The sequence below is a fragment of the Lathyrus oleraceus genome, chromosome 2, assembly GCF_024323335.1.
Source record: "Lathyrus oleraceus cultivar Zhongwan6 chromosome 2, CAAS_Psat_ZW6_1.0, whole genome shotgun sequence".
NCBI classification, from domain to species: Eukaryota; Viridiplantae; Streptophyta; class Magnoliopsida; order Fabales; family Fabaceae; genus Lathyrus; species Lathyrus oleraceus.
In genome coordinates this window covers 204671541-204743629 of record NC_066580.1, presented here as the reverse complement: position 1 = coordinate 204743629, position 72089 = coordinate 204671541, and positions in this window count along the sequence as shown.

Here is a 72089-nt window from a genome sequence, read left to right as displayed (position 1 = left end):
CTTGTTGAAGAAAGACAAAGGAAGAGACAAATGTTACAAAAAATCTAGCAAAGCTAGAAGAGCATACATTGCATGGGAGAGCGATAGTGAGTCCTCAAGTGATGATAACTCAAGTGATGAAGAAGAAAATGTCAATATTTGTCTTATGGCTCATCAAAATAAGAAAAATAATGTAAGTCATTCTAAATATGATCATGTTGATAAAATTTCTTATTTTGATTTGAAAAAAGCCTTTATTACTCTATACAATGAGGCCAAGGAAGCCTTTAAACGCTTAGCCACAAATAAGAAAATTTTCTGTTATTTAGAAAAGAAAGTTTCTGATTCCAAAAAGGAATTAGAAACTCTTAAGAAATCTATGATAAAGGCTACTAAAGGAAAAACTGAAAATGATAAGGGATTTTGGTTTAGATGGTCTGGATGTGAAACTTGTCACATTTGGCAAAGAGAGGTTAGAACTCTTCAAGCTAAGTTAGACAAGGCTTTACAACCTAAAGTTACCTTTGCTATTTATCAATCAAATTTTATAAGTAACATGAATAATCCTTATCAAAAGTACACTTATATGGTAAAGGATCAAGTTAGCAAAAGCAACTCTCATCCGAACTTAAATTGTCTATATTCTTGCAAGAGGGGACATACTATTGCTAAATGCTGATTTAGGAGATTTTTGGTTTTTAAAGGCATTTTTCAATGGTTACCCAAATGCAACCAAAGTTTCACTCACACACCATGACCCAATGAAAATTGGGTACCTCCTTCCCTTGTTTAATTTGTAGGTGGAAAGTCTTGAGGATACAGAGAGAACATGGTTTCTTGATAGTGGATGCTCAAGACACATGACGGGTGACATTTCCTTATTCTTTGACTTTGTGGCTAAGAAGAAAGGGTTTGTAACCTACGGTGATAATACCAAGGGAGCTATACTCGGAAAAGGTAGTGTAGGTAATCCCTCATCTACTACTATCTCAGATGTCCTTTTAGTTAAGGGCCTTAAGCACAATCTCATTAGTATTAGCCAATTATGTGACAAAGGATATAAAGTATCATTTTTAAAAGATTGTTGCATAATTGAACATAACGATAAAAAGAATGATATGTTTAAGGGCTGGAGGGTAAATAATGTATACATGCTTAACTTAAATGAAATATCTTTGACTAACGTTAAATGTCTCGTCTCCATGAGCGAAGACTCGTGGCTTTGGCATAGGCGATTAGCGCATGTCAACTTTGAATTGCTAAATAAAGTTATTGCAAAAGATCTAGTAGTTGGTCTTCCCAAAATAAAATTTTCAAAAGATCACTTATGTGATGCGTTCCAAATGGGAAAGCAAACAAGGATCTCTTTTAAATCTAAAAATACTGTTTCCACAACGAGACCCCTTGAACTTCTCCATATGGACCTTTTTGGGACATTTAGAATTAAAAGTCTAGGTGGAAACTACTATGGTTTTGTTATAGTAGATGACTACTCTAGATTTTGTTGGACCATCTTCTTAGCAAGTAAAAGTGACACTTTTTCAGCTTTTGAAAAGTTTGCCAAGATTTCTCAAAATAAATTGAACACTAGCATAGTTACAATCTGAAGTGATCACGGAGGTAAATTTGAAAACCATCTATTTGAGGAATTTTGTGAAACAAATGGCATTGATCATAATTTTTCTTCTCCACGAAATCCATAACAAAATGGAGTAGTGGAACGTAAAAACCTAGTTTTAGAAGAGCTTGGAAGGACTATGATCAATGAAAATGGCCTTCCTAAATATTTTTGGGTTGATGCCATAAATACAACTTTTATGTATTGAATAGGATACTCATTCGTCCTATTCTAAAAAAAACTCCTTATGAATTGCTAAAGGGAAGGAAGCCTAATGTTTCACATCTTCATGTCTTCGGATATAAATGCTTTGTATTAAATAATGGTAAAAAAAACCTTGGTAAATTTGACTCAAAAGTCGATGAAGGTATCTTTCTCGGATACTCTTAATCTAGTAAAGCATATAGAGTATACAACAAAAGATTACTTATCATTGAAGAATCCGTGCATGTTTCCTTTGATGAATCTTATCTGAAAATTGTCGGAGAAGGTATTATTGTTGATGGTGCAGGTGTTCCTTCGGAAGACATAATAAAAGATCAAGAAGAAAAGAGTGTTGAACCCCATCCGGAAAAAGCTAAGGAGGAGTTGGATCACATATCTGAAAAGAAAGAGGAGGATCATTCGATTAATAACAATGATCTCCCTTTGGAATGGAAATCTTCTAAGGATCATCCCATCGATAATATTCTAGGAGATATATCAAAGGGAGTTACCACACGGTCAAAGGTAAGTAACTTTTGTTATCATTTCACTTTCATCTATCAAATTGAACGTAAAAACTCCAAAGACGCATTACTCGATGGACGTTGGTTTTTAGCAATGCAAGAGCAACTTAATTAGTTCAAAATAAATAAGGTGTGGGATCTTGTTCCCCCTCCGCGAGACCATCGAATAATCGATACTAAATGGTGTTTAGGAACAAGTTAGAAGAAAACGGAGTTATAACTCGCAACAAGGCTCGCCTTATTGCTCAAGGGTATAACCAAGAGGAAGCCATCGACTATGAGAAAACTTATTCTCCGGCCGCCCGACTCGAGGCTATACGCCTTTTGCTTGCCTATGCTTGTTCTCAAGATTTCAAATTATTTCAAATGGATGTTAAGAGCGCTTTCCTGAACGGTTACATTAATGAAGAGGTTTATGTATCTCAACCTCCCGGCTTTGAAAACTACGAGCATCCTAACTATGTTTATAAGCTTAAGCGTGCTTTGTAAGATCTCAAACAAGCCCCTAGGGCATGGTATGAGCGTCTTACCAAATTTCTACTAGAACAAGGATTCTCAAGAGGGAAGGTTGATACAACCCTTTTTATTAGGCGTCAAGGAAAACCCTCTATTTTAGTTCAAGTCTATGTAGATGACATTATTTTTGGATCTACTAACATAAATTTGGTCAAGGAATTCTCTAAGTTGATGCAAAGAGAATTTGAAATGAGCATGATGGGGGAGCTAAATTACTTCCTTGGACTTCAGATCAAGCAAATTGAAGAAGGAACTTTTATGAGCCAAATGAAGTATTGTAATGAGTTACTCAAGCGCTTCGATATGGAAAACTCCAAAGTAATCGACACTCCAATGCCTACTGAAGTTAATTTAGATCGGGATGAAAATGGTAAGGCTGTAGAAATAAAAAGGTATAGAGGTATGATCGGATCCCTCCTCTATCTTACCGTATCTCGACAAGACATTATGTTTAGTGTATGTATATGTGCTAGGTATCAATCATGTTCCAAAGAGTCACATTTAAAGGTCGTCAAGTGCATACTTAGATACCTCTGTGGTACTTCAAAGTATGGGCTTTGGTTTTCTAAGGGAAGTGATTGCTCTTTGGTTGGCTACTTCCATTCCGACTTTGCCGGTTGCAAATCGGATAGGAAAAACACTAGTGGCACCTGCCATTTTTATTCAAATTCCTTAGTGAGTTGGTAAAGCAAAAAGCAAGTTCCAGTTTCTTTGTCAACGGCCGAGGCGGAATACGTTGCAGCCGGTAAGTGTTGTACTCAAATTTTGTGGCGCAAAAAATAATTACTCGACTTCAATGTTCAACTTGAACGTATTCCCATTTTTTGTGACAAGACAAGTGCCATCAACTTAACCAAAAATCCTATACTACATTCAAGTGCTAAACATATTGAAATTCGGCATCACTTCCTAAGGGATCATGTTTAGAAAGGTGATGTTGTCTTCGAGCACGTTGATAGCAAAAATCAACTTGCCGATATTTTCACAAAACCACTTGCAACAAATCCTTTCTTACACATCCGTAGGGAACTTTGTGTTCTCGATATCTCAGATCGCTTTTAAATCTATATATGATGCTTGCTCTATATCTATGCATGTCTATTCCTTGATTTATAAGTGCGGGAAATGTGAGGGCACTCATCGTCTATCATCATTGGAGGTAATATCATTCCTATCTATTTGAACCATATTGATCAACTATGTATGTATATATACGTGTTCTATGTAATTCTTGATGTTCATCTTCTGGTTTGATCTAAATTTGATCCATTTCTATGATTAAATGATGCTTGAACTTGCTTAGGTATAATATTTAACACACATTCATTGTTAGGAGAATTTTTGAATCTCATATCTTCTAGTCATTAACATTGGTCCCAACAGGGTGACCCATGAGTCGACTCATCAATGTGAACTCAATCCTTGTATTTCCTTCGGGTCCCAACAGGTCGACCCATGCGTCGACTCATTGCTGTAAATTCCATCTTTGTATTACCTTCGGGTCCCAACAGGTTGGCCCATGCGTCAGCTTGTCTCTACCCAGAGTCTATTCAATTGGGATTTCAAACATGAATGTGTCGACTCATTACACGTGTGAGTCGACTCTTCGCTGCCCATTACAGAGGTGGCATTTAGTTCAGGTCCCAATAGGTCGACACATGCGTCGACTCTTCGATGCCCCGAGACAACTCATCTGAGTATTAAATAGGTCGACTCACTTTTCAAGGCATTTTTTTCTGCGTAATCAATTCATTTGGTCTTCTCCCTCTCTCATTCTCTTCCTCACACAAACCCTAAAACCTCCTTACAAACAACATTTATATGGATTCAAGAGCATCTGGAAAAAGAACTGCAAGAAGATCCTCCTCTCACACTGGGACTGCACCATCTCGATCAAATATTCTAGTAACTGCTTTATCCTTACTCTCTGATGATCTTGCTGAAACATTTTGAAAAGAAGTTCAAAAATAGAACAGTTGTAAAGCAGTACGTATACTCACCGTTAGTGGTTGGACGCATACGCATATAAATTGTTATGCGGATATCTTTTCAAGGAATTGATTTGTTCTTAGACTGTACCACTAAGTATAATGAAGATTTAGTCAAACTATTTTATACTGGCGTTGATGGAAAATTCGAGGGTTATAAGTTTGCATGCAATATTGGTAATAGGGTTATTGAAGTGAATGATGATGTTTGGAAGTCTCTATTTGAGATTTCTCCACTATCGTCTCCTACTGATCTCAAGATTAACAACATTGTGTTTGCTCCAAACTATGAGTTTAGGAATGCCTTAAACTCAATGCTGAAGAGACCGTTTTCTCTAAATGTTGTTGAGAGCAATTTGTTCCATACCAATGTGACTACGGGTCTTTTGAAGCCTCTTGACAGGATTTTACACTGGGTTACGATGCATATTCTCCGTCCTAAATAAGGAGGTTACTCCATAGTGGACAAGGCCGAAGTACACCTGGTTTATATGTTGAAACATAAGCTGAAAGTAAACTGGCCCCACTACGTCGCAAGCAAGATCTTTTCTCTAAAGGAGTCAATTCGAGGCATTGCTCTTTTCTATCCTTCATTTATTCAAAGTATCCTAAATAGACCTAGAGTTTCAGTTCAAGGAATTCAAAATAACTCCGTGACTACAAATCAAGAGTTTTGTCAGAAAACATTAAGTTTGATGGGCTACACTTGGGATCCTACATCGCAATTATACAAGACTCGTAAACCAGTTCCAAGTTCTAATACTGGACATTTGGAAGAAGACGATGATAATGATGAAGACAATGAAGATGATGAAGATGAGGAAGAGAATAATGATGGCAACTCTCAACCTATGGAGCATGATCAGTAAGTCACTGACCATGTTGATTAGCTAGGTTCTACTCCTAGACAAAATCCATCTGATAACCAAGGCTGGGGAGAATGGAAACACACCGGCTGGACCAGTAACCGATCATCCTATATGCCTACACCTCCTTATCAATCTGAAAATTCCGAGTGATGGAAATGTTGAGAAACATGCAAATACATCAGCAAAAAATTTCTACACTTCAAGAGAAGAGATTTACGTCCTTGCAGGATCAACTTCAGATTCAAAGTGATAACTTTGCATCTTTTTCTTCTCTCCAAGAGGAACGGTACTCGGACTTAAGGAATCAGATCCAACCCCACAGTGTCAACTTCAATTCATTTGCCTCCACAATCATGCAACGGGTTGATGCCACCCATCACTCTCTCTCATGATCGTTCAATACGCTTAACCAGAACGTCATTGAATTCACCGGCTTCTATGAAGAAGACAGACCTTCGCGTCAACCTTCTGGTTATAGAGGCAGAAATGACCCTTCATGGAGGAGATGGCCTTAGATGATTTATTTATTCAGTGCATTTTCATTTCCCTATGTTTGCATGTTATTGTCTTACTTATCTGTCTTAAAGTTTATGTTAAACAATATGGAAATGTTATTTACTTATTTTCTTTTGCTCCGTGCAATATTTATGCCTATAATTCTTACATTGACTTCATGTTATGTGCATGGTTGTTAATGTCTATATTTTGCAAAGTAGTTGACTAAGTGCTTCTGGATATATTTCTTTCCCGTTGACCGTATCATTGTTTCTTTTTGATGTTTTCAAAGGGGGAGAAGCAATGGAAACACAATAGCAGATTTATAATAGCAGAATGTTTGAAAGTATAACATATCATAAAACGCATTCATTCTCCAACATGCTCAAAGTATAAGTCAAATGTGTCCATGCACATATGAGCATCTCATTGACCTGAATAATGCACTTGATCATCGTTAGTACCTTAGGTTCATAAAAGAATGGTTTCAAATGATCAAAATACATCTCAAAAATCATTTTTGACAGTCTAAGAATTTTGAGTCAAATCACATCCCGGAGAGGTCTACTCATTCATATATATCCTAGTCTGTGAAACTCTCGGGTATGAATAGGTCGAGTCATAGGCCGACTTAATCTTGGGAAAACCAAATGAATCGACTCATCCACATGATTGCATTGACTCATCGCCTGTTTCATTTAAACCATGATTACCATGGGTCTCAACAGCTCGAGTCATAGGTCGACTCAACTCTGAAAAAACCCTGTTTGAGTCGACTCATCCCCTATTTGAGTTGACTCATCGCCTGCTTCATTTGAGTAGTTTTTGCCTCGGGTCTGAACAGGTCAAGTGACTTGTGTAAACAGGTCGACTGGTCGCTGTTGGCACTTAATTTTCTACTGGGCATTTTTACAAAATTATTCTATTGTGTCTGTTACTTTATCGATGCATCATATAAATATTCTAGAGTCTTTTCTTCAACAAAAAACAAGAAAAGTGAAAGATATGCACTAAAGTGCTCTTCATCTTCATTCTTCATTGCATTTCTCAATAATTACACATAACAATTGTTATTGATCACTATGCATTGCTATGGTGATAACGTACAAATAGGATTGTGTAATCTTAGTTTGGGTTGAGGCTTTTAGTGGGTTTTTCTTGAATAAAATCATTGGGGTTTTGTCCTCCAAGAATTAGGGGGTTTTGCACTAATCTTTGCTTCATAGATTCAGCCGAGTGAAAGGTTTGAAGAACGGTGGGTTCGTTCAAACAAGTAACGGTAACCAGAGGATTGTGAAGGAAGGTTAGGTTTCAAGCGTCTTGCGATTGAAGTCAGCTGGGCTAGAATTTTGGAGAACGTGGAGTTCTTGCAATAAGGTAGCTACAAGCGAAGGTTTCACGCAGATCCGATCGAAATCAGTCGAGCTAGAGTTTTGGAGAACATGGAATTCTTGTAATAAGATAGCTACAACCGGAGGTATGTTCAGAACGCTTGAAGGACTTGGTTCAACTCGAATCAAGGGGAGAGAAGTGAATAGGATCTCCAATAACACTAGGGGTTGGTTGGTGGTGATAATTTCTTCTCTTGTATTAACTTTGCAATTTGATAATAAAGATCTCAATTCTAGTTTTAGTATTGGGGGCATACGCACCCTAAGCGAGGACGAAAATGGAACTGCCTAAAAAAATCTGGTGTTGTTATTTCTTTCTATTAACTCTTTAAATTTAGCATTAATTGATTCTTGTCTGAATTTAACAGTAAAATTAATCTCGCTTAATTGTTGTGCATATATATTATTCGATAAATTGGTGCAATCACTTTGATTGCAACTAAGTAAAATTCTGCACATACAACTTGAGTGAAATTAAGAATTAGTGTGAAGTGCACACCAAGTGTTTGATAAAGTCAACCTCACACAAGTCTATCAATATTTTACTTGTTCTCTTGTAGTTTTAACTCATCATTAGTGGTAACTATATCAAAGGTTAGGGTAATTAATCGATTGGTTAAGATAGTAGTTGATTATCTCTATCTTAGTTATTCCATTTGGTTTGACGCATATCTGATCTTTCTAATAACGGATCGTTTATACGATTGTGGTGTAGGGAGCTTTCACAACCTTTGAAAACATTTTTAAAAAGTACTAAATTTAAAATACTGATCTATTAAGCCCACCCTTCTAGATCGATACTATCGTCTAACAAATTGCAATCATCATTTGGGCCTAAACACGCGCCCATGCACCCATGTACCATGAATTGCTATTTTTGATTAAAACTTGGAATGGTGTGAAATGATTTCATTTGCCTATAAATTGAAGTGCTTTTCCTCGGAATGGAGGAGGAACCTTGCCCCAACTTTGCTAATCAATCCCATAACCTCATAATAGAGAATTCCTTGAAGATTTCACTTGAAGTCGAGCTCTTGTTCAATTCTAGTTTGTGAACAAGAACTCTAAGGATTCATTTCCATTTTCATTCCATTAAGCTTCTGCAAGCAAGAGGAAGAGAAATCAAGTGGAATTGCATCAAAGATCAAGCTCCAAAGCTTCTGACCAAATGTGATTTTTCTCAAACTTCACCTCTTTGATTCTCCCCCAACTCTCAAGATCTTGACTCAATTTGTTGATGGCTGAAGTCCTACCAATGTAGGAAATGTTTCAGAGTTGTTTTGAGCTTGAATCTAAGCAAACCGTGTTTGACACCTCAAATTTCATCTCCATTTTTCTGGTTATAGGGTGATATATGGAACAATTGGAGGTCAGATTCGTGATCCTTGCATTTTTCTCTTTAAATTGGTATATGATCCATGAATTTCTGGTAACTTTTGATCTGACCAGTCCGACGAAGCTTGTTGGAGAAGATGACTGGAGTTAGGGCTTCGGTGGTGTGTTGGCTTGTCCTTTACCCTCAGATCTTCATGCCACATTTTAATCTGGTCCTTTCCTTTTGATTACTAAGTGTGTGGACGCATTGACTGAGGCATTCGTGGAATGTGCATGTGTGTCCATCAGATCTGCCACCTCAATTAATAATGGAGATCTGATGGCTCTTGTTTTTTATGATTTACTTAATTTTCTAAAATGATTTTTAAATAGGATTTTCTTCCAAAATTCATTATAATTTCATTTTTAATCCAAAAATTATGGGACCAACACCAAAAATTCACAAATATCTTCCTCTTCCCATCTTTGATTTAAAATTAATTTTTGGATTAAGTTTGATATTTTTGGTGAATTTTTTGATTTTTAATTGGTTTTAATTGATTTTTAAATACTTCTGGATTTTGAAAAATGCCAAAAAAATTAGTCAATGGTCCTTTGACCTTGTTTGACATATGATAAATCGCTTGGCCATTTCTTTGGTGTTTTGAAGGGATTTTAGGTTTTTGGTCCTTTAAAACTTATTTTGTTCACTTTTAAAATTGAGTTAAATTGTTTTAATTGATTTATTGCTTTGTTGAGTTTTTGTGTTGACTTTGTGTTGACCTAACTTCTGTTTGGCCTTGATCTTGGTTAAATTGGACCATGACTTGGTAAATACCATTGGATTTAGAGGGTTGATGAAGTTAAACTTCATCCCTCAAGATGAATGAATGGTATTGATCAAGTGAGATGCATCCCCTGATCAATTTGGGTTCTCTTTCATTTCATCTCCCCCTATTCATTTCATCTCTCCATCTTCATATCATTTCTTCCCGAATCATTTATTGGCCAATGACTTCTCATGGATCATGTGCCAATTGATTCATCAATGACCTTGTGTCAGATGAATCGACATGAGCTTGATTGAGATAGGCTCATCCCCTCTTACTTTTATGTGTGGTATTTTTTAGGAGCTTGGTCTTAATACCCTGTCTCTAGCGATCCTTAACACCAACATTATTATTGACCGGCCTCAGATAGTTGTTACTTCTACATAAGTCCAATTATGATTGCTTAAAATAGCGCTAAATTTGTTCCAAAGGCAATAGCATTTTTGTAAGTGAGATTGTAAGTCTCATATTCCTCATGGTATTGTGTGAAGATTTTGTTCCTTTTTCATTTGTGAGAGCTAATGGCATACTTGTTGATTTTATCCAAGTTGGGGCCCTTCTCATGAATGATGCATAAGTTCGAATCTTCATGCTTGTGAGTGGATAGTTGAGTGGTCTCCAAAAAACGAGTTAAACATCTTTTCTTCATTCACTAATATTCACTAACATCTCTTTATACCAACTTTATTTTAATGTCATTTACTTGTTATTTACTTTATGCTTTTATATTAGAATCTCATATCATATTTTCTGTTTGCCCACTTGGGTCTATTGTTTATGCTTCAGTCATTTTCATTTTGCTCACTTGAGCCATTATATTTGTGCTTGTGATTTTGTTTTGTTTGTGGTCTTAGGACCTTAAAACACTTAATAAAAACAAAAACCCTTGGTTGAGCCATCAACTCTCCTTAACCAAGACGTAGAGGAGTTGGAAGACGCACTAGCTAAGATGAAGCAAGAGAATGGCCTTTGGGAAGAACGGTTCCATGATTCGAATCAAAAGCAAGTGGAGTTTCAACTTGAGTTGAAAGACAAGGATGCACTCATTGAGATCCTCAAAGGTCGTGTAGTTAAGAGATATATATATATATATATAGATAGATAGATAGATAGATAGATAGATAGATAGATAGATAGATAGAGAGAGAGAGAGAGAGAGAGAGAGAGAGAGAGAGAGAGAGAGAGCCAGAGGATTTATTTTCCTCTAGTACCCCTCAGGCTTCTGGTGCTTGGAAGAAGATCGTCAATCAAATCGTCACTGAGAAAGCTCATATGAAGACCGCTTACGAGTCATAAATCCGACGCATTCGAAGGAAGTAGATACCTATAGCCAGTTCATCTGATGCAGTTGTTAGGGATCCTTAGGATACTATTTTCCTTTTCTCTTGTATTTGTATTTTGGCTTCTGAAATCATACTCAGTGTAATCCTTCCAAATTTTATGAATGAAAATGAGATTTTATGGTCAATTCAAATTGTTATTATTGATTATTATTATTGTTGAAATATTTGAAAATAACACTTTGTATGTTCCTTGAAAATAAAAAAAAACATTGCATTCATGCATCATTGTGGAGCGGTTTAAAGGTTAAGGATGACAATGATGAAGTGATCCATCTGATAAAGAAGAGCGAGTTTAACGTTGTGGAGCAGCTACTCCAGACGCCTTCCAAGATCTCTATTTTATCTCTGTTGATGAATTTTGAAGCACAACAAGAAGCATTGCAAAAGGTAATTGAGCAAGCCTATGTGGAACATGATGTTACGGTTGGTTAGTTTGATCACATCGTTGCTAATATCACTCCGTGCAACAATTTGAATTTTTGCGATGAGGAGCTTCCAGAAGAAGGAAGGAATCATGATATGGCTCTCCATATATCTATGAACTATAAGGAAGACGCCTTGTCCAACATCTTGGTAGACATTGGTTCATCTTTGAACGTTTTACCCATTTCTACTTTGGCTAGGCTATCTTATCATGGAGCACACATGAGATATAGTGGTGTGATTGTAAAAGCTTTTGATGGTTCTTATAAAACTGTCATTGAAAAGTTGAACTCCCAATTAAGATTGGCCCGAGTGATTTCCAAATTACTTTTCAGGTAATGGATATCCACCAGACCTATAGCTGTTTATTGGGTAGGCCATGGATTCATGAAGCAGGTGTTGTCACGTCGACTCTGCACCAAAAGCTCAAATTTGTCAAGAATGGGAAGCTTGTTATTGTTGGAGGAGAGAAAGCATTATTGGTGAGCCATTTATCACCTTTCACGTATGTTGAAGCCGAGGAAGCTGTTCGAACTCTGTTCCAAGCTTTGTATATGGCTAATGTGATCTAGAAGACGGGGGAATCCATGTCTTCTCGGAAAGATGTGTGATAAATTGTCCAGGCTTGTGACATAGACAATTGGGGCCGTGTTGTGGAAGTGGTTGAGAACAAGAACAAGTCCGGTTTGGGATTTAAGCAAGGGTCGCTCAAGAAGGAAGTCAAGGCTCTGCAACATATTTTTTTTATTGGAGGGTTCATTCACAGAGAAGAACAACACCCAAATGCGATCATTCATGAAGATGAAAATGAAGATGAAGAAGAAGACAATGCTAACTTTGTAACACATGGACAGATTTGCAACAATTGGGTTGTTGTTGATGTTCCTGTTATAATTCATAGTTCAAAGTAATGTGCCTTATTGTTTAAAGAAAAATCCTTCTTCTATGCCTAAGGGAGAAGTGAAAACATTGTCAGGCACTTTCAATTATCATCAATAAAATGCAATTTTATTCATCCATATTTATGTTGTTTTTAGTTTTTGCTTTTTTTCTGAAAATGGTAATCACAAAAAACATAAATAAACAATAATTTTTCCCATATCTACATAATATTTGTTGGCACTTCATATTTCTAAAATCAAAATATCAAATCATTATGCAGGTTGCTTCTCAAAACCATTGAAAATAATGACCCTACTCTGTTCTCCGAACTTTGATTTCCCTGTGTTCAAAGCCGAGGAAGAGAATGATGATGAAGACGTTTCTAACGAGTTATCCCGTTTGCTTGAGCACGAGGAAATAACCATTTAGTGGTTTGAAGAACAAATTGAGTTGGTCAACTTGGGTTCCAAAGATAATATAAAGGAGGTCAAGATTGGGTCACAACTTCGTCCAGAGGTTAAGAAGGGGTTGGTTGAGCTTCTCCGAGAGTACTCTAATGTGTTTGCTTGGTCTTATCAAGACATGCCAGATCTTGATACCGAAATGGTGAAGTATAGATTGGCGTTGAAGCCAGAATGTCCTCTAGTCAAGCAAAAGTTAAGAAGAACTCATCCTGACATGGCAGTGAAGATCAAGAAAGAAGTCCAAAAGCAAATTGATGCTGGTTTCCTTGTTACCTCCGAATACCCTCAGTGGGTGGCCAATATTGTGCTTGTTCCAAAGAAGGATGGAAAAGTTCACATGTGTGTTGATTATAGAGATTTGAATAAAGCTATTCCTAAATATGATTTTCCTCTGTCACACATTGATATGTTGGTAGATAATACAACTAAGTTCAAAGTCTTCTCTTTTATGGACGAATTTTCCAGTTATAATTAGATAATGATGTAACCCGAAGATATGGAGAAGACCACATTCATTATGCCTTGGGGAACATTTTGTTATCGAGTGATGCCTTTCGGTTTGAAGAATGTTGGTGCAACGTACCAAAGAGCCATGACCACTCTTTTCCATGATGTGATGCATAAAGAGATTGAGGTCTATGTTGATGACATGATTGCCAAATCAAGATCTGAAGATTAGCATATTGAGCACTTATTGAAGCTATTCTAGCATTTGAGGAATGTCAAACTCCGCTTGAATCCTAATAAGTGTACATTTGGTGTTCGCTCTGGTAAGTTGTTGGGCTTTATTGTTAGTGAGAAGGGTATTGAAGTTGATCCTGCCAAGGTCAAAACAATACAAGAGATGCCTGCGCCCAAAAATGAGAAGTAAGTCAGAGGTTTTCTCGGCCGCTTGAACTATATTTCAAGATATATATCGCATATGACTACCACATGTGCACCTATATTCAAGCTCCTTCGGAAAGATCAGTCTTGTGATTGGATCGATGATTTCCAGAAAGATTTTGAAAGTACTAAAGAATATCTGCTTGAGCCTATGATTCTGTCTCCGTCTGTTGAAGGAAGACCTTTGATCCTATATTTGACTGTGTTTGAAGAAAGTATAGGTTATGTCCTTGGTCAGCAAGATGAATCTGGTAAGAAAGAATATGTTATTTACTACCTTAATAAGAAGTTCACCGATTGTGAGTCTCAGTATTCTATGCTTGAGAAGACATGTCGTGCTTAGGCTTGGGCTGCTAAGCGTGTGCGCCAATATATGTTGAATCATACTACTTGGTTCATATCCAAGATGGATCCAATCAAATACATATTTGAAAAACCTGCTTTAACTAGGAGGATTTCCCGTTGGCAGATTTTATTATCTGAGTATGATATTGAATACCGAGCTTAAAAAGCGATTAAAGGTAGCGTCTTGGCTGACCATTTGGCTCACCAACCTATTGATGATTATTAGACAATGCATTTTGATTTCCCTGATGAAGAGATATTATATTTGAAGATGAAAGAATATGATGAACCATTGCTTGAAGAAGGGCCAAAGCCTGGTTCCTGTTGGGGCATGGTATATGATGGAGCTATTAATTCATATGGTAATGGCATTGGGGCAGTGATTATTACTCCCCAAGGAACTCATTTTCCGTTTATATCTAGATTTACCTTCAAATGTACAAATAATACGTCTGAGTATGAAGCTTGCATTATGGGGCTCGAAGAAGCCATTGATCTTAGAAACAAATATCTCGACGTCTATGGAGATTTTCTTTGGTTGTTAACTAGATTAAAGGTGAATGGGAAACGAATCAACCTGGTTTGATACCATATAGAGATTATGCGAGGAGTATATCAACTTTCTTTACAAAGGTTGAGTTTCATCATATCCCTCGAGATGAAAACCGGATGGCAGATGCTCTTGTAATGTTAGCTTCATTGATCGTTGTGAATTTTTGGAATGAAGTTCCTAAGCTGATAGTGATGCGTCTTGATAGGCCAGCTCATGTATTTTCTATTGAAGAGATCAAAGTTGATAAGTGAAATTCTAGTATCAGATATGAGATGTCAAAGGTAATGTCACGACACTAATATCTGAATCATACAAACAGGATAAAGATAAAGAATAGTAATGCAAGAGACACAAGCAATTATTGACCCAGTTCGGTGCAACTCACCTACGTCTGGGGGCTACCAAGCCAGGAAGGAAATCCACTAAATAGAATCAGTTCAAAGACTCTCAGTAAACTACACAAGTTACAGTCTTTTTCACCTAATCTCTACCCGTATGACTTCTACCTAAGAACTCTTAGATATGAGATCCCACTCACTCCCCCTCAATCACACCAGTGATATTAATTAAGAATTACTTACGAAAAGAAGACACTCTTCAAAGACACACACTTGATCTTACTTAGCAGCTTCAATCAAGTAGACACACACTCATGCTTAAAAGCTTAGAGTGACAAATTACAACTCAAAAATCAGACCAATTCAATCATCTATGGATGAATTGAATGGCTTACAAGTCAAACGACCACACAAGACTAAAACCCTTCTTCTCTCTCAATATTTCACTATGTATTTCTTGTGTATCAAATCAGGTTTTCTATGTCCTTTTTATAGAAACAATTTGCTGGGCTTAGACATCATAAAACCCTAAAACTATTTTCCATTCAAATCTTCTTAAGACAGTTGGTTAGATCTCTTTGGAAAATAAGTTAAATCACGTTATAATCATTGATTGATTGCGTTTGCAATTAACTCATCAATCAAACATAGATTGCCATTAAAAGCGCAATCACATAACACATAACATCCAGACTGAATGTTTTGTGTACAGATGTCATGACATCGGGTCTGACATCCTAGAACAATCCTGCATAATTCCATTTTAAATATCCAGCAGGTACATTATATCAAATGTCATGACATCGTGTATGACATCCTGAAACAATCCTGCATAATTATATTTTTAAACCACCAGCAGGTACAAAACATCTTATGTTAAGACATCACATGTAACATCTTGTGAACACTCTTTGTTTTACCAAAATTGCTGCCAACACTTAGAACCAACAAAATCCCCCTTTGGCAAATTTTAGCTATAACATATATCAGTCCATTTTGTTCACAAGAAAAACACATCAGCAGTTAAACAACATAATAGCGTTTAAGCAGCAGTAGAAGCAAACAGAATTACTAGCTATAATAGCAACTAGTAAAACACACAAAACATGGGTACTTCTTTTCCCCCTAAGTCTGTTCAATACAGACATCCCCTTCAGCACCTGTAACATTCAGAGTTACCCTCTGACAACTCCTTCAACATCACCTGTGCAACACAGAACATGCACAGAACATCAGACATCTCCTCCAACATCACAGAACAGAACATCGTTCTATTCAACATCAGACATCTCCTCCAACATCAACTGTTCCACATCACAGAACAGAACATCATTCTGTCTCGCATCAAACATCTCCTTCAACATCCTTCAACATCAGTTGTTCACCTATTTAGCCTAGCTAGCTACATCAGCACTGCAGATCTCCACATTCATACATTTAACTGCAGCTCTCCACATAATCACTTCTCCCCCTTTTTAGTCAAAATAGACCAAAGTGACTAATTAGACAAAATAAATGTCAATTAGTCTAGCAGAGAATGTCACAAGGGATGTTATAACATATTAAATGTTAAAACATAAATGTCAGTTGGTACACACCATAATTATACACAGCTGCAATAGCTGGGATAATCAGAAATCCATGGAACTCATAAAGAGCCCAAATATTACATCAAGGCATCAGTAAGGACTACCAAAAATTACAAACATTTCAACAGAAAATTAACAAGTTATCCAGCATCCAAAACAGTGAAAACATCATCCAGAACACACAATCTTCATAACAGGGGGACCATTACAACTTAGTTTGAGGAAGTAGCATTTTCTTCACCTTCAGATTCAGAACTACCACTAGATTGATCTTGAGAATTGGACCTCTCACTTGAGGTATGGGCATCTGACTCTTTGGCTTCACCAACCTTATCCATCTCTTCTTGCTCCAAGCTACTAATGAGAATCTCTAAAGCCTCTTTCCTAGCCTTGGCAACCCTAATCCCAGTTTCCAGCTCCTTACAAGTTTCCTTCAATTGAGCAATCAGACCACCTTGAGAGGCTGGCTCCTTCCTTGCAGATGTCATGACAATGTAATTGACATGACTGCCTTCAAACAACTTGTAGTGAATGGTCAATGGAGGCTTCCTTCTGTTGGGAATATCACTTGTGTTTAGAATACCAGGGGGCTGGCTTAAAATAATTCCACAAATGATAGAGGGAAAGGCAATAGGCAACTTTACTGCATTAGTGGAGGCATGTCTAACAATTTGTTCAAACATGAACCTTCCAAAATCAAAGTTGAGCCTGGTTCCAATAACATATATAATCTTTCCAAGACCATTAGAGATAGTTGAGATATGGTTTGTTGGCACCCAGTTGGCTGAACCAATCTTATGCAAGATGACATACTTAACAATTAATTTCCCAGCTGATAGATGCTTTTTGCTTGGCCAATCCTTGACTTGGCCATCAGTGATTGTCCTACAGACTTCATTGTCTGTAGCCTCTAACTCCACAGCTCCTTCAATTCCTCTCACTAGGAACTTATTGATTATGGTTGGGGAGAACCTTACACATCTTCCTCTCACAAACACCTTGCAAAATTCCTTGCTATTTTTGTCAGAAATATCCTCTGGGATATTAACCACAAACTCCTTCACTAACCCTTCAAAACATTGGGGAAAAGCAACAACTGTTTTCATCAAACTTGCAGTCTTGATCAATTCCATAACCTGCTTCACTTCTACAGACTCCTTTCCTAGCTCCCTCTCAACAGCAACTCTCCTCTGTATAACAAACTTCCACTTGGCAGCACCATCTTCCAGATGGAAGGAAATGTTGTCCAAATGTACAACTGCAACCTTAGCTGGAGACTTTTTAATAGTCTGTCTTTTAGCAGGAGAGATGTCTGGGACATCGTCTTTGACATCATCTTCAGAGTCAGAACTCTCTCTGACCTTCCTCTTCTTGACCTCTACTTTACTCCATGATTTGGAAGGTCCTACACTAGCAACCTTCTTACCTGTTCTGGCTGTCAACATCTCAGCCACAGTCTTCCCTTTTCTGGTCTTCAGTTTCTTTGCAACACTTGGTTTCACATGATGGACCAAGGTGTCATCTTCCTCTTCTGAACTCTCTTCCTCCAAATCAATAACCTTCTCAGTAGTTTCATGAGACACATTCTTTTTAGTGGGCAGACAATATTTTTATTACCTTTTCCACTCCACTTTAATTGCTATAACTTCTCATGAATACAAATCCCCAATTTCCCTCTTAAATAATCAAACTGATTAGCATCCCAAGCCTTTGTAAATTGTTCAGCTAATTGCATTTCATGCTTCAGTGCTATGATTTTCTCTTCCACAAATTCTCTAATGAAGTGTTAATAAATATCAATGTGCTTAGTCCTGCTGTGTTGAATAGGATTTTTGGAAATATTAATAGCACTCAGGTTGTCATAGTACAATGTCATGACATCTTGTGTGACATTGTATTCAGTCAACATGTGTTTCATCCAAACCAGTTGAGAACAATTACTTCCAGCTGCTATGTATTCAGCTTGATATATAGCACAAACACCATTTTCATCTTTGGATACTTTCAAATGTGTAGGAGCAGGTGTCCTTTTATGACTTGCATTCTTCATTCCAACCTTCTTAACATTGTTGTTGGCATATTTGCTTTGAGATAGAAAAATAGACTCTTCTATCTGCTTCTTGACTTGTAGCCCAAGTCCAACAAGGCTCATCTCAACTTTAGACTGCATTTGTCTAACAACATGTTCTACCATATGATCTGACCTCCCACCAAACCCAATATTATCCATATCTATTTGAGCCACCATGAGCTTTCCTCCTTTGTTTTTCACATATAGGGTCTTGTCAATACCTCCCCTCTTGTAGCCATTTGAGATCACTTCCCTTAATCTAGTTGTGACCCTTTTATTTGGATCTCTTCTAATGAGATCTTTAAGGGGATCATTCAGAGATGTCTCAACATCGTTTGTGACATCAGTCTGTTGGTCATCAGCCACAATATTAATAGATTCCATCATTACTTTAGTTCTGGAATTAAAGACTCTAGAAGCTCTGCTGTAGCCCAGAAAAAATCCTTCATTACTTTTGGGATTTATCTTCCTTCTTTGTTCACTTCTAATTTTGATAACTTGACTTTCCTTTTCTCCTTGAAGTTTTAGACAAAGGTGTTGACTTTGTGTTGACCTAACTTCTGTTTGGCCTTGGTCTTGGTTGAATTGGACCTTGACTTAGTCAATACCATTGGATTTAGGGGGTTGATGAAGTTAAATGTCATCCCTCAATATGAATGAATGATATTGATCAAGTGAGATTCATTCCCTGATCAATTTTGGATCTCTTTCATTTCATCTCCCCCTCTTCATTTCATCTCTCCATCTCTATCTCATTTCTTCCCCAATCATTTATTGGCCAATGGCTTCTCATGGATCATGTGCTAGTTGATTCATAAATGACCTTGTGTCAGATGAATCAACATGAGCTTGATCAAGATAGACCCATCCCCTCTTATTTTTGTGTGTGGTATTCTTTAGGAGCTTGGTCTTGATACCTTGTCTCTAGCATGGATTAACACCAACATTATTATTGACAGAACTCAAATAGTTGTGACTTTTACATTAGTCCAATTACGATTGCTTAACATAGCGTTAAATTTGTCCCAAAGTTAATATCATTTTTGTAAGTGAGATTGTAAGTCTCCTATTCCTCATGGTATTACGTGAAGATTTTTCTCCTTTTCCATTTGTGAGAGCTAGTGGCACACTTGTTGATTTTATCCAAGTTGGAGCCCTTCTCATGATGCATAAGTTCATATCTTCATGCTTGTGAGTGGATAGTTGAGTGTTCTCCAAGAAATAACTTAAACATCTTTTCTTTATTCACTAACACTCACTAACATCTTTTTATACTAGCTTTATTTTAATGTCATTTACTTCTTGCTTTTATTTCTTATTATTTACTTTATGCTTTTATTTTAGCATCTCATATCATATTTTCTCTTTGCACACTTGGGTCTATTGTTTATGCTTTAGTCATTTTCATTTTGCTCACTTGAGCCATTATATTTGTGCTTGGGATTTTGTTTTGTTTGTGGTCTTAGGACCTTAAAACACTTAATAAAAAAAACCTAAAAACTATATTGGTGGTCTGTTGGATCTCTGTATGTGACTTGATTTGGACCTATGGACTTAGAGTAGGAAACATTCCTGAGCTATGGAAGATTCTTGGCCAATGCCATTAATTTGAGACCAAGAACTTGGTCAAAGCCATTTATTAGATACAAGCTTTGAGAAACTCCCTTGGGTTTATCTGATACACTATTTCTCTTTGTCTGAATGTTATTTTGATCTGATCCATATCACTTGATGTTTTCTCTGTGAGTATGTTTCAAGGGATTTTTCATCTGATACACATAAAGGATATTGAAGATTGCTTGCTTTTGAGTGATTTCTTGAATTTTTGGTTATCTTTATTTGATACCATTGGTCTTCTTATTAATTGCTTAGATGATTATGGATTTGTTTGTTTGCTTGATCAATCCAAAGGAAATGGGTTTCTATCTGACACTATTGTCTTATGGATGCTTCCCATAGGTTAGATCTTTTCAACTCTAAACTTTTAAATCTTGTCTAAGATAGCCCCTTCATCTCCTCCCCTTTTTTATTTAATTTCAAAATCTCCCCCCCCCCCCCCCACCATTTTCAAAAACTTCTTTGCTTGTTGTTTTCAACTTAGACTTATTTTAATGAGTAGAAACCTTGGCCTTATGCCATTGATTTTCAAACTATTTTCTTAATCAAATTTTTAAAAAGACTTAATCATATTGACTTTATTTTCAAAAAGTCAAAAAAAACTAGCAACCTCATCTAATCATTTTATGCCTTTTCCTTTTAAACTTTTCAAAAGAAAGCATTTAGATTTGAGTTACCTTTCATTGAGATATAGTTCTCTCATTCCATGATATGTTGAGTGTAAGACTTTCTATTTATTAGGGGTTAGTGGCATACTTGTTGATTTAAATCCAACTTGGAGCCCTCCCTCTTAAATGTTGTAAAACCCTCATTATCAGTGGATGTTTGGTTGAGTATTCTCTCATTGATAACAAAAGATCTTTAAGATTTTGTTAAAATAAATCTATCCATCTATGAAATTTTTACCTCGAACTACGAGGTTTTGATCCCTCATTTTATGTTGGTACGTAGGCATAAGACCAAAAGTCTTATCAAACACAAAAATGTAAATAATGAATTCTTTTCTCATCCCCTCATTCTAGTTTTAAGAAAACATCTTTTTCAACCAAAACACTTACACACAAGAAGGGCTCCCTATGAGTACCTAGGACACTTTGGGTGCTAATACCTTCCCTATGTGTAACCAACCTCCTTACCTATAATCTCAAACATTTTATTAGTTTTGATTTGAAAACTTCTTATCTTTGGGTTTTGCTCGTACTTTCTCCCTTTTCCTTTGGAAATAATAAAAGTGCGGTGGCGACTCTAGTTTTATTGACGTTGAGGTAACCCATAACTCAATCGTCATGAATTTAACGCTACATGAAGCAGGGGTTTCTTGGCTCTTAAAAGCTTATGAATGAAGCAAACATATTGCTCTATTTATAGGGAAGTGATTGGTGATCTCATACATGCCAAATGATGCTCAATTCGTGCAAAACGAATTTGCTTATAATTTGTGAAAAGTGTGACTTGCAAATCATCCAAACTCAACCAAATCATGCATTTTAGGAGTCATTTAAATTATGGAGACTTGACTAAACATGTTTAGGTCCAAAATGCATGGTAAATTGGCTTGTAATTAATGTTTATGAAGTTCAAAATTCGGATCATGGTGATTTCTTCAGTTCCAAGTCACAATGTTTAACTCAACGGGGCATCTTGCTCAAGAGGCTCTTTGATCCCATTCTTCTTGCAATTTGTAGACATCTTATCAAATACCATAATGTGCCAAGAAAGGTTGCATTTGGATTCTTGAACACAATGTTATGACATGTTGAAGTTGGCACGAAAATCTGGTAATGTACCTTGGAAAATTCTAAGTCCCAAATGGTTGAAAAATGACCTATAATGTCTCCTTGAACTACATGGCATTATAAGCATAATTTGACTTTGATCCTTGAAGAAAAATTGTAGAGGGTATCACAAATGCTATTTAGCAAAAAGAATCAACCTCAAATGTTGAAAATTGAAGAAGTTATAATCCTTGAAAGTTGAAAAAAAAGTCACTTGAAAATAGGTCAAATTTCACTAAGTCCACAAATGACCTATAATGTCTTCAAACTTTTGATGATCCTCCAAGTATAATAGGCTCTTGTCATGTTCAAAAATGAGCATTCAAAAATGTTGAGAATTGAAGGAGTTGTGATCCTTTGAAATTTGAACTCAAATGTTGACTTTTTGGTCAAACCTCTTCGAATAAACTTGTGCACTTGGACTTTTCTTGCACTTCAAGGTACATGGATGATCATATGACCTCAAAATAAGGTGTCCTTTAATGTATTTTGGTTAAATTTATCAAAGTTTGAGGTAACTTGTTGAAGAAGGAATGGAAATAAACACATGAACCTCTGACTTCTCTTGAGAAATAAGCAACAAAACTTTGAGATGCTCTTGATTAAAATGAGATTGAAATATGCTTGAGAACCTTAGAGATCATGATTTGAGAGATAACCCCCCTGAGAATCAATGGTTGAACACACTTTGACTTGAGGAATCAACACAAACCCTAGCTGAGGAACCATGCTTCATGCTCTTGATGAAAATCCCTACCTTGCATAATAAAATTAAAGAAAACAAGAAATTTTTTAGATATTTTGATTAGTGGTTAGATAAGTAATGAACATATAAACACAAAGGTAAAACACAAACAAAGAGTTGCTTGCTGATCTTGGCAAAAGGAAAACCCAAAGATAAGAGAGAGAGGACAAAGATGTGATCTTGTTTGTATGCAAGGATGCAAATGATATCTAGGATCTTAGGGTGAAATATTAGGGTATGACACTAGGTAAGGTTAAATTCATCATAATATTAAAATACAATTAGGGTACTTAAGCATAATTAGGTTAATTAGCTAAATTTAATAATAATTAGACTATTATAAGTTTTCCACTATATTTTATATAAAAAGACAAAAAAAATATATTTAATTAGTTAGGGTTGATTAAGACAATTATAGGACAATTAAGATTATGGTTAATTTTAAGGTAGTATTAAGGTCTTGATTTGTCTAATTATAATTAGGAATTATAATTAATATAATTGAAATACAATATTAGTTTTTCTTTAACTTGTTTGATATTTTCTCAACTATGTAGATATAAAATTTAATCTAATTTCTAAATCAATATAACTATAATATTTTGCAATTAACAAGTCAACTAAAATCAACTTCACACATTCAAATTATAAAGTCCTATGCCCTTGTGCATCGAGGCATTTTTCAAATCAAATATCTCTCCGCCCTTGATACGTTGAGAACTTTTCAAGATCTAAAATCAATAAAACAAACAAACATTTTCTAGACGAACTACGGTGCTCTGACTCTTCAACGAACTTGAAGGTACGTAGGCATGAAGTTATAACACTCTAGCAAGTACAATAACCAAAAACATTCTCTTTGTCCATTTTTTCAACATTTTCTCTTAATAACAAAATAATTCCTCATAAATAAATAATTATGCAATAATAAGTAATATAAGAAAACATATTTAGAAAAGTATAGTAACCCTAGAATTGGAGGAGGATCTCATTGAGTACAATAGAAGTAAGGGGTGCATAATACCTTCCCCTTGCTTAACTGACTTCCGAACCCTAGTGTCTCACCTTAACTTTAGGTTTTATCATTATTTCCCTGTTCCTTAGGAATGAATAAAGAATGATGATGACTCGGTAAATTTTCCAGCCGCGACAATATAGGAGTTAAACTGCTTGTTATTAAGTAGAGAAGTAAGGAAGAAGTTTGATATTACTTGTGATATCGTACCAGCTTGGCTGCTGACAGTAGCATCCTTGTTGTTTTTCTTGATGGGGATAGCTACAATGAAAAAACAATATCAGTAGGCAAAACCACAAAGGGAAGGATATTATAATCCAACTAACCTTGATGACTCACCATAAGCAATGTCGCATAGGACTTCGACGTGATTGATGTCGAAATGAAGGTGCCCCTAAAAGTTGTATACGTCAAACTTGGTCAGAACCACTCTTTGGGAAGGTTTTTGTATGACTTTTTTTAACTCAATTAAAGAACTTCCACAAATGAACCATATTGGAAATGGAGGCAAGAGTTCCCGGGCCATTTCACATGAGGGTAAGGTTGGAAATTTTGGCTTATAATAAAATAAAGAAAAAAGATACTTATCCTACATAGAGGAAGGAATATTTAACTTTGATAGTTTTTCGAGAAGATTTTCCTTTAAAGTGATTAATGCCTCTAAGATGGCTCGATAAAGATTACGAGGATCACACACTGTCTCGTACCTTTTTTAAATTTTGTCTGCAACAAAAGGAAGGTTGTGGTTAGATGAGTCGCCTTGATCATCACATCAACAAATTTGGAAGCTTGGTACTCTTTCCACCAGGTGTCAAATTCTTGGGTGCAGTAGAAAGATCTCTAGAACTTTAAGGGGGTAAGCTCAAAATTATTGTTGGTTCTAAGTGTTGGCAACAATTTTGGTAAAACAAAGAGTGTTCACAAGATGTTACATGTGATGTCTTAACATAAGATATCTTGTACCTGCTGGTGGTTTAAAAATATAATTATGCAGGATTGTTTCAGGATGTCATAGACGATGTCATGACATCTGATATAATGTACCTGCTGGATATTTAAAATGGAATTATACAGGATTGTTCCAGGATGTCAGACCCGATATCATGACATTTGTACACAGAACATTCAGTCTGAATGTTATGTGTTATGTGATTGCGCTTTTAATGGCAATCTATGTTTGATTGATGAGTTAATTGCAAACGCAATCAATCAATGATTACAACGTGATTTAACTTATTTTCCAAGGAGATCTAACCAACTGTCATAAGAAGATTTGAATGGAAAATAGTTTTAGGGTTTTATGATGTCCAAGCCCAGCTGAATGCTTATATAAAAAGGACATGGAAAACCTGATTTGATACACAAGAAATACAGAGCGAAATATTGAGAGAGAATAAGGGTTTAAGTCTTGTGTGTTCGTGTGACTTGTAAGCCATTCAATTCATCCATAGATGATTGAATTGGTCTGATTTTTGAGTTGTAATTTGTCACTCTAAGCTTTTAATCATGAGTGTGTGTCTACTTGATTGAAGCTGCTAAGTAAGATCAAGTGTGTGTCTTTGAAGAGTGTCTTCTTTCCATAGTAATTCTTGTTTAATATCACTGGTGTGATTAAGGTGGAGTTAGTGGGATCTTATATCTAAGAGTTCTTAGGTACAAGTCATACGGGTAGAGATTAGGTGAAAAATACTATAACTTGTGTAGTTTAATGAGAGTCTTTGAACTGATTCCATTTAGTGGATTTCCTTCCTGGCTTGGTAGCCCCCAGATGTAGGTGAGTTTCACCGAACTAGGTTAACAATTGCTTGTGTCTTTTGCATTACTGTTCTTTATCTTTATCCTGTGTGTATTATTCAGATATTAGTGTCGTGACATTACCTTCGACATCTCATATCTGATACCAGAATTTCAATTGGTATTCAGATATGCAAAAATGATTTTAAAAATTATGCAAAAAAGATATGTGATGTAAGTTTTTTTTAGGAATTTTCAATAAAAAATTGGAGCAAAAATGAATTAAGGATCATTAAAAATAAAATCAGAAAGTAAAAGAAAATAAAAATGAAAAAAAAATAAAATAAAAAAACTTTTGAATTAGGGCACCAACGGCTAGTTTATTTAAAAACATGCGTGCAAGCCCACTTGATCTTCAACCTTGGTTCGATTTTTTCAAATCACGAACTAGGTGTTTTTAGCATGAACCAAGCAAGGATTTAGCATCAACGTCCATCACCGTCCATGTCTCTTTGCTTCAGAGCCATTGATTGGCTCTGAGTAAAGAGAATTTTCTCAAGAACACGAACAACCCTAGCTCTTCAAAATAAAATTAAATGATGAATACAAATAATAAATTACAGGTAAGTGGGAGCTTTTGATTAATGAATCAAGACGAACACACTAGTAACTTTAGAGGTCAACAATGGTAGATTTCGAAGTCTGGTTCCAATGAGTTTCAAGCTACGATAATGCTTCTGTCAGCTTCAGAAGGTACCAATGAGTGATTCTGGGTAAATATTCAAAGCTAAAAGAGCTTGAATCAAGGAAATTGTTAGCTGGTTTTTTTGAGGTATCGAGTTTAAATGGTTTCAGGGTTTCCTTGGATATCCAAGCTTGGAAATAAAGGCAAATGCTTCCTCTATTTATAGGGAATGAAGTGAGATCATAGTACGTGTGAAACAGAGGAAAATTTGTGTGAATTGGGTCAGAAATGTGATGATTTGCAAAGTGTGTGAAATGAAACATGAAATGCGTTAGTTGTTGATGAAACCAAGACATTTTGCACTTATTTATATGTGTTTTTCATTTTCAAACAGGTTGCACATGTGTTGGTGGTCCTATTTTGAGATTGGAATGAATTTCATGACTTGAAACTTGCTCAAGAAGCAGATTTTGAGGTACCATGGTAGACCTTTGGCCAAATGAAATCCACTCGTGCGTTTTAAGATATTCTTTGTGCCAAATGATCTCCTCATGGTGAAAAATCAAATAAAGAAATCAAATCAAAAGGATGCTTGAGTTGAAAATGGAATGGATGGAAATTTAGGATCGTGACCTGAAATTTTAGGCTAGGCATTAGGTCGACCAGGTCTTGGGCCTACTTTTGTGCGTACATGGGTATCTTGGAAAATTACAAAATTGATGGACTTAGAGGAAATATTTATGTTTGACCCTTGAAGAAAAGTTTAGAGGAGTTCAAATGTGACATTTGGCTAAAAGTAGATTCCAAAAATGTTGAGAAATGATATAGTTATTGTGTTTTGACAAGGTGGCATGCCATACTTGATTTTAGGTCAACCAAACACATACCAAATTGTGATTTCTTTCCATTTATTGCATCCAAAGGCCAAATGATAAATACTTGAATACCAAATGAAGGAAACTTTATTATCCCTTAAAAAATCTTGATGATTTCTTGAGAATTGGATGGAGATGGCATGGAAATAAACACATGAACCATACTTTATTCAACTTTGAAATCATGCAGCAACTTGAACTTATCTTGATCAAATGATGTTGAATGAAGCTTGACATGAATGTGACCTAAGATTATAGGTCATGCCTTGAATTAAAAGCTCTTGTGGACCACTTGTTGACCAAACTTTGACTTTAGGAATCAAAACCTTAATTTAGAAACCAAGCTTGATCCTTTGATTGCAAGTCCCTACCTCGTACAATAATAAAAAGTAAACAACACAAATTTTTGTATTTTGAATAAGATAGAAAAGTTAGAATGCAAGCAAGAAAAATGATAAAAAGAAAACACAAAGGGTGCTTGATGATCTCCCACAAAGGCAAACCCAAAGAGGTGAAAGTTAGGAGGATACCATGCTTGTGATCTTGGTTGAAATGCAAATGATATCATAAGTGGAATATTAGGGGTAAAATTAGGGTATGACAGTTGTCCATATTTAAGTTTCTTCTATTCGGAGATATGAAGATTTGAAATCTCCATATTGACACTATTGAAGAGACTTAAATACAGAAGAACGAATTTTTAGCCCTAAGATATTGCACGATGCTTATGATATGAATGCAAATGCTCGGACTCCGCGAGGAAGATGCTGCAGGAGACACACTCTGCATAGACGAACTACAAATTCGATACTGCTGGAGAAAAACTTGAAGGAAGTCTGACAGGGAGACAAAACTCATTGGGGAACAACACAACACTACGAAGGCCTATGCTAAGGAGAAAACCAAGGGACAAACATAAGCGAAAGAGATATCAAACAACAATGGAAGACTCCATTAAGGAATATGTAACAAGGGAAAAACAATGAACTTTCTAGGGGATAAACCCTGAGTAAACATTCGAAAAAGGAATTACTACCAACTCATAGTTGAATGTAGTAAATAGGATCTGGACATACTGCCAACTCATAGACGAAGGCAATGACAAGATTTGAATTGATAACAAGCTTCCCATAACTTCGGGTCTCAGCTTCTTCTTTAACCAAGTCTTCCACATGGAAAGGGTAACAAACCTCCCATGACTTCCGGTCGTCAACCTGGAACGGGTCTCAGTTTCTTCCTTAACCAAGCTTTCCACCAAGAAAGGGTTACAAACTTCCCATGACTTCCTTTCTTCAACCTGGAACGGGTTTTAGTTTCTTCTTTAACCAAGTTTTCTACCTGGAAAGAGTAACAAACTCCCGATGACTTCCGGTATTCAACCTGGAACGAATCTCAGTTTCTTCTTTAACCAAGTCTTCCACCTGGAAAGGGTAACAAACTTCCCATGACTTCTAGTCTTCCACCTAGAACGAGTCTCAGTTTGCTGGAGATATATCTTTTGACTTTGATCGATGATTGCAACAAGCTTCTCAAATAAAGAGGCATTCACCTGTTAGAAAATGAGCCTGTGTTAACTTTGATCTATTGAGTCACAACAAGCTTCTCTGTTGAGGATTGGCTAAAGAGATTTCCACTTGTCATTGGGATAAAGATTGATATTGAGGAACAAGCAAACTTCTCAAAGAAAGAGACTGCCACTTTCCATTAAACAAAATCTCAAGGAGATTGTTGAAGCAATACTTGTTGAGGAATTAAATTCTTCATTCATTGAACAAGTCTTCTCTAATGAGGAAAACAGGATCTAAAAGGTGTAAAACACGCTTTCTGCGTCATCCATGTTTCCAACCTAGAGAAGTCAAAAATATTGCAGGGGATAAAAGTTCAATCCAGGCATGAACTAGAGAGAAGCAGTCAAACAAGACTCCACCCAACGAGGAATGAACTCGACTGGGGATTTGTTCCACCCAGGAAAATGAGCTAGGGAGGAAAACTAAAATATAATTTTTCCCATAAGGCACAATCTCGGCGGGGAAATAGAAAATGAACTTTCTATTAGGGGGAAATTGCAACCAGAAAAATGGATTCGAGACACCAAGGACATGCGAATGAGAACGAATCTTCCTTCGATCATATATGGAAATGATTTATAAATGCCAAAAATGCTTGCAATGTTATGCTGACAAAACACACACTGAATAAACTGGGAGACCAAAGTGATCAACAAGCTGGATACTTGGCTAAATCTTGACTAAATGAATACTTTGCCACAAAGCTTATCTTCTATCATACGTTTCAGGGAAAAAGATCATCTGCTGGGGATAAAAGATCCGTTGGGGAAACTTGAAACAAAAATCTTCAGAAATCAAAAGCTCTCCGAGGACGTAGAAACTTTTGATGGATTAGTTATGGGAGAATCCCAAATCAACATTACATCAATAAAAATGGCTGGAGGAAACCACTATCTGACAACAAATTCGTTGGAGAAATTAAGATTATCAAACCAAGGATATGCTAGGGAATGTGAAATCCACACTTCAAGATTTGACCAATCTCAAACAAATGCAGACGTTCCTTTTAGTTTTATTCAAAAATCAAAGGAAAATGTTTTCTAATTTTCAAAAGCATGTTTATTATTAAATCTTCATTTCAAAAATTATTATCGAAAATAAATGATGTTTTGCAAAAGAAACAAACATATAAGAATTGAAATTGATTGGAAAAAAGTCTGCATTTTATTGATAAAATGGTAGCCCACAAAAGGCATGACTCCATGGATCATTACAAAGTTTGGAAAATGGTAAAGGGAAGGCTACATTGAAATACAATGACCATTATTCTCCCTAACAACTTTGAATTCCTGTAATTAAGCTTCTATTAAGAGAGATTGGACTGAGACTTCATGATCAATGATGTTGCTGCTTTAAGTGATCAAGCCTTGCCTGGTGCAGTTAATTTCCATAAAATCCCTAACTTTTGCCTAAATTGCCCTTTTTAGGTTTTAAGTCTACCGGGATGAATTATTTCCATTTATGTCTCTAATATTTGCATGGACCTCCCTTTCGGGTTTTCAGTCCACCGAGACACTCATTTTTTTCATAAGTCGCCCTTTCGGGTTTTCAACTTAGCGAGTTATTCTTTTGATTATTTAGGAGAAGTATTTCTTGACTACATCGATATTCACTGGACTGTGGATCTCCTCACCATCCATAGTTATAAGAACCAATTCACTCCAGAGAAGGCTTTTTTGACAACATATGGGTCTTCGTAATTTGGAGTCCATTTGCCTCGGGAATCATTGTGGGGAGAAAAGATCTTTTTGGCACGAGGTCACCTTCTCTGAATTCATGAGGATGGGCCCTCTTATCAAATCTGTTCTTCATCCTCTTTTGGAACAACTGACCATGACATAAGGTTTTCAGCCTTTTTTCTTCAATTAAATCCGTCTAGTCATATATATTTTGACAACATTCAACTTCTGTCAACTTGGCTTCCATCAAGACTTGCATTGATGGGATCTCAACTTCTATAGGCAGTACTGCTTCCATGCCATAGACTAGGGAGATAGGGGTTTCCCATGTTGAAGTGAGGATAGACGTATGGTATCCAAGCAAAGCAAAAGGAAGCATTTTATGCCAATCTTTGTAGGTTACAACCATCTTCTACACGATTTTCTTGATATTCTTATTCTCCCCTTCAACAGCCCCGTTCATCTTGGGTCTGTAAGGTGAAGAATTGTGATGCTCAATCTTGATGTTTTCACAGAGTTCTCTCATCATCTTGTTGTTCAAGTTTGAACCATTGTCAGTAATGATCTTACTTAAAATACCGTATCGGCAGATGATTTGATTCTTTATAAATCGGACCACCACTTGTCTAGTCAAATTGGTGTATGATTCTGCTTTGACCCATTTGGTGAAGTAATCAATAGCTACCAAAATGAAACAATGTCCATTTGAAGCTTTGGGGTCAATCTTGCTAATCATGTCAATTCCCACATAGAGAATGGCCATGGACACGAAATAACATTGAGTAGAGTTGGAGGAACATGCACCTTGTCCGTATAAAATTGACATTTATGACACTTCTTGACAAATTGACAGCAACCGAATTCTGTTGTAAACCAATAGTAACCGGCTCTAAGCATCTTTTTAGCCATAGAATGTCTATTGGCATGAGTATCGAAGGACCCTTCATGAACTTCTTGCATTAACATGCCTGCTTTGTGTCTATCCATGCATCTGAGCAAGATCATGTCGTAATTCCATTTCTTTTAAACATCCTCATTGAGAAAGAAGTTGTATATAAATCTTCTCAAGGCTTTCTTATCTTTATCGGATGCCCCAGCTAGATATTCTTAACTCTGGAAGAAACACTTGATATCATGATACCATGGTTTAATGTCTAATTCCTCTTCTGCTGCAAACACGTGAGTAGGTATATTAAGACATTTGATCATAACTTGAGGTACCTTGTTGTGGAAATTTACCTAGTCAATGGAGGACAAGGTGGCTAAAGCATCTTCCATTTATTCTCCTCTCGAGGTATGTGATGGAAATTGACTTTATCAAAGAAAGGCAACAACCGCCTAGTGTAATCTTTGTATGGAATCAACCCCGGATGACGAGTTTCCCATTCACATTTGATATGATTGATAACTAATGTTAAATACCCAAATACATCGAGGATCTTAATCCTGAGATCAACAACTTCTTCGAGGCTAAGGATACATGCTTCGTATTCTGCCATATTATTTGTATAATCAAAACATATCCTTGCAGTAAAAGGAATATGAGAACCTCGAGGACTGATTATAATTGTTTCAACTCCATGACCACATGCATTAGAAACTCCATCAAATACCAAACCCCACCGGATCCAGGTTTTGGTCCTTCTTCAGGCCCTGGTTCATCAAATTTTTTAGCTCTAATGGCCATAACAATTTCAATCCAAAAGTCAAACTGGATAGGCTGATAGTCTTCAATCAGTTGATGAGCCAAATGATCCGCCAACACACTTTCTTTAATAGCTTTCTGAGTACAATATTCAATGTCATATTCTGATAGCAACATCTGGTAACTAGAAATTCTTCCTGTCAGCGTAGGCTTCTCAAAAATATACTTGATAGGAACCATTTTGGATATCAACCAAGTAGTATGGTCCAACATATATTGTCAAAGACATCGGGAAGCCCATGCCAAGGCATAATAAGTTTTCTCAAGCAAAGAATACCAGGATTCACAATTTGTGAATTTCTTACTCAGGTAATAAATAGTATGTTGTCTCGTCCTATTGCCCGAGGACGCAACCCATCGATCCTTCCAGGACTATTAAATGCATGATCAGCGGCTTCCCTTTCACTAGAGGGATCAAAATAGGAGGCTCAAGCAAGTAACCTTTGATACTATTAAAAGACTTATGACAATCTTCATTCCACACAATACTTTTATCTTTACGAAGCAACTTGAAGTTTGGCTCGCAAGAGGCGGTCAAGTGAGAAAGGAACCTGGAAATATAATTCAAACATCTGAGAAATCCTCTGGCTTACTTTTCTGTTATGGGTGCAGGCATATCCCAAATAGCCTTGACTTTATCTGGATCCACTTTTATACCTTTCTGATTGACAATGAAACCCAAAATCTTCCTAGAACAAACACCAAAAGTGCTTTTGTTTGGATTCTAGTAGAGTCGGAATTTTCTCAAATGATGGAACAACTTCAACAAGTATTCTATATGACTTTCTTCAATTTTATACTTGGCTATTGTAGCGGTAAATTCATGACCCTCAAGCTATGGATAAACTTTGGTCTTATGCCTACGTACCAACATAAAAATGAGGGATCAAAACCCCGTAGTTCTTGGTAAAAAATTCAAATGAGTTGGTGAATTGGTTTTAACAAGAGTTTAAGAAGAGGGCATAAAAGCCAAATATTTGAACGAGGTTGTTAGTTCTTTTTGTCTTTTGAAATTTTAAGTCAAATATGGTTAAGTTTATTTACAAATTTTAAGAAAATATTTTTAAAATTCATTGGCATAAGACCAAAGTTTCTAATTGTTAAAACATGTCTAAGTTTGAAATCACAAGCAAAGAAGATTTTTGAAAGGAGGGAGAGATTTTAAAATTTAAGAAGTGGGAGGAGATGAAGAGACTACCCTAAGCAAAAATTTAAAAGTTAAGAGTTGAAAAGATCTCGCCAATGGGATGCAATCCAACAGAAAAGAATGTCATATAGACACCCATTTTCCTTTGGACTTAAATCAAACAATGATCAATAAGCAATGAACAATATCCAGACATCCTGAAGATCAAGGCATCAAATAAATATGGCCACATCCAAGCAAGCATTTCAATAGCTAGCAATCTTCATTGTCTTCCAATGTACCAGTTGAAATATTCCTTGATCAACTTAGAAAAAACATTAGACATAGGCAATAACAAAGTAACCATTAGGCACAAAGATAAAATAGGAGATGAATCAAATAGATCCAAAGTCTTGCATCAGATGAAAGTCGCTTGTCAAGAATAACTCAGTCTCAGATGTTGGCATTGGCCAAGTCCTTTGGCACAGAGGAAGTTGCTTAATTCTAAGTCCAACGCTCAGATCAAATTCAACAATCCACCAAATGTTTTTTTAGGGTTTTTGTTGTTATTAAATGTTTTAAGGTACTAAGACCATAAACAAAATCAAAAGCAAACAAAAAATATATACAATCACAAGATATGGCTCAAGTCAGCAAAGTAAAAATGACTTGAAACATAAAAAAGTTATATGAAATGTAAATGACAATGGATGATAAATGACTGAAATTTAAATTGCATAATTGTAAATGACTTGAAAGTAAATCAATATTAACAAGAGTTAGTCAAATGTTAGTCAAAAGTTAGTCAAGCGTTAGTGGTGATTTTTAATTGATTAAGTCATTCTTTGGAGAATACTCAACCATTCATTCATAAGTATGGATCCTTAAACCAAGACATCTTCCATGAGAAGGGCTCCAACTTGGATAATTCAACAAGTATGCCACTAGCTCTCATGAGAGGAAAAAAGGTCAAGTCTCCATACAATTCCATGAATAATGGGAGACTTACAATCTCACTTACTAAAATGCCATGTCTTGAGGGTCAAATTTAGCTCTATGTTAAGCAATCGTAATTGGACTTATGTAGAAGTTACAACTATCTGAGGTCGGGAAATAAAAATATAGGTGTTAATACATGTTAGAGATTTGGTACAAAGAACCAAACTCTTAAAATATACCACACACTAAAATAAAATGGGAAGGACCTATATCAGTCACACTTATATTGACTCATCTTACACAAGGTCATTGATGAACCAATTAGCCTTTAGACATTAGAGATTTCATTAGTAAAATGGGGGAATTGGGAAGAATAGGGATGAAGATGAAGAGGGAGGGAAATATAGAAACACAAATTGATCATGGGAGGAATTTTATCAAATCAAAACCATTCACTCATTTTGGGAGATGAAATGTACATTTCATCAATCCCCTAAATCCAATGGTTTTGATCTAACAAAACTCAAATCAACCTTGACCAAGGCCCAAACCGAAAGTCAAACATCACAAGACCATAAAAATGGCTCAACATAATTTTCAAACATTTAATCAATAAAAAAATCAATTTAAAATGGATTAAAATGCATTTGAATTTGGTCAAAACCTAAATCCCTTCAAAACGCCAAATAAATGGCCAAGGGATTTACCCTAGATCAAACAAGGTCAAAGGACCTTAGACAAAGAATTTGAATATTTCTTAAAAGTCAGAAGTATTTTTAAACAATTAAAAATATGCACAAAAATATTTAATTCATGAAAAATACCAAAATTAATCCAAAAAATAATTTTAATTTAGAATATGGAAGAGAAAAATATTTAAAGATTTTTGGTGAAAGTCTCATATTTTTTGGATTAAAAATGAAATTAATATGAATTAAACAAAATAAAGCGATTAAAGGAAAAATAAGAAAATATAATAAAATTCCAAAAAACCAGGGCCATCCGATCTCCCTCATTAATTGAGGTGGCAAATATGATAGCCACGCGCGCGCTATCCACGATAGACCAAGTCAAACGCGTCACACCAGTATTAATAAGAACCAGGGGCCAAGATTAAAACATTTTGAATGGATCAAAGGGTTGAAAACACGCCAACACACCATCGGAGCTAGGGCTCAGGTCATCTTCTCCGGTGAGCCTCATCGGACTGGATGACCACCAACCATCACCAAAATGAAAAACAAGGACATGATTTTAAATAAAAAATGCCCAGGAGCTAAAATCTGGCCTCAATTCTCTCCAATTCCAAGTATATTGAAAGATACAGGGATTTCAATTTTGAGGATCATGAACTGAGTTGCTTCGATTTGACCTCAAAGCAACTCAATCTTGTTGCCTACATTGGTAGGACTTCAACAAACCAATAATCAATCAAAATGGATGAGAAATGAGGGAATATCTAAGAAGAAAAGTTTATGAAATCTCACCTTCGAGGAGCTTCAAATTAGCTTGATCTTGCTTCCAATTTGGCTTGGCTTGGATCTAGAAGCTTGCAGGAGATGATATTGATGGTTAAAAAGCTTGGACTCTTTGAAGTTCAATTCCAAAACAGAATGAGGATTGAAAATCATTTTCTCAATAAATCTTCAACATTATCCTTTCAATGGGGTTTGGGAGAGAATGGGGACGAATCTTGGGCAAGAGGTTCTCAATTCTGATCACCAAGGGCATGTATTTATAGCCATGTTCATTGCTTTTCACACCTTTTGAATTTTGGCCAAAAATAGAAATATGAAGTGCATGCTTTCATGGCCGTATAATAGGCCCATGATATGATGTAATCAGGTCCAAAAATGATCATGAGTGATGCTGAAAGTATAACATGAAGCCATGCATTTGAAATTGGGGAATGATCATGTGATTCATCCAAATGGAACCATGAAGAGTAAGCATGTGCAAGTCATGCAAATCTTGTCCAAATGAGGTTAATTTGGACTTTTTGGAAAGGTGACATCAAGGGGAACAACTTTAATGTTGAACACTTTTCCATTTGAAGCTTGGATCATGATAAAATTTAAGGTGGAAGTTTGAGAAATCAAACATAATTGAAAATTTTCAAAGTACTAAGTCAAATATCCACTTCTTCCACCTTGAATAACTTTTTATATGGGCTTCAAATGGAAAATTTCCTTCATAAAAAATGTATCTATTTCAATCATATTCAATTGGGTCACAAATTTGACCTCATTTGGATTTGGCATGAAGTAGTTATGCATTTTAGAAGTTGAGGAAAATTGTTAGTTCAATGGTAATAGTCCAAAATGACCAATAATATTTTGTCTTGGAACATGCCCTTAAAAGTTGAATTTGACATTTATCAAAGAATAAAAGTTGGAGATGACATCTTTAAATTGATCATGAAATTTGTATGTCCTTTATCTCATAAACATTGAGCAAGTTATGGTCCTTGGAAGTTGACCTCTTAACTAGGGTTCAAACAAAATGACATATAATCGTTCACCATAAAAAATGACTTTACAAGCAAAACTAGATCTTTATGTCAACATGAAAGTTGTTTGGAATGTCATAAAGAGTAATGTTTCTCTTATAATCATTTTCATATGACAAAAATTATAGGAGATGGGGTCTAGGGAACCCCAGTTTTGACCAGTTGACTTTCTTTGGTCAACCACCTTGAAGCTACTTGCAAACCTGAAGTTTTATTGATCTTTGGGAGTCATGGAGGATCATGTATGCATAAGATTATGTAATATGGAGTATCCCTTGAAATATTTGATCAAATGCTGAAGAAACATGCTGAGGAAATCACACAAGATACCTAAATGAATTAGGGTTTCCAAGACAAACAAGCTTCAAACTCAAGATGAGTTCTTGATCAAAATAATAAGTAAAGATTATGGGGATCCATGTATGATATCTAGAATCAATTTTAGCCATACCTTGATTTATCTCCATGTACTAAGGGTCTCAAACCCTAGATGTGAGCTTGATAGAGCATGGGTGGATGCATACACTACCTACAAAAGAAGTAAAGCTATACATATACATATTTTTGGTATTTTGTTTAGAAAACAAAGAAAATAAAGTATGATACAATTAAATATGCTTGGTGATCTCTCCCAATCCAAACTTAATGAATGAGGGGTAAGGAGGATGCCAAGGTGTGATCCCAAAGCCAATACAAATGATGAGATAGCATGAGGGATCTTAAGGTCAAAATTGGGGTCTTTCAGCTGCCCCTATTTAAGGACATTCTAACTGAGGATGTGAAGGTTAAAATCTTCGTATCAACTCAGTAGAATGGACTTAAATAACAACATCTAGAAACAAATTTTTGTCCCTAAGAGACCTCATGATGCATATGAATGTTAAAACAATCTTTGTGGGGGAATAAATTGCCACAAAGGAAAAGAATTCGGAGAGACTGAAAGTCCACATGAGCATAATGCATTCCATAAGGAAAACTCACTAGGGAGACAAAGATTTTGGGGATAAAAGTTGTGCGTAGGCCAGGCTACGACTTAAAAATTATTGGAGATACGAGGGGAATTCCCATGAAAATAAATCAATGGAAAGACTCGGTTGGGGAACCAAGGAAATCTGCAGGGGAAATGGGTAGATCAGAAAAAAGCTGAAATACTTAAACCAAATAGGAAAAGGCGATTTCACTGAGGAAATACACACTCAAACTCAACTGGGGAAGAATGGACTTCAACACATGAGTACAAGAGATATATTATCTACTATCGGTTATTGGGTAAGAAGATAATACACTCTGACAGAGGGACATCCATTTTCGGTTAGGGTAAACATATCAAGGATGACTGGATCATGAAAAGAGGCATATTCATTACCGGTTACTGGGTAAGAATATCCTACTGGAGAAAAAGATCAAATAGGATTTACAACTATCGGCTACTAGGAAGAATACCGAAGAGAGAGTATTTGTCACTTGATTAAAGTGAACATATCAAGGATAAACTCAAAGGAAGAATATCCTTCATCGATTAGGATAAACATATCAAGGATAGACCACCTGGGGGAAAGAGGAAGAATATCAGTTATCGGTTAGGGTAAACATATCAAGGATAGACTTTCGGAGAGAAAATAGGAATTATATCTACCATTTACTAGATAGAATTCTAAAGAGAGAATATCCGTCACCGGTTAGGATGAACATATCAATGATAGACTTGGTAGGCGAGAGTAGGAATTACAACTACCAGTTACTGGGTAGAATACCGCAAAGAAGAGAAAATCGGTCACCGATTAAAGTGAACATATCAAGGATAGACTCTCTGGGGAATAAAATAGGGATTACATCGACCTTTTTACTGGGTAGAAAACCAAAAATGAAGAATATCCATCGTCGGTTAGGATGAGCATATCAAGATAAACTCACTCGGGAAACGTGAAAACGAATCCTCTGGGGAATACAAAGGAAGTAGATTACATTTTACCGGTTATTGGGAAAAAGTAATGTACTCAACATTGATAAGAATATTACCGGTTACTGAGTAATAGACTCTCAGGGGACCAAAATATCAGTCTAGGTAATAACTAGAGAGAAACGGTCAAACAAAGACTCAACCCAATGAGGATATAACTCAAGGGGAATGGTTCCATTTGAAATAATAGACATCCACGAGGAGATAACTTAGTGGGGAATGAGAAAGGTTAAACTCTTTCTGTTTAAGGGGCTAACACTCTACAATTGAAGGAGGACAGACACCAAATCTGCATAGGGAAATAATATCACCAAATTAGGGGATCAGAAGAAAAAAAATCAATGCGATAGGATGCATAATAACATATTTGATGTTGTGTTTTATGCATGAATATGCATGTATGTGATCATGATCATGCTGACAAAACAACACAAAGGATACAAATAACAAAGGTTTGAATCATCACTACAACACTCGGCTAATCTCAACAAGATGGAAACACCAACTGGAGAAAATGCTAGGGCTGAAAATAAATCATCTAGCTCTTCATAAATCAACTATGGTTAGAAAAGACATGGAGAGCATTCTTTCAATCAATCATGGCAAACTCCGAGGGAAGAGAGCATTGTTTAAGGATGCCAAACCAATCATGTCGAAGATAGAGAAGGATCTGCTGAGGATCCACACAAATCAACGTTGCGGGGGATTTTAGGTAAACACCATATCAAATGGGAGACAACCTCGCAGGGGAAAAAAATCAAATACTGCTCAGAACCAAATATTGTCGAGAGAGAAGAAACTTCCATCAGAAGACAAATTCTGCAGGGGGATACAAGATATAAAACTTTGCATGAGGAATTAAGAAAATTGTTAGGGATGCAAAGACCATCACATTCCTCAATAATCGCCAAGTTCTTCTTGGAAATTGTGAAATAAGCCAATTCCAAGGTAACGATAACTGGATCTGATTCACACAAAGGAGCAACTGTTGAAGTTATGCATCACAATCAAATGCAATTGGAAACCCAAATAAAGGTTTCGGATCTCTAGGGTCCGGTCATCTAAATCATAAACTGGGGGATATAAAACATGAGCACCTCAGCTGGGGAATATGGATTTGCAAAAGGGGACCAATCATCAACTCAATTGGAGATGAGACCCACTAAATCTACTGGGGATGATGAATATTCGGGGAGAAACTCATCAACCAAGCTGGGGATAAATGGTAAACTATTGGGGAGGAAAAAGTTACCAAACCAACTGCTCAGGGAAAACCAACAATGCTTCACACTTCAAGACTTACTTGTTCTTAGGTTGATGTTGACATTCCTTGTTGAAATCGATTATTCTCAAAGTGAATGCTTTTTATCATTTTACGAAAAATATTTATTCATTAACTTATTTCAAATATCATCATTAAAATTCAATTTAATTTAACAGAAGTAAATAAGAATAGAAATAATTGGATGAAAAGCTCAATTTTAATTAATAGAATGGTGGTCCGCGGATCGCGAGACTCCATGGATATTTACAAAGTTTGAAAGTGGTAATTTACATGGAAAAGGGATACATTGAATACAATGATCATTAATCTCCCTACCAACTTTTGAAATCCACTATGCTCTTGTCTTTGGTTGAGAATGATGAACAAGAACCAAATGACTTGCTCAAAACTATTCAAAGATTAGGACCAGTCGAATGCAATTACTTACCATAATCCCTAATTTTTTCCTAGATTTCCCCAAGGTGGAGTACTCAATCTACCGGGATAAGTTCTTATGTTTTATGTCTCTAATTTTTTCCTGGATCGCCCTTTCGGGTTTTCAATCCACCCAGACGCTCATTTTTTCCTAAGCCGTCCATTCGGGTTTTCACCTTAGCAAGCTGTTCTTTTCTCTTTTAGGCGAAGTATTTCTTGACTGCATCGGCATTTACAAGACACGTGAAATCTTCCCCATCCATAGTTGTAAGAAACAAAGCACCGCCTCAAAAGGATCTCTTCACAATATACGGGCCTTCATATTTAGGAGTCCATTTGCCCCTAGCATCAGGTTTGAAAGATAGAATCTTCTTGAGCACGAGGTTACCTTCTCGAAATATACGAGGCTTGACCTTCTTATCAAATACATTCTTCATTCTCTGCTGATACAACTGACTATGACACATGGCAGTCAATCTCTTCTCTTCAATCAAACTCAACTGACCATGTCTAGTCTGACACCATTCAGCCTCTATCAACTTGGCTTCCATCAAGACACGCAATGATGGGATCTCAACCTCTACGTGGAGCACAACTTCCATGCCATAAACAAGAGAGAAAGGGGTTTCCCTTGTTGAAGTGTGGATGGATGTACGGTACCCAAGTAGAGCAAATGGGAGCATCTCATGCTAATCTTTGTATGTCACAACCATCTTCTGAATGATCATCTTGATGTTCTTATTCGCAACTTCAACAACCTCATTCCTCTTAGGTCTGTAAGGAGAAGAATTATGATGTGAAATCTTGAAGTCTTTGCAAAGAGCTTCCACCATATTATTATTCAAGTTTGATCCATTATTAGTAATGATCTTACTTGACACACCATAACAGCATATAATTTGATTCTGGATAAACCTTACAATAACTTGCTTGGTCACATTTGCGTACGATGCCGCTTCAACCCACTTTGTAAAGTAGTCAATAGCCACCAGAATGAAACGATGTATGTTCGAAGCTTTGGGCTCAATCATACCAATCATATCAATTCCCCACATGGAGAAGGGCCATGGAGAGGAAATGACATTCAACAGTGTCAGAGGAACATGAATCTTATCTGCATAAATTTGACACTTGTGGCATTTCTTCACAAACTTGCAACAGTTAGATTCCATTGTCAACTAGTAGTAACCTGCTCGCAACATCTTCTTTGCCATAGCATGTCCATTGGAATGAGTACCAAAGGATCCTTCATGGACTTCAGTAATCAATAAGTCTTCTTCGTGTCTATCCATGCATCTGAGAAAAACCATATTGAAATTTATCTTATAAAGCACATCACCATTCAGATAGAAGTTGCCAACTAATCTTCTCAAAGTCTTCTTATCTTTTAAAGATGCCTCATATGGGTAAATTTGACTTTGAAGGAAACATTTAATATCATAATACCAGGGCTTTTCATCTTTGACTTCTTCAATAGCAAATACATGAGTTGGCCAATCAAGAAGCATCACAGTCAAATTGGGAACTTCATTCCAAAATTTCACCACAATCATGGAAGCCAATGTTGCAAGAGCATCTGCCATCCGGTTTTTATCTCGAGGGATATGATGTAACTCAACCTTTGTAAAGAAATTTGAAATCCTCCTCGCATAGTCTCTATATGGTATCAAACCAGGTTTATTTGTCTTTCATTCACCGTTGATTTGGTTCACAACCAAAGTTGAATCTCCATAGACGTCAAGATATTTATTTATGATATCAATGACCTCTTCAAGCCCCATAATGCAAGCTTCATACTCAACCATATTATTTTTACACTTGAAGGTCATTCTATCCATAAACGGAAAATGAGTTGCTTGAGGAGTAATAATCACTGCCCCAATTCCATTACCATACGAATTAATAGCTGCATCAAATACCATGCCACAACGGGAACCAGGCTTTAGCCCTTCTTCAAGCAATGGTTCATCATAATTGTTCATCCTTAAGTACAAGATCTCTTCATTAGGAAAATCATACTACACTAACTGATAATCTTCAATCGGTTGGTGAGCCAAATGGTTAGCCAAGATACTACCTTTAATTGGTTTTTGAGATCGGTATTAAATATCATACTTCGATAACAACATCTGCCAATGGGCAATCCTCCCAGTTAAAGCAGGCTTCTCAAAGATGTACTTGATTGGATCCATTTTGGATATCAACCAAGTAGTATGATTCAACATATACTGGTATAGACGCTTAGCAGCCCAAGCCAATGTGCAATACGTCCTTTTAAGCATAGAATACCGAGTCTCACAGTCGGTAAAATTTTTACTGAGGTAGTAAATTGCATATTCTTTCTTTCTAGATTCATCTTGCTGACCAAGAACACATCCCATACTTTCTTCAAGCATAGTCAAATACATGATCAACGGTCTTTCTTCAACAGGCGAAGACAGAATCAGAGGCTCAAGCAGATACTCTTTGATACTATGAAACGCTTTCTAGCAACCCTCAGTCCAATCACAAGACTGATCTTTCCTAAGAAGCTTGAATATAGGCGCACATGTGGCAGTCATATGCAATATAAATCTTGAGATATAGTTCAAGCGGTCGAGAAAACCTCTTACTTGCTTCTTAGTTTTGGGCGCAGACATCTCTTATATTACTTTGACCTTAGAAGGATCAACTTCAATACCCTTCTGACTAACAATAAAGCCCAACAACTTACCATAACGAACACCAAAAGTACACTTATTGGGATTCAAATGGATTTTATACTTCCTCAAACGCTGGAATAACTTCAACAAATACTTAACATGTTCTTATTCATCACTTGATTTGGTGATCATATCATCAACATAAACTTCAATCTCTTTATGCATCATATCATGAAAAATAGTGGTCATAAATCTCTAGTACGTTCCACCAACACTCTTTAAACCGAAAGGAATCACTCTATAACAGAATGTTCCCCAGGGTGTAATGAATGTGGTCTTCTCCATGTCTTCAGGTTCCATCTTGATTTGGTTGTAACCGGAAAATCCATCCATAAACGAAAACACTTTGAATTTAGATGTATTGTCTACCAACATATCAATGTGTGGCAGAAGGAAATCATCTTTCAGATCGGCTTTATTTAAATCTCTGTAATCAACGCACATGCGGACCTTTCCATATTTCTTAGGAACTGGCACAAGATTGGCCACCCACTATGGATATTCGGAGGTAACAAGAAAACCAGCATCAATCTGTTTTTGCACTTCCTCCTTGATCATCACTGCCATATCAGGACGAGTCCTTCTCAACTTCTGCTTGACTAGTGGGAACTCTGGCTTCATTGGCAATCTATGCTCCACAATCTCAGAATCCAAACCGAGCATGTCTTGATAGGACCAAGCAAACACATCAGAATAATCTCAAAGAAGATCAATCAACCCCTTCTTAGCTTTTGGACACAATTGAGACCCAACCTTGACTTCCTTCACATCGTCCTCGGAACCCAAGTTGACTAATTCAATTTGCTCTTTAAACAATAGAATGGCTTTTTCCTCGCGCTCAAGTAAACAGGATAACTCATCAGATACTTCCTCATTATCATCCTCTTTCTCAGCTTCAAACACAAGGAAATCAAAGTTTGGAGAGGGAGTAGGATCATTATATTCAATGGGTTTGAGAACCAACCTGCATAATGATTTGATATTTTGATTTTAGAGAAATTGAGTGCGAACAAATATTTTGCAGATGGAATATTTTATTTATTTATGTTTTTTGTGATTACAATTTTCATAAAAGCAAAAAAGTAAAAATAAAACATCATAGATGTGGATGAATAAAATTGTATTTCATTGATGATAATAAAGAAAATGCCCAATAATGTTCACTTCTCCCTTAGGCATGGCAGAAGGATTTTTCTTTAAAATAATAAAAGTAAATTACTTAGAATGGTGAATGACAATAGGAACATCAACAACAACCCAATTGTTGCAAATCTGGCCATGCGTCACATAGTTGGCGCAAAATTCGTCTTCATCACCACTGTCCTCAATAATGGTAGCTAAGTGTTGATCATTTCCATGAATGAACCCTCAACTGTGGAAAATTGGTCGCATAACTTTGGCTTTGGCGCTGAATGACCCTAGTTGAAATCCTATTCCGACTCTATTCTTGTTCTCGACGATCTCCACAACACGGCCCCACTTGTCAATACTGCCAGCCTGAATAGCCTCTTGTGTATCTTTCAAAGAAGACATGGGTGCCCCATTTTTCTTTAACCCATCAGCAATAGATAAAGCTTAGAACGACGTTCCAACCTCCTCCTCAGCATCAACATACGTGAAAGATGACAAATGGCTCACCAATAATGCCTTCTCTCCACCAACAACGACAAGCTTTCCATTCTTCACAAATTTCAGCTTCCGGTGTAGAGTAGACGTCACAACTCCAACTTCATGAACCCATGGCCTTCCCAACAAGCAACTCTAGGTCGGGTGGATATCTATCACTTGAAAAGTAATTTGGAAATCACTCAGACCTATCTTTATTGGAAGGTCCACTTCTCCAATGACAGTTTTACGAGAACCGTCAAACGCTTTAACAACTACGCTGTTGTACCTCATTTGGGCATCTTGGTAGGAGAGTCTTGACATAGTTAATTTTGATAACACATTAAACGACGAACCATTATCATCCAACACATTGGACAAAGCGTCCTCCTTGCAATTCATCAAAATATGTAACGCCAAGTTGTGATTCCTACCTTCCTCAGGAAGTTCTTCATCATAAAAACTCAAATTGTTACAAGAAGTGATGTTGGCAACAATATGGTCAAACTAATCCACAGTAACATCATGCTCAACATAGGCATGCTCCAACACTTTCTGTAACGCTTCTCTTTGCGCTTCAGAATTCATTAGCAAGGATAGTACAGAGATCTTTGACGGAGTCTGGAGCAGTTTCTCTACAACATTGAATTTACTTCTCTTGATTAACCTTAACACCTCATCATCATCGTTAGTCTTCAATTTCTTGGATTCATCAGACTGCCACATTGGAGAACTAACCGGATTCACTATAGGAGTCTCTACCTTCTTCCCTACAGAAACATCTTCTACCACCTTAGGGAAAAGTAGACTGAACACACGACCACTAAGGGTCACTTTTTTTATATATACGATATTCACCACTGAGTCTGCATTTGGAAGAGGAACCTCTTGACCATTTTCAATCATTGTGGCATTATATTGGTATGTCACAGCTTTATCAGATGCATAAGGGACATGGCCCGCTAACCGTATTACCAACGGCGATACCGACCTTTTGACATTATTGATGCTACTACTATCAAACTGAATGACTACCCGCTTAGGGGTCTTAAACATTGGTATGATAACATTCACATCATCTCCCATATCCCTCGACTGCTAAATCTGGATTACATTTTCATCCATCGACTTCTAGATATCTCTCTTAACAATCATACACCCACGGGGGTTCACGCTGCAAATGACACAACCGTTATGGTCATGTTCACAGTCACTGATTAAACATAGAGTTTTAAGCTTTTCCATAAAATATCTTTAGATATGTCGTACATTAAAAACTCTAAAATTCCCTGGACAACCATTTACCATGTTGACATAAGCATTACCATGAGCAGGCAACAAATTGGCTTTTATGTTAAGCACTCTGTCCTTAAAGGACACCATACCCTTCTTCACAAGCTTTTGAACTTCATATTTAAACGGATAGCAGTTCTCTATATCATGACTAGGGGCTCCCTGGTGAAAAACGCAGTGAAGATCAGGCTTGAACCACCATGGTAGTGGCTCAGGAATTTGTGGAAGGTTTCTTGGCTGGATGAGATTCTTGAGTACCAAAGACGGGTACAACTCTCATATGTCATAGGAATAGGGTCAAAGGAGACCTTCTTACTCTTAAAGTTTTGTTGGTGATGATTGTTGTTGTTTTTGTAGTTGGTTCTTTATTGCGGTTGTTGTTGATGTTGTTGTTGTTGCTGAATTGGAACTGATTGATTGTTAGAATTGTTGGAAAAAACTGAAATTACTGAAGAAACATGGTGTTAATATTGATGGGGTTGAGAACTTTTTCTGACATGAGGCCTCTTATGCCTCCCCACTGATACTGAATTAGCTTCTCATTCCTTCCTCTTAGAGAAACTACCACCATACTTCTTGCTGGCTGACGCCTCTTCTTTAGACAAACGTCCTTCACGAACTCCTTCTTCTAGCCTCATCCGCATGTTTACCATTTCGGTAAAGTCATTGGGGGAACTTGCAATCATATGTTCGTAATAAAGCAAACTCAGCATTTTCAAGAAGATCTTCGTCATTTCCTTCTCTTCAAGAGGTGGACTTATCTGAGCAGCCAATTATCTCCATCTCTGGGTATATTCTTTGAATGTCTCCTTATCCTTCTGAGACATTGACCTCAATTAATCTCTATCAGGCACCATATCCACGTTGTACTTATACTGCTTAACAAAGGCCTCACCTAAATCATTGAAAGTATGAATGCTTGCACTGTCCAGACCCATGTACCACCTTAAGGAAGCTCCAATTAAACTGTCTTGGAAATAGTGAATCAACAGATGATCATTATCAGTTTGAGTAGACATTTTCTTGGCATACATAACAAGATGGCTTAGCGGGAAGGGTTTCCCTTTGTACTTTTCAAAGTCTGGGACCTTGAATTTCACTGGGATTTTAACATTAGGGACCAAGCAGAGTTCAACAACACTCTCCCCACACAAATATTTCCCTATCAGCGTCTTCAACTCTTTGCACAACTCGAGGCATTGATATTTCATTTCATCCATCTTCTCATATACATCTGGACCCTCAAACGGCTCAAAGTGGTAGATAGTGTCCTCAACACGAGGAAGGGTGTGAATAATCATAGGTGGCACTAACATGACTGGGCTAGATGTTGGCAAAGAAACAAATGTGGGTGCATACCCTTTTGGCATAAAATTTGGTGGCTCTCCCTAAGGGAATCCAACAGGCATAGTAGGAATGGGTTGATTGGCAGCAGCAACATGAACAGTTAAAGAAGCAATCTCAGAGATAACAGTCATGTGAGGAGGAGGAGTTGCAGGAGATGGTGAAGATTGATTTTGGGCAGCAATGACGAACTCCATTAGCACCGTCAGTCTGGCGATCTCATCCTTCAGCTCTTTGTTATCTTGTTCTAGATGCTCCATTATCTTTGGTTGATTAGCAAAGGTGTTATAGTGGTGAGTCAGCTTGGCTAATGCACAAAAGAAGAACTAATAAGACATATGGCGGAAGAAAACATGTTATGCAAATGATGCATGAAATGCAATGTTTTGATTGTTTTTTATTTCAAGGAAATATATCAAGTCACATTTGCAAATATATATTTGAATAATAATAAGAATTTGATTGATTGTAAAATCTCTCTTTATTCATAAATTTGGAAGGATCACACTGAGTATAATTTCAGAACCAAAAGTACAAATACAAGAGAAAAGGAAACTACCATCCTAAGGATCCCTAGAAATTGCATCAGATGATCTGGCTATGGGTGCATACTTCCTTCGGATGTGTCGAATCTCTGACTCAAAGGATGTCTTCATCTGAGCCTTCTCAAGAACTAGCTGATCAACAATATTCTTCCAAGCGCCGGAAGGCCGAGCCTTCTTCTTGCCTTGACTTCTAAAACATTTGGTACAAAGATCCAAACTCCTAAAATATACCACACACTAAAAGAAAATGGTAAGGACCTATCTCAGTCACACTCATATTGATTCATCTGACACAAGGTCATTGATGAACCAATTAGCTTTTAGACGTTAGAGATTTCATTGGTCAAATGGGGGAATGGGGAAGAATAGGGATGAAGATGAAGAGGGAGGGCAAGATAGTAACACAAATTGATCATGGAAGGAATTTCATCAAATCAAAACCATCCATTCATTTTGGGATATGATATGTACATTTCATCAATCCTCTAAATCCAATGGTTTTGATCCAACAAAAGTTAAATCAACCTTGATCAAGGCCCAAACAGAAAGTCAAATATCACAAGACCATAAAAATGGCTCAACATAATTTTCAAACATTTAATCAATAAAAAAATAAATTTAAAAATGAATTAAAATGCATTTGAATTTGGTCAAAACCTAAAATCCCTTCAAAACACTAAATAAATGGCCAAAGGGTTTATCCTAGGTCAAACAAGGTCAAAGGGCCTTAGATACAAAATTTCACTATTTTTTAAAAGTCATAAGTATTTTTAAACTATTAAAAATATGCACAAAAACATTTAATTCATGAAAAATACAAAAATTAATCCAAAAAATAATTTTGATTCAAAATATGGAAGAGGAAAATATTCAAATATTTTTGGTGAAAGTACCATATTTTTTGGATTAAAAATGAAATTAATATGAATTAAACAAAATAAAGCGATTAAAGGAAAAATAAGAAAATATAATAAAATTCAAAAAAACCAGGGTCATCCGATCTCCCTCATTAATTGAGGTGGTAGATCTGATAGCCACGCGCGCGCGCTATCCTCGATAGATCAAGTCAAACGTGTCACATCAATGGTAATCAGAACCAAGGGCCAAGATTAAAACATTTTGAATGGATCAAAGGTTTGGGAACACGCCAACACACCACCGGAGCTAGGGCTCAAGTCATCTTCTTCGGTGAGCCTCATCGGACTGGATGACCACCAACTATCACCAAAGTGAAAAACAAGGACATGATGTGAAAGAAAAAATGCTCAGGAGCTCGAATCTGGCCTCAATTCTCTCCAATTCCAAGTATATTGAAAGATACAGGGATTTGAATTTTGAGGATCATGAACTGAGTTACTTTGATTGGACCTCAAAACAACTCAATCTTGTTTCCTACATTGGTAGGACTTCAGCAAACCAATAATCAATCAAAATGTATGAGAAATAAGGGAGATCGAAGAAGAATAGTTTCTAAAATATCACCTTTGAGGAGCTTTAAATTAGCTTGATCGTGCTTCCAATTTGGCTTGACATGGCTCTAGCAGCTTCCAGGAGATGATATTAATGGTTAAAAAGCTTGGACTCTTGGAGTTTCAATTCCAAAACAGAATGAGAATTGAAACTCTATTTCTCAATAAATCTTCAAGATTATCCGTTCAATGGGGTTTGGGAGAGAATGGGGGTGAAGCTTGGGAAAGAGGTTCTCAATTCTGATCACCAAGGGCATGTATTTATAGCCATGTTCATTGCTTTTCACACCTTTTGAATTTTGGCCAAAAATAGAAATATGAAGTGCATGCTTGCATGGGCGTGTGATAGACCCATGAGATGATGTAATCAGGTCCAAAAATGATCATGAGTGATGTTGAAAGAATAAGATGAAGCCGTGCATTTGAAATTGGGGAATGATCATGTGATTCATCCAAATGGAACCATGAAAAGTAAGCACGCGCAAGTCATTCAAATCTTGTCCAAATGATGTGATTTTGGACTTGTTGGAAAGGTGACATCAAGAGGATAACTTTCATGTTAAAAACTTTTCCATTTGAAGCTTGGATCATGATGAAGTTTGAGAAATCAAACATAATTGAAAATTTTCAAAGTACTAAGTCAAATATCCACTTCTTCCACCTTGAATAACTTTTGCTATGAGCTTCAAATGGAAATAGTTCATTCATCAAAGTTGTATCTCTTTCAATCCTAATCAATTTGGTCACAAATTTGACCTCATTTAGATTTTGCATGAAGTAGTTATGCATTTTAGAAGTTGAGGAAAATTGCTAGTTCAATGGTAATGGTCCAAAATGACCTATAATGGTTCCTCTTTACACATTCCCTTGCCAGATCTACCAAATGCCCCTCTTCCGTTTGGGACTTTGCTATCATGTCATCAACATAGCATTCGATTTCATGATGAATCATATCATGAAACAAAGTCATCATAGCTCTTTGATACGTGGCACCGGCATTCTTGAGACCAAATGGCATCACCTTATAGCAAAAAGTGCTCCATGGTGTGATGAACGTTGTTTTCTCCATATCCTCTGGCGCCATTTTAATCTGATTATAGCCATAAAAGCCATCCATGAAGGAAAACACCGAGAATTGAGTTGTATTATCTACCAACACATCGATGTGAGGTAACGGGAAATCATCTTTCGGGCTAGCTCTGTTTAAATCCCGGTAGTCCACATACATCCTCACCTTTCCATCCTTTTTCGGAACCGGCACAATGTTCGCAACCCAAGGCGGATAATTAGTGACAGCCAGGAAACCAACATCCAACTGCTTTTGCACTTCCTCTTTAATTTTCATGGCCATCTCAGGTCGAGTTTTGCGCAACTTCTGCTTCACTGGAGGACAATCTGCTCTCAATGGCAACTTCTGTACAACGATATCGGTATCCAACCCTGGCATATCCTGATAAGACCAGGCAAAGATATCAACATACTCTTTCAACAATGCTACCATTCTATTCTTAACATTCACCTCCAAAGCAGCCCCAACCTTTACTTCCTTTCTAACCTCCTCGGTTCCCAGATTAACAATATCGACTTGCTCCTCGTGCGGTTGAATCACCTTCTCCTCTTGTTTCAACAACCTGGCTAATTCTTCCGGCAGTTCACAATCTTCTTCGCCTTCTTCTTCGGCATGATAGATCGGTTTGTCGAAGTCATATGAGGGTGTAACAGGATTGTTATCAATGAGATCCGGAGAATGATCGCATATGCATGAATGTTGATTCATGCATTGCTTTTAGAACCGGAACGAAGCAAATTAAAAGGAAGAAAAAATGAAAATAAACCATTGCCATTTTTATTATTTTTTAAACTGCAAAAATAAATGAAAAACAGGGAACACCGCTTTTAATGCGAAAAACATCCTTTTATTAATGATGCGAACAACGCAAAATGAAACACATGAAGTGGCCCTTACAATGAACCATTACGCTTCGGGAAAAACGTATGGCTTTCATGCAAACAGAATTGAAAAACAGAAATATTACTCTTCACGCAGAGTGACAGTGATGATCTTTTCGGCCATCCAGTTCTGGATCTCCATCCCTGGTGCGCACGGTTTTATCCACGAGTCCAGCTCGCAGTCACTGTCAATCTCTTCACCAACCGCACAGACGTGACCTGCATCCTCAGAAATTACATTCACCCCCATCGGACCATGCGTCGGCATGGGATTAACATTAACATTCGGCGATGGTGCAAAATTGATGGCCTTGGAGTCTACTAAATCCTGGACCACATGCTTGAAGGCTTTACAATTCTCAACATTGTGTCCAGGGGCACCAGAATGTAATTCGCACTTGGCATTCTCATCATAGTTGGCAGGCCTCTGGTCTGGTCTCAACGGAGCCAATGTTCTTAGCTGAACCAACCCCAGATCTTTCAACTTTTTAAACAGAAATGCATACGTCACGGGTGGCATATCAAACTGACGATCAGTCATCCTTCCTCTCACCTGATACTCGGCCCGTTGTGTTCTCTGTTGAAACGGCTGTCGTTGTTATGGCTATTGTTGTTGTGCAGGTTGATTATCAGCAGGAATTGTTACTGCAGCAGTATGCTGGTAGTAACGATCCCTACCATGTCCTCTCTAGGCATACACAACACTCGTGTCACCCTCCTTCTTACGCTGACCGTTACCAAAGGATTTCTTCGATCCAGAAGAGGAAGCATTTCCCTGTATCTTCCCCATTTTCAGCCAACTTTTAATTCTCTCACCTGTCACCACTATATCTATAAAACCAGTGACGGGACAACCCACCATCCTCTCAGCAAAAGTCCTCTGCAGGGTACCCATGAACAGATCAGACATCTCTCGATCTACCAACGGAGGTTGAACTCTGGCAGCCAACTCCCTCCACCTCTGTGCATACTCTTTAAACCCTTCATTTGGCTTCTGAGACATACCCTGCAACTGGGTACGGCTAGGTGCCATGTCAGCATTGAATTGGTATTGTTTAAAGAAAGCATCTCCCAAATCCTGCCAGCTCTTGATATCTGATGATCTCAACTTGGTATACCACTCAAGAGACCCACCAGATAAGCTATCCTAGAAGAAGTACATCCAGAGCTTCTGATCCATGGTGTAGGCAGATATTTTTCGGACAAAGGCCTGGAGATGAGTTTCCGGGCAAGAACTCCCATTATACTTATCAAACATGGGCACTTTAAACTTCTGTGGGATCACAATCCCCTCAACTAGCCCCATGTTTGTCATATTGATAGCCCCATGAGAGGTATGGCTTTCCAGAGCCCTGATCTTCTCCGCCAGTACCTGAATTTCTTTGTTTGGCGGCGGAACACCATACTGACCAAATTGCTCGTTCAACACAGAGAACTGATCTTCTTCTTTATCCTCCACGGCCCCAAAGAAGGGAGGAAACTGATTATCCTTCACAGGACCTGGCCCACCGCCCGCAGCGAAACCAAAACCACCACCATTGTTGATAACTACACCAGCAGTAGTTGCCTTCCTTCTGAGATCACCACCATCCCTAGAACCACCGAGACCATTGTTGGAGATGCCCTCTTGATTATTGCCACTATTGGCAGCCGAAGCCCGCTCAAGCTTTTCCACCTTCTCAACAAGTGCTTTCTGCCCCAAAGCGAACCCTTGCATGACATTGATCAACTCACTCATCTTCTCTTTCAGCTCGAGAATGTCAGCGTTGGATGGATCCATCAGTTTGGGTTTGTTGCGTCTGGTAGGATATCTATGCAGACGAGCTACGTGCAAAGGAATGATTCTACGTGCGCGAGCAATGATTCCTGAGTCAATCGAACATGTTAGAAACTTACACCTGCAAAACAGAAGACAAGTTATTATGACTCACACATGAACGCAATGTCTATCCGTATGAGGAACACTCTGTCTTTCGATGCTGGTTTCATCGAGACGGATAATAATTTGACAACAACCTTCTGACATCAATCATCTGGTTTTACCATACGGAGCAAAAAAATGTGAGGACGTCTCTCAACCAGGATCTCAATCGAGGATGTACCCCGCATACGGATAACCATGAGTTAGATGCAGATGAATGCAAAATGAGAATGATGCAAATGCATGTATGCAAATCACAGTGCCATCCTCCAAGTCATCTGAACATCAACTATACTGGATTCCGGTATCTGAACTGATCACAACCATCTGAGGGACTGAGTAACCATAAATCCAACTTGGGAGTTCCGAAATAAACGGAACGGAGGATACATCACCATCATCACAGAAAACTCACTGACCAAATAACAACAAGATCCTCTGAATAAGTAACTTCAAATCCAACCCGGGGATCCAAAATAAACAGAACCCGCTGATAAATACCACAGACAGAACTCCGGCGTGTCAGAAATAAATATCCATAAATCCAACTGAACCAAAGTCACCATCAAATAATCACCAACAGAATCTGCATCTGTAGTAATCAAACCCTCCCCTCACAAATGAATTCTAATAAGGTCATCCTAAGGCGGATAATGGTCTCGACAATTGGACAAGATACTCAACGGGTTTGCCCTTTCGGGTGTGCCGTTGCAGCTCTCGTAAGTTCATCTAAACCAAAGATCCGGGAAAGAACGGTCACCGAAGTCAACAACTCAAAAGAGATAAGCCAACCATAGTGGAAACTCCACAATGGAAAAGCTCTCTCAAAAGAACCTCGTCCGACTTGTGGTATGTCACGTCGCAACAACATGCCAAACCAACATGTGAGGAACGTGAGACCATGCTAATCCTAGGTGTATACTCGGGCCTGGGTTTTAGCCCCACTCAGAACACCCACCCCAAATCAAAGGAACCACACCTGTCCAGAATCCAGCACAGTGATAATATGATGCATGCAAACATATATGCAAATATATACAATCACAGTATAATAATCACAAGTGTCATAAATAAAGCAGTAAAAGCAACCCAAACTACCCTAAAAACTATGCTAGAGAGCGCTAGGATTGACTCGCTTAGGGAAGATGGACCAGCAAGAGGTCAACTTGTTTATAGAGCCGCCACCAACGCTATTCATCCTATGACGGAAAGGAAGCGCAAGACTAACCTAAGAAAGGGAAAGGAACGGTCTTACGACCAGAGATTGCAAGGTACGGGAGTCGGTTACGCAAGGGGAAGGTATTAGCACCCCTCACGTCCGCCGTACTCGACGGGATCCACGCTCAAAAGAATAGGAAAAGAAAAGAATAAGGTTGCTAATAAACTGCTCAAAGAAATTGCACAAACTGGAATGATAAAACAGGTGAAAGAAGATGGAGGAAATGGACTCGGCAGGATGTCGCATCCTGGGCCTACGTAGTTTGTCAGAAACAAACATCAGATTCAATATAGTTCGGGGAAATGGGAAACATGCTCGCTAGGACATCGCGTCCTATGCCTACGTATCTTCTCTATCCAGAGAAGAATCAGAGCACTCGTAGCTCGGCTAACGCACGCCGAAATAAAAGACCAAAAAGAGACGCTGAGACGTCAAAGAAACACTCAACAGGAAACAGAATGCCAATACATGGACTTACGCCTGACTCCCAACAACAAACACAAAAGGAAACGGAATGCCAATACATGGACTTACATCCGACTCCAAACAATAGCACATGCTAACCAGCAAACACCAAAGAAAAAGGTTATCAGATTGACAAACTAATAGGGAGTCTGGAACTCGAGCCTAATAGTTGCCACACAAACACAAAGAGACGCTGAGACGTCAAAAGAAACAAAAGGGTTAAAAAAGAAAAAAGGGCGCCCGGAGAGATCTCGCTCGATCTCCTGCCTACGTATCTCATCTGGTATGAGAATCAGGGCGACGTAGTTCCCCTTAACAGGGGAAAGGAGACAACAAACTAATAGGGATAATCAGACTCGAGCCAAATAGTTGTCACACAAACACAAAGAGACGCTGAGACGTCAAAAGAAACAAAAAAAGGTTGAAAAAGAAAAAAGGGCACCCGGAGATATCTCACTCGATCTCCTGCCTACGTATCTCATCTGGTATGAGAATCACGGCGACGTAGTTCCCCTTAACAGGGGAAAGGAGACAGCAAACTAGTAGGCAGTCTGGAACTCGAGCCTAATAGTTATCACACAAACAAAAAGGGACGTTGAGACGTTAAAAGAAACAAAAAGGTTTGAAAAAGAAAAAAGGGCGCCCGGAGAGATCTCGCTCGATCTTCTGCCTACGTATCTCATCTGGTATGAGAATCAGGGCGACGTAGTTCCCCTTAACAGGGGAAAGGAGACAACAAACTAATAGGGATAATCAGACTCGAGCCTAATAGTTGTCACACAAACACAAAGAGACGCTGAGACGTCAAAAGAAACAAAAAAAGGTTGAAAAAGAAAAAAGGGCGCCCGGAGAGATCTCGCTCGATCTCCTGCCTACGTATCTCATCTGGTATGAGAATCAGGGCGACGTAGTTCCCCTTAACAGGGGAAAGGAGACAACAAACTAGTAGGGAGTCTGGAACTCGAGCCTAATAGTTATCACACAAACAAAAAGGGACGTTGAGACGTCAAAAGAAACAAAAAGGTTTGAAAAAGAAAAAAGGGCGCCCGGAGAGATCTCGCTCGATCTCCTGCCTACGTATCTCATCTGGTATGAGAATCAGGGCGACGTAGTTCCCCTTAACAGGGGAAAGGAGACAACAAACTAATAGGGAGAATCAGACTCGAGCCTAATAATTGTCACACAAACACAAAGAGACGCTGAGACGTCAAAAGAAACAAAAAAAGGGCGCCCGGAGAGATCTCGCTCGATCTCCTGCCTACGTATCTCATCTGGTATGAGAATCAGGGCGACGTAGTTCCCCTTAACAGGGGAAAGGAGACAACAAACTAGTAAGGAGTCTGGAACTCAGGCCTAATAGTTATCACACAAACAAAAAGGGACGCTGAGACGTCAAAAGAAACAAAAAGGTTTTCCCGGAGAGATTTCGCTCGATCTCCTGCCTACGTATCTCATTTGGTATGAGAAACAGGGCGACGTAGTTCCCCTTAACAGGGGTACAACACTCTCCTAACCAGAGACCAGGGAAACAACAAACTAAAAGGGAGACTAAGACTCGAGCCTAATAGTTGTCATGCAATCCATAATCCCTAAGTTGAGGTCTCTAATCAAGCATCTAACTCACACAGGAAGCAAGTCAGCTCAAAAACATCAAGACCAGTGAACAAGTATCACACACTATATCCACACAAGAGGCCCAAATAATGGGTAGGCTTTAGTCAAGAGGGGTCATATCAACCTCGACAAACAAGCCAAACTGTAAGGGTAAACTGTAGCTCTTAACCACTAACATTGAGAGTTATGGTGAAGCTGATCAAAATGGAAATGAGGATGAGACCTCATGCTCTTAACCCTGGCCTGGGTGAGCTTATGACAAAGAAAGCGTGGGGATCCAGAAAGAGGGACCCTATTCCACTTGACTGACTCTACACAAAGATCTTGGGTACATGTTCTAGAGCATCAGCACGTAGTACGAGCATAAAGAACGACTCACTGAATAACAGGGGATTGATTGCTAATCCCTTCTATCTGTCAATTGCCTCTTCACTTAGGAGGACTTACCAAGTAGCATGCCTCACTTGGAGGTCTTTGGCACAAATGTAAACAAACACAATCAGAGCCTCTTAAGGAGGACTTCAGCCAAAATGTCTGCCAAAAAGGTGACAGGACTTCCAGACTACATGGAGTAAGAAGGCTAAACTACCTTAGTGGTGTATCAACCACAATCCAAAGCTTAAGCAAAAGCAAAGCTAGCAAGCAACTATTGTACCTGTACAAAAGCTAACCAGTTAGTATCTCAGACAGAAAACCAACAGACAAACAATGGAACTTTCCAATATTTACAACTCAATGCAAGGCACAAATGCAAGCACTCAAATGAGTTCATCACATCAATTGATCTACAAAACAACAATAGTTAGTGCTCAAAGGTATTTGCATCTCACAAGGTGAGATCAAATCCAACCATCAATGCTAAATGTCCAAACCTGAAACACAAAGCACAATTAGTTTATGTACAAAACACTAGTTCAAAGACTAGGTTCAAAACAAAACCAAATGATCAAAATAGAAGTCAATATTTTGCACAAAGCAAGTTCAAACATATCACAAGATGTCCTCAAAAGGACCAGCATCAATTCACAAGAAAAATGCATCAAATGATCAATGTAAAGCAAAGGCAACAAATGCACACCAAAAAGGACATCCAAATTAGAAAATCCAAATCAAAACAGAAATACATCCAATGGCCCAGAGATTTTTTATGCAAGCTAGTCATGTTATGAACATACACCCTGCAAAAAATCAAATCTAGAAGAGCTCAAATGATAGGTAAACAAAAATGCACAAATTGAATACCAAAAATGTGACACAAATTGTCACAACATATCTTCATGTGTCCAAAACAGTGATAGCTTATGATAAAAATCCCAAACCAAAGCTCAAAAGTCATATCACATATGAAGATCAAGCATACCAAATTTCAGATCAATTGGATCAACACATAGCATTTCACAAAGCATTGAATGTAACATGTCAATTTGGGCATACGGTACAATAAAAAATTACCAAATAAAAATCCAAAAACAAACAATTCATGAAATAAATCCAATAAAAAGCTAGACATTAAAACAAGATTGTGAAAAAAAATTGGACTCAATTTGGACCATTTTCCTATTTTTTATGAAATTTCAAAGATAAGCAAATAAAATGAAATCACAAAATAAAATGGAGGGAAATAATTATTTAAAAAAACTCAGATTAAATCTCAGCCACATGATAAGGCGCGCACAAGCAATCATACGGTCTATATTCAAATGCTTAAACACAGCACTTCATTAAACAGTCAACATCATGGTCAGCAAGTCAATGGCACACGCAAGCAAGTCAAAACATTCACAACCAACGGAACGGACATGCGGGCAAAACAATCAGCAACCACATCATCAAATGAAACGTCGCGTTTCATTTATGTGTTGGCAATGCACACTCAGCGTTCAACATAACGCGTGGCTTGGTCAAACGCCTAACAGCCAATGGAACAGACACATGAGCGCATACGTGGAGGCCAACGCAGCAAAACCCTAGCAAAATTGCAGACGGCGGAGCAACCGTCTTCTTCGGCCGTCTGCGGCGGAGATTCATAATTTTTTTTCCAGAATTTCATGAAATTGGTACCGTTCGAAAGATCTTTCCGTGTACATCTCAGATATCATGCTCAATTAACCTAATTCATGCTAACATGCACGGATCGAAGCAAAACATTTTCAACATCAAAACTTTCAGTTCATCATACGACCTCATTTCTTAGCCAATTTCAAAACTAATCATATCAGTGTGCTTAGCAATGCAAGATCTACACATTCATGTACATAAAACATCAAAAGGTGAGGATCGAATTTTCACTTACTTGAAATGGTAGTGGTTGAAATCGTGTCCTCAAGCTTCCAAAATCTCCAGATCTACTCCAATAACCTTGCCTTGAAGCTTTAATCCAAAATGAATAGTTGAATCCTCTTAGATCTTGCTCAATTTCAAACTTCCATTGACATGTTCATGTGCTTGAATGGCTCGAATTCCATTTCAATTGTCCAATCCAATGGTTGGATCTTGCTCAGAATTGTAGGATGAACATGAATATGCAAAGAAATTGAAGGTTTATGTGAAGAAATTTGAAATTCAAGGAGAGAGAATTTTGGAGGGAAATTGAGATTTTGGATCTGAAAAGTTAGTTATGACCAAAATCAGTTAGGGTTTGGCTTTTATATGAGGTGTTAATCACAATGCTAATCCACTTAGGCCTTAGTTAATCATGTTTAAGGAAATATGAAACAAAGTGTAAAATTGCAAAAGTAAGCTAGCATGTGGCCATGTGCACGTGAAAAGTACCATGCAAGGGTATGATTCTGCTTAAAACCAACCAATAAACATAATGGAAGTGGCATTTTGCTTGTACCATAAGCCAAATTCAAATTATGACATTTCCCTCCATTTTGCACATGTGTGAACAAGTGATCATATGAGCTTCTTCCATGCATGGCAAGGGTTGATTTGGAATCTCTTGGTCATGACAAGCATTTTGCAAAAAGGATGGACCAATTTGGAGTTTTGAATCAAAAGTTATGCCACTTTAAAATTCCATGTATACTTTGTGATCATTTGGCCATAACTTCTCAACCAATCATCAGATGATCATGAAATAGGACTTTTTGAAAAAGGGAGAGAAATATATTCAACTTTCATGTTCACCAAAAATCCATTTGAAGCTTCTTTGATGTTGAAAAGTCAAGTTGAATGTGAACCAAAAACTTGCCATTTTTGGAAACTTGAAATTACAGGTCATTTTCCATTTTTGGAAACTTTTGCCATGACTTTAAAATCTACAAGATAGATGTTTAGAATGAAAAATGGACCTCTTTTGAACATGACTGAGGTGTCTCAACTCATTTCCCACCTCAAAGTCCTCAGTTGACTGCACAGTTGACTGATTTGGTCCTCAGATGACCATGAAATGCCCTGATCAGCTTGAGTCTCCACCACTTGGGGAAATTGCTCAAAAATGAAACCCTAGCTCATGTAAGCTCCTCATAGAAATCATGTGACCCTCATCCCAATAAAATACCTCATCTCCTTGAGAAACCCTAGTTGGAAGAATGTCATTGATTAGGGTTGACCAGAGGTCAAAATCTTAATCTAAAGGAACTTGAGAATGAACAATACAACCCTTGATGAGGATAGAACCATGATGATGGTGATATACCCTTGCAATCAAGATAATGCTCAAAACCTTTGAAGGATCAGGAAACCCTAATTGAATTGCAAATCCTCAGATGGTTGATCATCAATCCATAGAAACCCTCAGGCTTGAATCATGTAACTTCTCCATCTTTTGAAAGACTTTGGAGGATGACCTTCTTATTTTCAGATGATATGCAAAATGCAATGCGTAATGCCCTAAAATATGAAATGCAATGACCCAAGCTAGTCTCAAGAAGAGGAGGGCAAATTTTGAGGTGTTACACCATGTCATAGCGGTGTGCTCAAAGGTTCGAAGAGATCCATCCTACTTGCTATCTGAACTTTACAAAGTCGCCAGCCTTTCAAATGTTTATAAAATTAGTTTTTCAGTAGTGGCAAAAGAGGATTATTGGCCACAATATCACGGGGACATCGTCTGGCACAACGAAGTTATGCGAAGGAAGAAAAAGGGTCGCCCTAACAGCACCCGAATTCGAACCGAAATGGATACGGCGAATAAAATGGTTAGACTATGTAGTTCATGCCGTCAACCAGATCACAATCGTAATAATTGTCCTAGTGTTGGAACGGGCAAATCCAGATAAATTCAGATGTACCTCTGTTGCTATATATGGAAACTTAAATTTATTTCAAAGTACCTCTGTTGCAATATATGGAAAATTAATTTTACTTCATAGTAGACGTCTGTGACGAAAAGACAGTTGTTCATAAAAAATAACACAAACGATTAAAACAACTAGAATACAAAAACTATGCGATTACAACCATCAAAACAATTTTGAACATGTACTGCATCATCCTACGAGCGTCTTGGTCGGTCTTAATATCCACCCATTCATGCACTTCTCCGTTTTGGTTGAACGTGGACACAAGTCATTGTATTCTTCTAATCCGTTCACCCTCTCCAATTTCTCCCTCTAACCAACTATACAACGTCCGATTAAGACGTTCAAACGTATCTGTGTTCCAAAGTCGAACCTGTATCAGAGCTGCAACGACAGAAAATATTACATCAGCATTTCGTTTCTGAATGTATGTAGACATTATTAAAACAAAGAAAATTAAAATTGATGTTTGGACTAGACTAGGAGATGAATTTGAGTGAAAATAATTGTATGCAAGGTGATGGTATTTATAGAGGTGAAAGATAAATGGGACAATACACATAGGCGCCAGTTGAATTGGCAGCCACATGACACACACAACAGAGGCGCCACAAAAAGTGGCACCTTTCACACGCACACACTAAGGCGCCATGCCTATTGGCGCCTCCCTTAGGAGGGAGACTAAGGCGCCATGCCTATTAGCGCCTCCCTTAGGAGGAGACTAAGGCGCCACTCCCCTTGGCGCCTCCTTTAGGAGGCCCAAGCAGGCGCCAATTGCATTGGCTCCTCCTTTAGGAGCCCAATGCATTGACGCCAATACCTCTGGCGCCTCCTCTAAAATTTAAGGGGTGCGCCAACTCCCCCGGCGCATCCCAAGCATGGTTATTTTAAAAAAAATCGAGTTAGGTGGACAGGGTGACAACCATTCCGTAGGGTATGGTCTATAGCTTTGGATATCTCGAAGAGTAACCAGGTTCTAAAATATTTCCCAGAGTCGTGAATCTATCTTTTGGATATTACCGGTTTAACGACTTGCTCGTAGACCAATAATATTCTTAAGAGAACCTTGTTTGAGTGTATTATCGTGTATCAACCAGACCGAGCCTACGTCGGAAAGGTCACCATACTACATCGTAAAAGGTCAAGAGGGGTTAAAGTGTTCTAAGATCTCTCAGAATCACTGAATCCCAGGTCAAAAATAAGAATTCCATTACGAATACTCACAAGACATTAGTACCTCCAAAGGGGTCTCAGCTAAGTGGGGTTCTCATGCCAACCTCATAAATCATAACGCCAATAAGGTCAACATGAATATACCACGATCCTAGTTTAAGTGCACTAAAGTCCGGGTAGGGGACTTATCTCACCATACAGAGATCACCAAGCACCCACAAATAAAAACAGCAAACATAAGCAAAAACATAAACATAGGTAAACAACCTAGGTTCAACCCACTTAGAGACTAGTCCTCAACAGAGTCGCCATCTATCGTGGAGGGAAAATTTGGGATTAAGCTATTGGTTAACTTAACTTAGAAAAGCAAGAGTCGCCACTGAACTTTATTGTTTCCAAAAGGAATGAGAAAAAGGTAAAACAAAACCCATAAAAAGGTAAAAACAAAAGAGAAATCTAGATACGGGGGTTGGTTATGAAAGGGGAAGGTATTAGCATGCCTCACATCTATGGTACTCCATAGGAACCACTTGTAAATCTGTGTTTGTGAAAAGGTTGGGTTATTTGTTGATTGATTTTAATTTGAAAATACATTTTGTCTTATTCGAGTGGAAAACTCAGCTTACAAACTATAGCGGTAAATTCATGACTGTCAAGCTATGGATAAACTTGACGTCAATAAAACCAGAGTCGCCACCGCGCTTTTATTGTTTCCAAAGGAAAAGGAAAAAGTATGAACAAAACCAGAAGATAAGAAGTTTTCAAATCAAAACTAATAAAATTCCAGAGATTACAGGTAAGGGGGTTGGTTACACAGAGGGAAGGTGTTAGCACCCAAAGTGTCTTAGGTACTCCTAGGGAGCCCTTTTTTTATGTGTGCATATGATTTTGGTATAAATGATGTTTGATAAAATAGAGTGTGGAGATGAGAAAAGAATTCATTGATTATTTTTCTGTTGGACAAGACCTTCGGTCTTGTGCCTACGTACCAACATAAGAATGAGGGATCACAACCTCGTAGTTCGTGGTAAAAATTTCAAATAAGTTGGTGAATTGCTTTTAACAAAAATTTAATAAGAAAAGGCACAAAGGGCCAAATTTTTGAATGGAGTTATTGGTTATTTTTGTCTTTTGAAATTTAAGTCAATATGGTTAAGCTTATTTACAAGTTTGATTTAAGAAAAGAAGTTCAAAATTTCAATGGCATTAGGCCAAAGTTTCTAATCATTGAAACAAAGTCTAAGTTTGAAATCACAAGTAAAGAAATGTTTTAAAAAGAGGGAGAGATTTTGAAATTTAAGAAGTGGGAGGAGATGAAGAGGTTATACTAAGCACAAATTAAAAGTTAAGAGTTGAAAAGATCTGACAAATGGGATGCAATCCAATAGACAAGAATTTCATATAGAAACCCATTTTCCTTTGGACTTTAATCAAGCAATGAAAAATATCCAGACATCATGAAGATCAAGGCCTCAAATAAAGATGGCCACATACAAGCAAGCATTCCATTAGCCAGCAGTCTTTATTGTCTTTCAATGTACCAGATGAAATATTCCATGCTCAACTTAGAATAAACATCAGACACAAGATCAAAATAACACTTAAGCACAAGGAGAGAGTAGCAGATGAATCCAAGAAATTTCTCCGTCTTGCATCAGATGAAGGCAAAATCAGAGATAGCTCAGTCTCAACATGTTAGCATTGACCAAGTCCTTTAGCACATGGAATGTTGCCTAATTCTAAGTCCAGAAGCTCCGATCAAGTTCAACAGTCCACTAAGTGTTTTTTTTAGGGTTTTTTGTTGTTATTAGGTATTTTAAGGTCCTAAGACCACAAACAAAATCTAAAAGCACAAACAAATATATACAATTACAAGATATGTCTCAAATGAGCAAAGTGAAAAGGACATAAATATAAACAAGTTATATAAAATGTGAATGGAAATGAATGATAAAGGACTGAAATTTAAACTACATAATAGTAAATAACTTGAAAATAAATCAATATTAACAAGAGTTAGTCAAATGTTTCTCAAAAGTTAGTGGTGATTTTTAATTGATTAAGTCAAATATTTCTCACAAGTATGAAACCTTCAACCAAGACATCTTCCATGGGAAGGTCTCCAACTTGGATAATTCAACAAGTATGTCACTAGCTCCCATGAAAAGAAAAAAGGTTAAGTCTCCACACAATACCATGAAGATGGGAGACTTACAATCTCACTTACTAAAATGCTATGCCTTGTGGGTCAAATTTAGCTCTATGTTAAGAAATCTTAATTGGACTTATGTAGAAGTCACAACTATCTGATGTCGGGAAATAAAAATATAGGTGTTAATGCATGTTAGAGATTTGTTATGAAGAACCAAACTCCTAAAACATACCACACACTAAAAAAATGGGAGGGACCTATCTCAGTCATACTTTTATTAATTTTTCTGACACAAGGTCATTGATGAATCAATTAGCCTTTGGACATTAGAGATTTCATTAGTCAAATAAGGGAATGGGAAAGAATAGGGATGAAAATGAAGAGGGAGGGGAAGATAGAAACACAAATTGATCATGGAAGGAATTTCACCAAATCAAAACGATCCATTCATTTTGGAAGATGAAATATATATTTCATCAATCCCTTAAATCCAATGGTTTTGATCCAACAAAAGCCAAATCAACCTTGACCAAGGCCCAAACAAAAAGTCAAACATCACAAGACCATAAAAATGGCTCAACAATACTTTTAAACATTTAATCAGTTAAAAATCAATTTAAAAATGAATTAAAATGCCTTTTAATTTGGTCAAAACCTAAATTCCCTTCAAAACATCAAATAAATGGCCAAGGGATTTCTCTTAGGTCAAACAAGGTCAAAGGACCTTAGACAAAAAATTTCACTATTTTAAAAAAATGTGAAAAGTATTTTTAAATAATTAAAAATATGCACAAAAACATTTAATTCATAAAAAATACCAAAATTAATCCAAAAAATAATTTTAATTCATAATATGGAAGAGAAAAATATTTAAAGATTTTTCGTGAAAGTCCCATATTTTTTGATTAAAAATGAATTTTCTATGAATTAAATAAAATAAGTGGATTAAATGGAAATTCAGAAAATACAAAAAAAAACAAGGGCCATCAGATCTCCCTCATTAACTAAGGTGGTAAATCTTATGGCCAAGCGCACGCTTCAATCAAACACCACAATCAACGTGTGTACACACGTGGTATTCAAGAGCAAGGGTCGGGATTAGAACGTGGATTCATGATCAGATGGTCTAGGCAATGCCAGCACACCTCTGGAGCCCTAGCTCCGGTCATCTTCTCCGGTGGACCTCACCGGAATGGTCCACCATAAACCACCACCAAAATAAAAAGTAAGGGCATTATTTTAAAGGAAAAATGCCCATGAGCAAGAATCTGACCTCCATTTCTTCCAATTCCAACTATATTGAAAGATACATGAATTTGAAAATTGAGGTTCATGATCTGAGTTTCCTCGATTTGACCTAAAAGCAACTCAATCTTGTTGCCTACATTGGTAGGGCTTCAGCCAACCAAAAATCAAAGAGAATGGTGCAAAATTGAGAGAGAATCGAAGGGAGAAAGTTTGAAAATTTTCACCTTCTGTTTGCAGTGAAGAAGCTTGATTTGGATCTCAATGGTCTTGGGTTTGCTTCCACTTGATTGCAGGAGGTGAATTGAGAGCTCAAATGGCTTGGACTCTTGGAGTTTCAACTTCAAAAAAAAAGTGAAATTGAAACTCGATTTTCAATTGAAAACCTTCAAGATTATCCTCTAATGGTGGTGGGAAGGTTGCAGGAGCAAAACTTGGGCAAGGTGTCCTCCATTCTGAGCAGCAAGGCATGTATTTATAGGTTTGGCAATTGATTTCCACACACTTCCATAAATTGTCCAAAAATAGAAATTCTCATGTGCATGCTTGCATGGGCGTGTGATTGGCCCATGAAATAATGTAATCATGTCTAAAAATGATCATGAGTGATGTCGAAAGTTTAACATGAATCCATGCATTTGAAATTGATAAGTGACCATGACGTTCATCCAAACGGAGCCAGGAAGAGTAACCATGCGCAAGTCATTCAAACCTGTTCCAAATGAAGTGACTTTGGACTTTTTGGAAAGTTTAGATCAATGGGAACAACTTTCATGTTGGACAATTTTCCATTTGAAGCTTGGATTATGATAAATTTTGAGGTGGAAGTTTGGGAAATCAAACATAATTAACATTTTTCTAAGTACCAAGTTAAATGTTCACTTCTTCCACCTTGAATAACTTTTGCTATGAGCTTCAAATTGAAAAATACCCTTCATCAAGTTGTATCTCTTTTAAACCTATTAAATTTGGTCTTAAATTTGACCTCATTTGGATATGTAATGAAGGCGTTATGCATCTTAGAACTTGAGGAAAATTTCTTATTCATTGGTAATGGCCCAATATGACCTATAATGTTTCCTCTTGTCACATGCCCTTGAATGTTGAATTTTACATTTCTCAAAGAATAAAAGTTGGAGAGGGTATCTTGAAATTGATCATGAAAATTGGATTGCCTTTATATCATAACAATTGAGAAAGTTATGGTCCTTAGAAGTTGACCTCCTAACTAGGGCACAGACAAAATGACCTATAATCTTTCACCATAAAAAATGACTTTCAAAGCAAAACTACCTCTTGACATCAACATGAAAGTTGTTTGGAATGTCATAAGGATTAAGGTTTCTCATGTAATCATCTTCATATGACAAAAATTGTAGGATATAGGGTCTAGGGAACCCCAGTTTTGACCAGTTAACTTTCTCTGGTCAACCTCTTTGAACCATCTTGTAAACTTGAAGTTCTCTATATCTTTGGGACTCATGGAGGATCATATATACATAAGAGGATTTAATATGAAGTATACCTTGAAATATTTGATCAATTTTTAAAGAAACTTGCTGAGGAAGTCACACAAGATAGCCAGATGAATTAGGGCTTCCAAGGCAAACAAGCTTCAAACTCTTGATGAATTCTTGATCAAAATGATAAATGAAGATCCATAAATTATGTCTATAAACAATGTGAAACTAACTCTTGATTAGTCGTCGTGCACTGAGGGTCTCAAACCCTAATTGTGAGCTTGTTGAGGCATTAGTGGAGGCACACACTACCTACAAAAGAAACAAAACTATACATAGACATATTTTTGGAATTTTGGTTAGTAAATAATGAAAAAAAATTATGATACAATCAAATGTGATTGGTGATCTCTCCCAATGCAAACCCAATGAATGAGGGGTAAGGAGGATGCCAAGGTGTGATCCCAAACCCAATGCATATGATGAGATAGCATGAGGGATCTTATGGTCAAAATTAGGGTCTTACAACTGCCCCTATTTAAGGACATTCTACCTGAGGATGTGAAGGTTAAAATCTTCGTGTCATCTCAGTAGAATGGACTTAAATAAAAACATCTAGAAACAAATTTTGGTCCCTAAGAGACCTCGTGATGCATAGGATATTAATGTTAAAACAATCTTTGTGTGGAATACATTGCCACAAAGGAAAAGAACCCGGAAGAAACTGAAGGTCCACAGGAGTAAAATGTATTCCGTAAGGAAAAACTCACTAGGGAGATAGAGACTCTAGGGATAAAAGGCTATGTGTAGGCCAGGCTACGACTTAAAATTGTTCGATACACAAGGGGAATTCCCATGAAAATAAATCAATGGAAAGACTCGGTTGGGGAACTAAGGAAATATGCAGGGGAAACTAGTAAATCAGAATAAAGCTAAGATACTAAAACCAAATAGAAAAAGGCGATTTCACTGAGGAAATACGCACTCAAACTCAACTGGGGAAGAATGGACTTCAACACAGGAGTACAAGAGATATATTATCTATTACTAGTTATTGGGTAGAAAGATAATACACTCTGACAGAGGGACATCCGTTACCGGTTAGGGTAAACATATCAAGGATGAATCGCTGAGAAAAAGAGATGTATTTGTTACTGGTTACTGGGTGAGAATAACCTACTGGGGAGAGAAATCAAATAGGATTTACAACTACCGGCTACTGGGCAGAAGACCAAAGAGAGAGTATGTGTCACCTGACTAAAGTGAACATATAAAGGGTAGACTCAAAGGAAGAATATTTTTCATCGGTTAGGATGAACATATCAAGGATAGACTACTTGGGAAAGAGGAAGAATATCCATTACCTATTAGGGTAAACATATCAAGGATAGACTGCCGGGGAGAAATAGGAATTATATCTACCAAAAAGGAGAGAAAATTCGTCACCGATCAAAGTGAACATATCAAGGATAGACTCGACAGGGGAAAGTAGGAATTACAACTACCAATTACTGGGTAGAATACCAAAAAGGAGAGAAAATCTATCATCGATTAAAGTGAACATATCAAGGATAGACTCAACAGGTGAAAGTAGGAATTATAACTACGAGTTACTAGGTAGAATACCAAAAAGGAAGAATATCCATCACCGGTTAGGATGAACATATCAAGGATAAACTCACTAGGGAAACGTGAAAACGAATACGCTGGGGAAAACAAAAGAAGTAAATTACTTTTTACTGGGTATTGGGCAAAAGTAATGTACTCAATCATTGAGAAGAATATTACCAGTTACTGGGTAATAGACTCTCAGAGGACCAAATAATCTATCTAGGTAATAACTAAAAAGAAACGATCAAACAAAGACTCAACCCAATGAGGATATAACTCAAGGGGAGTGGTTCCATCCAGATAATTAACTGGGGAAGAAACTGAAATAATAATCATCCACGAGGAAATAACTCAGTGGGGAATGAGAAAAATTCTTTCTGCTTAAGGGGATGACACTCTTCAATTGAAGGAGAATAAACACACAAAATCTGCACGGGTAAATAATATTACCGAAGCAGAGGATCAGAAGAAAAATCATATGTGATAAAATGCATAATGAAATATATGATAATGTGTTATATGCATGAATATGTATGTATGTGATTATGATTATACTGACAAAACAACATAAAGGACACAAATAACAAAGCTTTGAATCATCACTACAACACTCGCCTAATCCCAACATGATAGAAACACCAACTGGATAAAATGCTAGGGATGGAAATAAATCAGCTAGCTCTGCATAAATCAGCTCTGGCTGGGAATATCATAGAGAACATGCTTCCAATCAATCATGGAAAACTCTGAGGGGAGAGAGCACTGCTGAAGGATGAATATTCTAGCATGCCGAGGACAGAGAAGGATAGATTGAGGATCCAAATTATTAACACTGCGGGGAATTTTAAGTCAATACCATGTTAAATGGGAGACAAACTTGCAGGGTACTAAATTAAATACTACTCAGAATCAAACACTGTCGGGAAAGAGGGAACTTCTATCATAAGATAAACTGCGTCGGGGAATACAAGAGGTAAAATTTTGCATGAGGATTTAAGCAAATGTCGGGATGCTGTGACCATGACCGTCACATTCCTCATTAATCATCTAATTCTTCTTGGAATTTGCGAAATAAACAAATTCCAAGGCAAAGGTAAACAATCAAATGCAAAACAGAAACCAAATAAAGGTTTAGGATCTCCAGGGTCTAATCACAAATCACTAATAGGGGGATACAAAACATGAGCACCACCGTTGGGGAATATGGATTTACAAAGGGGACCAATCATTGTCTCAATTGGAGATGAGACCAACTAACTCTATTGGGGAGAGGAGATTAATCGAGGGTAAACTAATCGACCAAGTCGGGGGTAAATGACGAACTGTTGGGGAGGAAAAGAGTTACCAAACCAATTGCTTGGGGATGACCAACAATGCTTCACACTTCAAGACTTACCTGTTCTCATATTGTTGTTGACATTCCTTGATGAAATCGATTATTCTCAAAGTGGATTTTTTATTATTTTAGGAAAAATAATTATCCATTAATTTATTTCAAAATTATCATCATAAAAATTCAATTTTATTTAGCAGAAGTAAGTAAGAATAGAAATAATTGGATAAAAGCTCAACTTTATTTAATAGAACGGTAGTCCGTAAATGGCGAGACCCCATAGGTCTTTACAAAGATTGAAAATGGTAATTTACATGGAAAGGGGCTACATTGAATACAATGATCACTACTCTCTCTACCAACTTCAACATCCATTGTGTTTGTCTTCGGTTGAAAATGATGAATCGGAATCAAATGACTTGCTCAAAACCGGTCGGGTGCAGTTACTTGCCATAATCTCTAATTTTTGCCTAGATTTTCCCAAGGTGGAGTACTCAATCTAACGGGATAAATTTTTTGTTTTATGTCTCTAATTTATGCCTAGATCGCCCTTTCGGATTTTCAATCCACCGAGACGCTCATTTTTGCCTAACCCGCCCTTTCGAGTTTTCAACTTAGCGAGTTGTTCTTTTCTTTTTTAGGTGAAGTATTTCTTATCTGCATCCATGTTCACAGGACGCATGAACTCTTTACCATCCATAGTTGTAAGAATTAATGCACCGCCTAAAAAGGCTCTCTTGACAACATATGGGCCTTCATAATTAGGAGTCCACTTTCCCCTAGAATCCGGTTTGAAAGATAAAATCTTCTTGAGCACGAGGTCACCTTCTCTAAACACATGAGGCTTGGCCTTCTTATCAAATGACTGCTTCATTCTCTGCCGATAAAACTGAACATGACACATACCATCCAATCTATTTTCTTTAATTAAATTCAATTGATCATATCTGGTTTGGCACCATTCAGCTTCTGCCAACTTGGCTTCCATTAGCACACACAGTGACAGGATCTCAACCTCTACTAGGAGCACATCTTCCATGCCATAAACAAGAGAGAAAGGGGTTGCCCCTTTCAAAGTGAAGATGGATGTACGGTAGCCATGCAAAGCAAATAGGAGCATCTCATGCCAATCCTTATATGTCACAACCATCTTCTAAATGCTCTTCTTAATGTTCTTATTCACAACTTCAACACCTCCATTCATCTTAGGTCTGTAGGGAGAAGAATTATGATGTGCAATCTTGAAGTCTTTGCAAAGAGCTTCTACCATATTATTGTTCAAGTTCGATCTATTATCAGTAATGATCTTGCTCGGCACACCATAACGGCATATAATCTAATTCTTGATAAACCTTACAACAACTTGCTTGGTCACATTTGCATAGGATGCCTCTTCAACCCACTTTGTGAAGTAATCAATAGCCACTAGGATGAAATGATGTATGTTCGATGTTTTGGGCTCAATCATACCAATCATATCAATTCCCCACATAGAGAATGGCCATGACATTCAACAGCATCAGAGGAATATGAATCTTATCTGCATAAATTTGACACTTGTGGCATTTCTTCACAAACTTGCAATATTCAGATTCCATTGTGAGCCAATGGTAACCTTCTCTCAACTTCTTCTTTGCCATAGAACGTCCATTGGAATGGGTACCAAAGGAACCTTCATGGACTTCAGTCATCAATAAGTCTACTTTGTGTCTATCCACGCATCTGAGAAAAACCATATCGAAATTTCTCTTGTAAAGGACATCACCATTCAAGTAGAAGTTGACAGCTAATCTCCTCAAAGTCTTCTTATCTTTCAAAGATGCCCCAGGTGGGTAAATCTGACTTTGGAGGAAACCCTTGATATCAAAATACTAAGGCTTTTCATTTTTGACTTCTTCAACAACAAACATATGAGCTAGCTTATCAAGATGCATTACAGTCAAATTGGGAACTTCATTCCAAAATTTCACCATAATCATTGAAGCCAACGTTGCAAGAGCATCTACCATCTGATTTTCATCTCGAGGGATATGATGAAACTCAACCTTTGTAAAGAAAGTTGAAATCCTCCTCGCATAGTCTCTATATGGTATTAAATCGGGTTGATTTGTCTCCCATTCACCCTTGATCTGATTCACAACCAAAGCTGAATCTCCATAGACGTCAAGATATTTAATTCTGAGATTAATGGCCTCTTCAAGCCCCACAATGCAAGCTTCATACTCAGCCATATTGTTTTTACATATTAAGGTAAATCTAGCCGTCAATGGAAAATGAGTGCCTTGGGGAGTAATAATCACTACCCCAATGCCATTACCATAGGAATTAACAGCTTCATCACATACCATGCCCCAGCGGGAACTAGGTTTTGGCCCTTCTTCCAGCAATGGTTCGTCACAATCTTTCATCTTCAAGTACAAATTCTCTTCATCAGGAAAATCATACTGCATTTAATGGTAATCTTCAATAGGTTAGTGAGCCAAATGGCC